This window comes from Amphiura filiformis, chromosome 1, assembly GCF_039555335.1.
Source record: "Amphiura filiformis chromosome 1, Afil_fr2py, whole genome shotgun sequence".
Classification (NCBI taxonomy): domain Eukaryota; kingdom Metazoa; phylum Echinodermata; class Ophiuroidea; order Amphilepidida; family Amphiuridae; genus Amphiura; species Amphiura filiformis.
Genome location: NC_092628.1, coordinates 18,803,297 through 18,864,244, shown reverse-complemented (window position 1 = coordinate 18,864,244; position 60,948 = coordinate 18,803,297). Strand labels below are relative to the sequence as shown.

At 38.0% G+C, this 60,948-nt stretch overlaps 2 protein-coding genes across 2 annotated transcripts; one reads left to right on the top strand and one right to left on the bottom strand.

The window, feature by feature from the left end:
• Positions 1-2,830: 2,830 nt before the first annotated feature.
• Positions 2,831-21,064, bottom strand: LOC140164363 (F-box/WD repeat-containing protein 9-like). The gene is made up of 10 exons (XM_072187673.1): positions 21,014-21,064; positions 18,935-19,439; positions 17,421-17,560; positions 16,906-17,034; positions 15,935-16,047; positions 14,696-14,787; positions 12,395-12,543; positions 5,459-5,572; positions 4,749-4,838; positions 2,831-4,053 (listed from the first exon to the last, which is right to left on the bottom strand). Exons 2-10 carry the CDS (start codon positions 19,395-19,397, stop codon positions 3,907-3,909), a joined length of 1,437 nt encoding a protein of 478 aa, XP_072043774.1. The 5' UTR covers positions 19,398-19,439; positions 21,014-21,064; the 3' UTR covers positions 2,831-3,906.
• A 47-nt stretch (positions 21,065-21,111) lies between these two features.
• On the top strand, positions 21,112-43,062 carry LOC140164462 (DNA excision repair protein ERCC-8-like). Its single transcript, XM_072187782.1, has 10 exons — positions 21,112-21,230; positions 27,690-28,234; positions 29,731-29,832; positions 30,534-30,739; positions 33,905-34,040; positions 34,674-34,777; positions 36,358-36,482; positions 38,332-38,529; positions 41,740-41,838; positions 42,595-43,062. Exons 2-10 carry the CDS (start codon positions 28,062-28,064, stop codon positions 42,661-42,663), a joined length of 1,212 nt encoding a protein of 403 aa, XP_072043883.1. The 5' UTR covers positions 21,112-21,230; positions 27,690-28,061; the 3' UTR covers positions 42,664-43,062.
• The last annotated feature ends 17,886 nt before the right edge of the window (positions 43,063-60,948 follow it).

The following is a 60,948-nucleotide window of genomic DNA, read 5'->3' as shown; positions in this document are numbered from 1 at the left end:
TTCGTGATCCACAGCCTCATCCCCCCACTTTTCTCAAAAAAAGTTGAAATTTTTATATCACTGGAAACCTCTGGCTACATAATGTTTATGTACAAAATATTTCTTGCAGATTAATTCGTTTAGCAAAGATATCGTGAAATTTGAATTTCGTTCTGGCGCACCAGAACGAAATTACAACGCATTGTCTATGGAGCAGTGTAATACACATAATCATGCATAACTCGCGAACGCAAAATCGGAATCAACTGAAATTTTGGGAATAGGTTTTTTGTGGATATCTAATGAAAAATGACATAAATAGAGGATGCTAGGATCACAAAATACTCCTTTAAGTGCAAATATACATGAAAAGGATGTTAGATCATTCCTTGCATTTGGTTTATGATAGGAAATTAATTTCTCATGATAGTCCTCCTGCAAACAGATGTGTCTAAAACTGAAATGGGTGGTGTTATTTTGGTCATTTATTGTAAATATTTACACAAAAAATTGATCCTTAACAAATGCCTGCTTATTAGGAACAATACAGTATATATGAAGACTCTGAGCTCAGATGCAAAAAGCAATAAATGCTATTCTCAAACTTTTTGTGTTGAGGCCACCAACATGTGCCCTAATAGTAGCTTTAAGTTGACACCTTACTTTCAAGGTCCCAAGGTATAAGTTTCTTTACTATGATCAAAAATAGCTCATATTTTCTTTATATTTGCATATTTCAAATTGAGAAAAATGGATATATTGGTTTTGCATCCGAACTCTTCGTATACAACTACAAGACACATTATCAACAATTGAATACCTGAGTGGAAGAAGGGCCCAACTCCATCAAAACTGTTTTCGAGATATTAAGAAAAAACTTAATATTTGGAAAAGTTTTAAAGACAGAATGTTTTCATCTTCAGTGGACCTTTAATACATGAACATACAATATTACATACATTCGAAATTATACATGATGTTTCCATGGCAATGGTACAGGTCTTAATACGAGCTGGAGTTGGGCCCTTTTTCCACTAATATACTGCAAGTGCCAATTCCGTAAGCAGATGTGTTATAAATAGCTACAGAAATAAGGTTATTATCCATTAATTGCACAAATAGAAGCATGTAATATGTTAGCAAAAAAGTTTATTGTAGTGCAAAGCAGAATTCATGGATGAACAAAATTCCTCTTTAACCCAATATTTGTTGAAGAATGGCCCAACTCCATGGAGTTGGGCCTTTCTTCCATGAAAACCATGATTAAGTGGAAGTGGAAAACTATTTAGAGAGTGCATATTGGCTCATCTTTCACACACAAGGAAAAACGGTCTGCTGGCAATAAAATGCTGGGTCTACAATTAATGTAACTCATTTTCGTAAAAAATTGGAGTTGGGCCCTTCACTCAGGTATTCAATTTTATTCCCCATCCCCAACTCTCCTAACGCAATATAATATCTTTCACAAATCTGAAACTTTCTTTCCCATGGCCCAATGTAATGTCCATGATAAGATGGTATTTGGTCTAAGAAAAATACTGTACTGTATCAGTTGGAATGAGCAAGAATCAGCCGAATTGAAATACTGTACATGCCACTTTGTCATATGAAGTAAAATGTCCAGCAGAATTATATCTGCAAGGAGTACAACTGGATACTGTTGATGATTCTTTGTGTGAGCCACCAACAAGGGCCACCAAACAGCAGCGCTGCAAAATTACACACTGGATGCTAAAAGTACACAAATCTTGTCAAAGGAATTATGCTTTTTCTGTTATCTCTGGTTATGCAATAGAAAGAAATTAGTTCAATCTTTTGATCAACCATCGATGCCTGGTTGATCCTTATTATCTATGAAATCAATTAATTTACTATTGTTAATTGTGGTAAAATAGTCATTTATGCCTGTAGTGATATTATACAAATATATACTGCCATGAGAGGTTCTGGTTAAAACTATGGGCCCGAGGTGAGAATAGTATTAATTGATCTCAACGAGGGACCATAGTTTTAACCAGAACTTCGAATAAAGGCAGTATATATTTGTTTTATATACTTCATCAATATGTTCTTTGTTCATTGATTTGTTAAAAGAAAATTATTTGACGTTTTGACTCTCCCGCGTCTATCCTGAGTGAACAGCACGGCTAATTTAAGCACAACCTACCTTTCACAAAATCGAATAGCCTAAAATTGGGCTAACCAATTACAGCAGCGAGAAATGACGCTATGGCAGTTTCGCGTGCGTGAACTGTTCCGTCGCATCGAATGCACGCACGCGGAAGGCATGGTCAAAAGTACTATTTACGGATTGGAGGTACTATTTACGGCTCATCCGGGACATTGAAAATACTATTTACGGCTTAGAGGTACTATTTACGGATAGGAGTACTGATGGTAGAACTATTTTGGTCATGTGATCCACTTTTAACCAATCAATGAACAAGAATATATTAATGAAGTATATAATGACCAATATAAACTTAAGTGTTAATTCTGATTAATTAGTTGATAGTTCATTAATAACAAGCATCAAAGCAGCATCGACGGTTGATCCAAGATCGAACCAATTTGTTTCTGGTGCCTTATCTAGTGAGGCTTTGTGTTCATGCAATTAAAAAATATTGAAGGCTTGCAGTTGGTCTCATATGTGACCATCCACCACAAATGTCAGCAGAGTTTGTTTTGAGATATGGTCTATTAAACTTCTCAAAAAACAATAGAAAACAAAAGATTTTGCAACTTCTTTACTGATTTTGTATTACCTTGCAAACAAGTAACAGTATAAAACTTGAAATATAATTTTTCATATCTAATGATTAATAGAATTAATGAACATAATTATATCAAGTTTGGGAAACACGTAATTTAACTGAAGTACACTGTCAGTATGAAACTCAATACTTAAGTTATTTTTTAAGATACATGTTTGCAAAATATTGCAGGCTTTTTGCAGCACGTTTGAAGAAATATTGCAACTATGAAATAAAATAGGGTTATACAGGGATACAAATTATTTTCAGGTCTAAATGTGACACTAAAAAAGACCCAAGTCCTGATTTACAAAGCTCTTTACAACACATAACTGGCAAGGTGAACATGAAAAGACATTCATAGTTTATAATTGATAATATATCACAATATACTGCTTTCGAAGCACATTACATGGGTCAAATATAATAAATCACACTGAAGTGAAACCATGTTGTTAGATCCAATGGTCACCATTTCTAATTTCTTTGTTTCCTGTATTTGAAGAGCTTATTTCCAAACCGTGTAAAGTCCACAACCACATGTTTCTCATTTACTTGTGTGATACATGTACAATCACAATTACTTTGACAAGTTTGACATTAGCAACAATGATTTGTACCATCAACAAGCCATTATTTACCACAACAATGCTGGTTAACAATATGCAGACTATTGTTCTCATTTGGGAACCAAAGGCCACACACAGTATTACTGTGCATCCATCCACTGTTTGCTTTGTAATGGTGCATCCAACTGAAATTACAATACCTATAGCATCACAACCCATTGCAATATCGCACAGGTAATGTGTCTGTAGACTTAACATGGTTTGGAACCAAGCTCTTCATTTACTCCAAGTAGTGCAGGGATGACTTGAGGTTGATTCTCTGTATCCGTGGTGGTCATAGAAAAAGCCTGTAACTTACTGTTGGGTGTTGGTATATATAATTTTCAACCACAGGTGTGTGTGCCTTTTTGTGTGTAGTGACTGAGTACTTCGCAGAAGTGCCAACCATAGCAACCGGTTGCTTAGTAACAACATAGCGTAGCACGATTGGTTAATTTTTTCAATTAGATTAGGAACAGTGGTGTCCAATGGTCCAGAAGGATACATACAAAGACGTTGTAGGTAAATTTACATCTCAGTATTGGAAAGAAAATCAAATTGTAGCTCTATTGTGCTACAGGCCTCCATATACCAACAGTAGCATCACTACAGGCACTAGCTAACACGTTATTCTGTAGATGTAGTGCAGCAACATCACCGTAGTATTCTGAATGCGTTGCGATAACGGCAGGGTTGTGGTTTGGTTCATGAATCTGTAGGTCAAGGAGGAAAGAAATGTTTATGAAATGAGATCAAAAGACCACTTGACATGTGACATCATTGCCGGGCAGTATGCGCCCGAATTATGGCAATTTTCACTGTTCATTGCCCTGCAGTGTGCGTACGCATCATAGTTTGCTCAGGGCATATGTATTTTAAATTGCCCACCACATTTCATATAGTACAAGAAAGCAATTGAACAGTGTAACGGTTCGTTCAAGCATATCGATAGGCTACTCCCCGCCTTTGTTGATAAACAATGTCAAGTGGTCTATACACAAAATTTTCAACAACAAAAGTATTTGGTACAACTGATCTGCTACTTATGACTGGTGTGTTAAACATGCTGTCCTCAGAAGAAAAGATGAAAGGTGGTCTATTCTTGTCAAAAAAAACAACTTAAAAAAACCTGCATTCCACATTAGGTTTACAACTTGGGAACGGCTTTGAGACAAACTATTAAATTAAGATGGACTAACCTCTCTTTAAAAATGAACTAAAAATTTTGGTGAAACCATCGACATTTTCTCATAATTAAGTTTCCGAAAATTGAAGCACAATTTTAGGCTCTGTGGTGCAAACCAGTGGTCGAATTTTCAAATTTTGTGAAGGTTACTGAATATGTGTGTCATTTGGCACCCCAAGTTAGTCTAGCCAGGCTTTACTACCTCCTCTGCATTGAACCTACCTTAATTGTTTTATCTGTAGAACAGGTTATCACAGCTCCTAGATTATGGATGACATCTGTCAGCTTCCCTTTATGTCCAGAATCATATGTCTGAAAAGGAACCCAAATAACCTACATCTGAATTTGGTCATGATAACTTGACATTGTTGATTTTTGATCCACTTCAAAAAAGATTTTGTAATTTGTACCATATTAATTAAAAAATCTGGGGTTTCTTTTGAATTATGACTGTCCAATGCACAGTGCCCCAATAAAGCATAATCTTGGCTTTTGACATTAGTTATTACCTGGTGCTGAGTGCTGACAACATTGATTAATACTAGGCTATGGCTTTTAGCTCTTTTCAAAATGCATTCATTCGTTCAGTCAGTCAGTCAGTCACTCACTCGTTCAGTCAGTCAGTCAGTCAGTCAGTCACTCGTTCAGTCAGTCAGTCAGCCAGTCACTCAGTCAGTCACTCGTTCAGTCAGTCAGTCAGTCAGTCACTCACTCACTCACTCACTCGTTCAGTCAGTCAGTCAGTCGTTCAGCAAGCCAGTCTGTGGCTTCCAAATAAGGGGCACAAAAACTACATTTTCTTGCAATGTTTGGGGCTTTGTTATTCTAAAACTGCAGTAGCTGAAGTTTTGACAACGAAAACGTTGCAATATATATGGCCTATACATTGCTGTATCTTAGCTTTAGGTTTTGAGAAAGTTGTTCAAACCTACCTCTACAATATCAAACCTTCCATGTTTAGTATCCAGCACATGTAAGCTTCCATCTCGCTGTCCGCTCCATAACTGGTTAAACCCGTATGACATACACATAGAGAAGCTATCAAGCTGTGAATGAAAACAGAAAAAAAAACAAGAGCACCAATGGCGCTGTGGCTCTACGCTTTTTTTGTGGGAAAGCAATTGTTCTTGGAGTCGAATCGCTAATAGGTTGGTCGGTCAATTTTTAAACCTTTAGTTTGAAAAATTCCCACAAAAATTCAATACGGTCCTTGAAACTCGCGCGGAGTCAATCTTCAACATTTTTAGCAATTTGACCTCAGATGACCCCTGGGTGACACCGCTTGACCCTGAAATGACCTTCCAAAATTTGACTCAAATGTTGACTGTACCCACCAAGTTTCATGCCCATATGACAGTTTGTGCTAATTTGACCTCAGATGACCCCTGGGTGACACCGCTTGACCCTGAAATGACCTTCCAAAAATTTGACTCCAAATGTTGACTGTACCCACCAAGTTACTTGCCCATCTGACAGTTTTTGCTAATTTGACCTCAGATGACCTTGGCCCACTAACCAATACAAACTTGTTCTGCCTGGGGTCAAGATGCACCCACCAAGTTTGAGGAACATGTGACCCCACAAAATTTTGCTCCAAATGTTGACTGTATCCAGTTTCATGTCCATACGACAGTTTTTTAGTAATCTGACCTCAGATGACCCCTGGGTGACCCCAAAATGACCTTCCCAAAATTTGATTCCAAATGTTGACTGTACCCACCAAGTTTAATGTCCATACGACAGTTTTTAGTAATTTGACCTCAGATGACCCCTGATGACCCCAAAATGACCTTCCCAAAATTTGACTCCAAATGTTGACTGTACCCACCAAGTTTCATGCCCATACTGAAGTTTTTAGTAATTTGACCTCAGATGACCCCGGATGACCTCAAAATGACCTTCCCAAAATTTGACTCCAAAGGTTGACTGTACCCACCTTCCATGCCCATACGACAATTTTTAGTACCTTCCCAAAATTTGACTCTAAATGTTTACTGTACCCACCAAGTTTCATGCCCATACGACAGTTTTAGTAATTTGACCTCAGATGACCCCTGGGTGACCCGGATGACCTTCCCAAAATTTGACTCAAATGTTGACTGTACCCACCAAGTTTCATGCCCTTCGACAGTTTTTGCAAATTTGACCTCAGATGACCCCTGGATGACCTTGACCCACTAACGAATACAAACTTATGCTGCCTGGGGTCAAGATGCACAGGACCCGGTACAGGGATCTATACAATGATTTTTTTTTTTTTTTTGGGTGGATCACCGTATAGGCATTTTACACATAAAATACACGTAACCCACACACAACGCAATTGAATAACAGACCGGTACTACACAGTGCCGCTGGTTACCAGTTGTCAAGGATTATTAAATCAGGATGTGACACTCCGTAATTTGCATGTGTCCAATTCATATGTTAATAGCATATTGTTATTAAAATGATGGTCTGACCTGGCCAGAGGGCGTTAATATAATAGACGTTTGATCAAGGGACAGAGTAGTTTCCGCTTGTATCGGCTACGAATCGAAACATAATTATTATGCTCATTCCGACCAGACTAGCTTTGCCAGGCAGGGTAGGCCATGACGAGTAGGCCTATGGGCCGAAGTATTTGCATAACTCTTTTGCATGAAACTGTAATTGTCATCTAAAACAAACAAACAAAAACAATATTATTTGAAGTTTTAATTTTAAAAAATTACCCTATTTTACTACGGTCAATTAAGATGGCGGTAAATTACCATGTAAATTAACCGTAATTTACCGACTCATAACACTGACATAATATTAACTAATATTATTTCCTCTATCGTTTGATGTAGAATGGTACAGGTGGGGGGGGGGGCAAAATAGTTTTTTACTTAATATGAGGGTGGGGGTTAGAACAGTTTTAGGTCCATTAACTTGTGAGACCGGGGGGTCAACAAAGTTTTGGGTTCACGAAGAGGGGACAGGGGGGTTAAAAATTTGTAACACGAAAAAATATATTGTCCCCCCCCACCAAAGTATTTATGAACACTCCCTAAACTTACTTGATTTTTCAGCAAATGTTATTTTTCAGTGAGTTTTGCTTTTATTCCGTGTTAAATTATGGCAAACGGAAACAATCAAAATATGATGTAGCTACGAAACAAATAATATAATCGCTCCTGGGTGTCACCCATGCATACTTTTTAATGTAGACCTACCGGTATAGGGCCTATTGCCAATCACAAAGTTTGAAATTGTAATTGTTTAATGTAGGCTACTCCCTAACAGAATACGTTTATACACACGCTGGCGAAGTGACGTAGTTAAATCGGATTAACTACCATAACAATAGATGAATACAATTTTGACTATATTGCCCACACTCACGTTCATGCGGTAGAACCTACCGATGCATTGAACCATAGATGTCAAAGAAATGCTAATCACTTGCACCTGTAAGATTAGTCTCTTTGAAAAGAGCGGTATGAATGGTATTGTATTCAATCTATTATATGATTGAAGACAGGTGTACAGACGGCTTGACATGAGCCTATGATTTTTTTCTGGGGTCTTTTGATCTACGCTGGTTATCATCGATGCTGAAGTGCCTATAATAGTTCAATGTAAGAAAATGAGCCAATAGACGTGATGAATAAAAGCTAATAAAGATCGGATTTTTGGATTATTAGTGGCGGTATACAATTAAATGTCAAAATTACGGTGCTATTCTACTTTTCAACAATAATTCATACCGGGGCACTTCGATTTGAAATGGATATAGGTGTAGGGCTGGCACTTTCGCACCTAGGGCATTCGGTGAGAGCAAAATGTAAAAAATATGGGGTCATTGGGTGACAGCATGATTTTTGGCATTCGGTGAGAGCAAAATGTAAAAAATATGGGGTCATTGGGTGAGAACATGACCCTTTTTTTTTTTTTTTTCTTTGGGTGTGAGCTGAAACAGCGCGACAGAAACCTCGAAAATCGAATTTCTCGTTCTAAATGGCTTCAAATTTCTTTGTTTTTTCAAAATAAGTGATAAATGAAAGTTGCTGTTAAAAGTGAACAAGTAAGGGTCTTTGGGTGACAGATCAAATGAAAAAATAGGGGGTCTTTGGGTGACAGAGCATGTGTTAGTAAAAAAAATATGGGGTCTTTGGGTGACAGCGACGCTGAAAAAGGGGGTCTTAACAGCCCTACATACGCGTCACCTCCAAAGTTGGAGTGCCCCCCCCCCGGGAATTCATACTGGCAGGCTACACCAATAAGTGTATTAGTGCAGATTGATATTTTTCGGGATACTTTTCCACAGGGAGGAAGCACATGGCAAATACTATTGCCGTGGCGCCATTTTGAAGGTCACGTGAAGTGTCAAATGATTTTTGACTTCAAATACTCACTGTATTTCATATCTTATGCTTGTCGATATTTCCTTTGTATTATCGATAGTTAGTCTTAATTTCGACATTACTATATCAATAAGACATTCCCTTATCAAATTAAAAGACTTTCTTGCAGAAACAAATCACTGTAGCCTGATGGGATCATAGTAGTTGACCCACTTCCGCCCGGTCTAACCTTGCTTGGGGGCGCTTTTTACTATCTTCAACAGGTTCGATTCGCTAAACTTACGACACCTTTATGTGGTGACCTCAATTACATGGGCTGAGTAAGAGTTGATGTGAATTATTCATAACCAATCGATACCTTGCCTCACTTTGTTGAGAGCAAGCCAACAAAATTTGCCATAGGTTTGCGTGGCTAAACAAAAGCCGTGAATTTAGTGTCATCCCCCTGCAGTTGTTCTCATTTATGTAATCAGCAATTGGAGCCTACAAAATGTGGTGCATTTATAGTGTACGGTACTAATATCGGGAATTGACACAAATTTTACGGTAACAAAATCAGTCATACCCAGAAAGGATAAAATTCGCATTAATATTGTACGTGTGACTTGTGAAAAGATGCATCCACGCACCAAGTTTGAGGAACGTGCTTCCCCTACTATACTAGTCCGAGGTGCTCTGACTATAACACTCGGATCGCCTACATACATCGAATGTATGGAGCCGTAACTCACACATACGATGGGTGTACCGATCGCCATGCAATCTACGCTTAGTAGGCCAGTGGGACAACGGAATCACTACGTGAACGAGCTACTACTAGTCTCCGAGAAAAGAGGCAGACACAGACAAACAGATTCTAGTGAATTAAATAGTATGATGATCAGTTGTAGCAACTACAAATTTCGAACGCTTGTCAGGGGTCAAACCCCACCCTTTATATTTCCCCCACACTTTTAGACAGACACCCACCCTTATGCAGTGTTTCTGACCAAAGCTTACAGCATTACTTTATCAAATTCGGAAGACTGAACATATCGGCGCTTATACCGCCGCGTTTCATACAGTCACTTCCGGGTCCATTTTATCACTATCTGCGCCATCAATCCATTTCAGAATCCAATTAATGCAGAATTTATCCTCATCTATCACATGATTTTCTTATTCATCTGAAACATTTGCGACATAATATTGGCAAACTGCATCAACACTGCAATCATCTTTCGAAAAGATACGACCTCAGATTGATTGTTTATCATAAACACTATCACATGGGCGAATGGCAGAGGGCTGAGATCCTGAATTAATTGCAATACGTCAGTCTCTATAGACTCTCGACACAGCCGCTGTGTTCCGCTCGCTCCACTTCTAGTGTGAGCGAGCGGGCCAAAGCGGCTGGTGTAGAGACTGAAAATTATATTCATTCATAAAATGAATATAATTTTACGGCGCGATCCATTCTACTATGGGTGACGTGCATTTAAATGAAAACATCAGCTAATTAATTTCTGACATTTTCTTTCCAGATTTATGAAGAAAATATGAATGTTTTTCAACAGATCATCAAATTACTTTATTATATTTTTTTTTCAATTGGTAGCGTTTACCCACACGCTTAATATATTGCTCCCACGCTTTTTAGAAACCCACCCTTTATTCCGCAAAATAACCCCCACCCTTTTCACAGATTTTCAGAATTCCCAACCCACACGTGCCGGACAATGATAATGAATAGCCAGATGACCTTCGCTGCCGAGACGTTGTTTTCAGGGTTGTCAAACCCGCGATTTGGTAACCCAATCAGGCGACTTTTTGAAGATTTTCCCGGGACAATTTCCTGCCCCATAGAATACAAAGGGTAAAGAAAAAAAATGGGCGACTTTTCGATTATTTGACCTGCGATTCGGGCTGAATTTTTTTTGGCAACCCTGGTTATTTAGCGTTAATTTAACTCAATTACTACGCCGCTGGTCTCTAAATATTTTGAAATGTTGTCCCATGGTGACGAAACTCCGAGAACTCAATAAACAATCCGGACAAAGGAATCATCCAATCACATTTCTATCCACGTGAGATCACCACAAAAATTCATGATAAAAGGTCACTTTCCCAAAGAAAAATAGTGCAATCCGTCAATTCCCGCCATGATCTCGCAACTTAAATTATTCAGACCAAAATAATCTCTACCGCATACAGGGAACCAAGCAAAACGATAGAAATGACTGTTTCTCATGACGACTTTTGACTTTTCTCACTTCAAAATAAGTACTTTCCCCACCCCAAATTCACCTCTAAAGGAGTGCAATCGATTGAAAAATAACTAAGCAAAGCTTAGAATCCAATTTGATGACTATATATAATACACAGAAAAAGCCTTAGTATAAAAAAGCAGCGCCGGAAGTTGCCGAAAAATGAGGAAAATAATATCTACCATCTAGCGGAACTGCTTAGGCTCAATAGCTTCGCTAAGAGCCAATGAAAGCCACATCTTTGTAGAATGCAATTCCACGAGATGAGATCACTGTGCTCTAGACAGTAACTGACTATGGTGGCCCTGCACTACTTAAATAATTCAGCATCCTTCACACTCAGCTCTGCACAGTAACAAATATATAGTGCATGATGCCAACCCACAGGCCTCTACACACTTTACAGATTTTCGCTGACCACTGTGGCTTAAGACATACCTTATAAACCATTTAAAAACATTCAGATATGCAGCACAATATAGGTGCAGTCTCCAAGTCTGTCTATATATAACAATCACAATCACGATTAGCTCCCTAAGTAACATAAGGGTGAACCAAAACAATTAGGCAGCTAGTTTCCTGTCCAGGGCGTAATTATTTCATGAAGATGCATCACCGGGGCTCAAACTTGTGCCCTCTCACACTGAAGTCTGATGCCCTATCAATTGCGCTAACTTGACTACAGTACCCTTATTAGCCTACAGTTACAATACCATCTCAACCAGGATCACTCCCTATCTTTTCATACAACTACACAGGTATAATCAGCAATAAATTTCTTTGTGACTCATTTTCTTTTTCAAGCAAGCAAACTAGCACATATCTGTGAAGGTTCAAACGTATATCCACCATCATATACAAATGCATCGAGCCGAGCACCTTACCAATTCATTTTTCCACGATACTTTTCAGAGCCACTGACTCCTGGCAATGTGGTAAATGGGTTATTCCAGTTGAAATCCATACACACCAATAGAAGACATGACATTAATCTCCCACACAAGGAGTGTGAATTTTAAACAGTGTCACCCATTGACGACTTTTGAAATTCACACTCCCTGTGTGGGAGATATAAGTTATGCCTTACATACGGGTTTTCAACTGGCAGAGCCTAATCTACATTTCAGATCACTGGGCAAAGAAGCAGCTTACAATGTAATATTATGGACCATTGTAAGCTCCATATAATTTTGTTCTGAAAAAGTCACAGTTAACACAAACAAATTCTTGCCTAATTCAAACTTTTTGAAATTCTCAACACAATGCTATTCAAGTCAAATTGGACTCTTACGTGTATTTGCTTCATAAGTTTGCCTGCTCGTCTGTCGTATATTGCAATAGTTTTGTCCTCACTACCACTAATAATATATTGGCTATCTGCTGCTATTGATAACACTGGTTTGTTGTGTAGATGTAGCTTGGCTACCACAGGGTCATCAGCTGTAATGAATCAAACAAATTCATATAATGAGCACAATTTCAATTTAATCATTTGATTGTCTCTAGGATTCATCCCAATCATTTTGGGTCAATTCATTCATCTTTCTTTATTTCTTCAAATTTAAATACATTATTTATACATTTATTGTGTATTATCCTGTCCATGATAACCTCCGATGCACTGTGCTCTGATGTTCGAACTACTAACCTGTTGCTTACACACTAGCAGGCCCGTACGCAGAGGAGGTGCGGGGGATGTGACGTACCCCCCCCCCCCCAAATTTGGATAAGTATACAAAAAGTCCCCAAATTTCAGAATTTCAGGTTTTGTACACTTTTTTGGACAAAAAAAGGTCCAAATTTTGTCCACTTTTCACAAAATTGCTCCCCGGAAAAAAAGTCCACTTTTTCAAAATCAGCACCCCCAAATGAAATCCTGCATACGGGCCTGCACACAGTGCATAAGTATTGAGTCAAAGTCTCATAAAAATTGAATTGGGCATTTCGGCATGGGAGCACACACTCCCACCCCCACACACACTACTGCAAACAGATTATAAACAGTGAACAACCCATGGACGAAAAAGATAACAGACCGCGTACAAGCAGCCAAAGTCACAGTATTGCCCGATAATATGGGCCGATTGTTCCATGAAATGCGACAGACAAAACTGCTACACACTGACCGCGTATTTTTACTGTCTATCACGTAATTGCCGAGGCACGCAACGGTCTATCTAATATATAGGGAGGCACGCAATGCTGGCGTGATTGTTAGACACGGCACGATCGAACTATCTGCCCTCATGAATATGGGACAAATTCACAGCATAGAATGCACAGGGACTTTAATTGTTGATACATTCAATCTATCAAGATCAATAATCAATAGACCTTTTCAAATCAAGACCGCAAAAGATCGGAAAACCGCAGTATTTATTCAGTAAGCTAGGAGGTCAATTGGCGTACAATGAATCAAGCAGAATCACATACCCTTTTGAGTGAAAATACAACGCATTTAGCCAAAATCAACATGAGTCATCACAGGGAAATATTTTCTAAAGGTATTGAACTACTTCCACTATTTGGCACTTCACATTGTGACAGCAAACAAAAGAAAAATGCAAATATTTGTCATCTGCGGCACATTTGATTTGGTCTGTGTGTGATCTTCACTTGCACAAGCCATACCCAACACTTGACCATGTCTTTCACGCAGATTTGTATTCAGACGTAATAGTTGCATTTGCGTTAGCGTCGATGACCCGGAATTATAAGCGGGGTCATCCATAACAAACTTTAGAAAACTTCGATTTGAAAAGGTCTATTGATATACCGTAAACGTTCGCCTAATGGCGCCCCTGGGCTCCTTTGCCTTGGGTAAATTTTATGTACAATTCTATTACCCCCACGACCCATTATTCAAAATCGCGCACTGTGATTTGTTGAAACGCGTCACGTGACAGACCATTAATTAGCGATAAAGTGTCAAGGGCAACAAACTTTATGTTCTTCTATCATCACAGCGCACAGCAGAGCGCACAGCACACCTGCTTATGTAGGGGAGAATGGAATGTCAGGGGTGTGTTATTGTATGTGCATACCTGCTTATAGGGAGAATGGAATGTTAGGTTGTGTTATTGGAATGTGCATACGCTTTGGCTACGCTGTATATGCGCTCCACCTTGAGGTAAACAACTTGAAATATTTGGGCAAAAAAATTGATATTTTCTCTTTAAATCACACTATTTTGTGGTAATAGAATAGAAATAAAGGGTGCAGCATTATCCTTTACACGCAAATAATGTGCCTCGGCAGTAAAACGTTTAAATAATGGGTTCGGCCGCCTCACCCATTATTTACGCGTTTTTACTGCCTCGACACATTATTTTCGTGTAAAGGATCATGCATTACCCTTTATTTCTTAAATAGAGAGCTCGCTCCTCTAAAAATCCCAACAAGAATTAAGGGCACGTGCCCTGGTGGGATTTTAATGGGAGGGCACTTTTAGTTTGTGTCTAAAATTCCAGTTATATGTCAAGAGAGCCCATAGCGCAATTAGGCGAACGTTCAAGGTAGTTCAATCAATTAACAAATTAATCACAAGTAAGAATGAATGAATGAATGAATCACATAAATTAATCAATCTTACCTCTATGGTCATGTATATAGATCAACTTATCATAGGAGCCAGAAACCAACACATCAGGAAGAAACACAGTAGAAAGAAATGCAGACTTGCCCCTGAAAAATATAAATAACAATTGACTGAAAAAAATATTCTTCATTCGTCCATCAGTACTGCACAAGTTGTCAAAAGTGGGGGCACGGATCTTGATTCCCCTTCTGCTCAAACATTTTCACCTCGCTTCACTTGCCTTAATTGATAGCCCCATAATCCCTCCCTAATTGGGTGCATCCTCCCCTCACTGACTGACAATACTGGGGGCATAGCCTCACCCCTCTTTGTGAACACTACTGCAGATAATAGGTTTCCCATGCAACCTATCATATCAAGCAGGTGGGCTCATACCTGAATCCGAGTGGTTACGATATTTACATCACACTCTGAAGTTGTTGCGACTACTTCTGGCATCGACGTGAGAACCCCCCAACTGATTCTCGCAAGATTCTTAATTTTATCGTTATGTGCATTTCGTGATCCACAGCATCATCCCCCCACTTTTCTCAAAAAAAGTTGAGATTTTTATATCACATGGAAACCTCTGGCTACATAATGTTTATGTACAAAAACTTTCTTGCAGTTTAATTCATTTAGCAAAGATATCGTGAAATTTGAATTTCGTTCTGGTATACCAGAACGAAATTACAACACATTGTCTATTGAGCAGTGTAATACACATAATCATGCATAATTCGCAAATGCAAAATTGGAATCAACTGAAATTCTGGGAATAAACTTTTTTCGTGGATATCTACTGAAAAATGTCATAAAAAGAGGATGCTAGGATCACGAAATACTCCTTTAACATGTTCAAGTAGTAGATATAAGTTGCAAATATCAATAATTCCCGCAAAAATTCCTTTTAAAATTATGAAACAAGTTGATTCTCAACATGTGTGACAAAATTCTATAATCTGGCTCACACCATTATATGTGACATGATCAAGGGGAATGAGTCACATGTCGACCATGGTCTAAAATGAGTTTTACATATATGTTTCTAAACAGGACATTTAAAGCTGTTATTAGAAACTGAAAACCCCATGTTGATACGACTTTTCTTTGCAAAGTTACGTCAAGTTATCAATCGCTGAAAACAATATAAAACAAAAGAATTCTAACACTTTCTTTGCCAATATCGAAAATCAATATTGGCAACATCCGACTCATTTCCCTTGATCGCGTCACATATATTCTTTTACTCACCTAATTGCTCTGATCTCACTAAATTGTCTCTCCAAATCCCACAGTTTAACCCAGCAATCCCAGGATGATGTCACCACTGTGTTGTCTTGAGATGTAATGTCCCAAATCCAACCCTATCACAAGTAGAGAAATACATAGATTCATGGTTTATTGACTCCAACTGCATACATTGTTGGAAATAAATTCGGCACAACTTAAATCTTGGTGCTCTGATATCTCAGGCTACTAATACATGTATGACGGCTAGGATTATTATGACCACTCATTGTCAAATACAATCAATTTTGTTTTACACATATGTGATGCGATCAAGCAAAATCAGTCGTAACTCGGAAATATTGATTTTGAGATATAGCCACACAAAGAAAATATTTCCTTTTGTTTCCTGTTGTTTTGGAAACTCTTTAATTGCTAATATCTATGGAACTGGTTGTTCAATTTCAGTGGAGTTTTCTGCAAAATCCAGCTTTGGAAATGCTTTTTGCTATCCTATAAGAAAGTGAAAATTTTTTATTGCCGAGTTCCGACTGATTTTGCTTGATCGCATCACATGTGATTTCTTTCATCATCATGCTTCAATTGTGTCTATTTGATGAATTTCAAATGTCACCTTCTTATAGGCCAAAAATAAAATTGTATTGCCCTTCGTCTGATGTTTTTGTGTTTTTTGCCACATGCAATATCAAGAAATGCAAGTTCACCACAAAATACCACATGGTGCAAACAATGATTTACAGGCTTATGGCTCGTTTTTTAATATATCAGAGTTGTGCAGTATGAATTACAAACAGGCAAAACATTTTCACAACATTTTTGTGCATTTTAAACCAAAAATGAAAATTCAAAATTATGGAAAAAAAAATGTGATCCTATTTTTCAGATTTTAGGGTCGGAAGATTTGCCACACCTCTCTGCCATACAGAAAGAGTTTATTTATACCTTTCCTGATAAGAGTTTAACAAACCACATACCTTATGTGCCATGAATGAGTGTACTCTGGAAGCTTCTATAGATTCCTTGTGTTTATTTGCATCTAGTTTCTTTAAGTCCCAGAGTTGAACATGTCTATCTCGTGATCCTGATATACATAAACTTCCTTCCTGTGGCATAAAAAGAACACACAAGATCAAACTTACTACAAAGGTCATTAAAATTGAACTCAAGTCCAGTAACTAGTACATTGCTCTATTCAGTTCCCAACACCCACATGGGACCCCCTCCCCTCCCCCAGTGAAATGGACCCCTACACTCTGTCCACATAGAAGTACAAAGTAAATAGACCTCGGAAACTGGAGGTATGAGAATAATTATTTCGGTGCAATGAGTGCGTAAATGCTTCTTTGGCGCACCAACTGCTGCTCTATGTGGACAGACTGTTGTGATACATACAGTTTTTTGCCACAGATCAAGGAAAGTTCTAAAATCATCCTCTGCTCTAAAATACTAAAATCTGACACTGGATTAAAACCTTTTTAAGAATAATTACCTTTAATAAATGCACTGAGTCAATAGCAGCAATATGGCCCATACTAAGGCAGAATGACTCCATGGTGGTTTGATGGTTAGCCCACATGGTATGCTGCTCCTCACGTTGTATACATGCTAACTTCCAGGAAAACTCATCATCTTTAAATAGAAAGAAATATATGCTGTAAAATAAAAGCAATCTTGAAAATGCAAAAAAAAACACTTTTGTCCTGAACCTTCAGATTTAAAAACAAGAAATTGATGGCATATTTGAATCATGCCTAGTATGTACATGTGTAACATCAATTATGAAAGGTGACTTCTACAAATTTAGTTATTTGAATTAAGGCGGGAGTTAAGGAGGCTGGCATTTTCTTCAGAAGGGGTGGGTCCCAAAATATATTGAGAGGTCATAAATTTTTGGAAAGAAAAAAAATTTTTGATGACCAAAATGTAGGGAGTCAGATAGTGTGTTTATTTTATTAAAAAAGACTGATTTCAATACAATTTTTTTTCTGTTTAGGGGGAAAGGTGTATCAATGGTGGGAGTGGGGGTCATAACATTTTTGTTGCCAAAATAGGGGGGCACAATTTTATTGATGCTGACTTTTTGTAAATTTGGGACCCCCTTCCGAAGAAAATGCCAGCCCCCTTAGGCTAGAGAAAGTAGACATGATCCAAATTCCCCAATCAGAACTACACTTGTGTTCACGCTGTTAACAGCACCAAAATGGCAGACTGCTGAAGGACCTTGCCTATCCTGTAAATATTTGAATTCCTAAATTTGGTAATGATTAGCCTCTCAATACACCCACCATCTATACACTGTAGTCTACAATTTCACCTGCATCATCCTAGTTTAGCTTCCAGATGCTGCAAGGTGATTACCATGGCAATTTAGTTCCTTTGGCTTCACCTGAAGCGTTGAACAGTATTGCTACAGATACAGATAGTAAAGTCAAAATTGATTACCGGTATTCCACAAAACCACTAAAATTCAAGTAAGTAGATAGGCTTTTACGACGGGATTCCATAACAATTGATTTTTATTCAGGTGCGCAGTCGGATATCACATTACCATTGCGTGTATTGATCACATTACCAGTGCAGCCAGTCACTGTGTGAACTGGCACAGTGACTGGCTGCACCAGTACTGTAAACTGGCTGCGCATCAGTACTGCACCGGTAATGTGATATCCAACGGCTGCACCAGTACTATAGACTGGCTGCACCAGTACTGTAGACTGGCTGCACCAGTACTGCACCGTAATGTGATATCCGACGGCTGCACCAGTACTGTAGACTGGCTGCACCACTACTATAGACTGGCTGCACCAGACCAGTACTGTAGACTGACTGCACCAGTACTGCACCGGTAATGTGATATCCGACGGCTGCACCAGTACTGTAGACTGGCTGCACCACTACTGTAGACTGGCTGCACCACTACTGCACCGGTAATGTGATATCCGACGGCGTACCCGAATAAAAATCAATTGTCACTAAAATTCAATATTCACTTCATCCACTCACCTGGGATTATAGGGTATTTCTTAGGAAACCGTTTGGATATGCGTACCTTCCAAGTCACATCATCGTTCACAAGTTTGCAAAATTCTTTGCACACTAAACTGACCTGCTGAATGACAAACCTGGCATCTATAAATGCCAAAATGTACCAAATAATCTCTGGTGGTAATGTTAGTAACGTGAGAGGAATTGAATCCCCATCTACATCATCATCTTCTATTCTTTCTCCATACAGATTGTCCTCATCTTCATCCTGAGATGGGGATACAGTACATCTTTCATCATCTCTAAGATTCAAACCACCATCACTGTTATTACTAGTTACGGCCATTCCCATCTCACTGTCATTGTGAGAAACATCAATGTCTTGAACAGTTTCTCTGGGACTCTCTTCTCCAAGGAAGGGTTCTCCAATGACTTCTTGGTCTCCAGACTGTGTAGTGGATCCTGGTTGTTCAGTTGCCATGGTGCAGTGATCTTGGAATCAGTGGCAAGATTGTAGTGCTGCCTGTTATGAAAACAAAAACAGTTCATAGCTTTACATTATAAATAAAATGTATCAATTAAAATCTTTAATACATGTTCAGCAGGCCTTGGAATTCACATATCAAGGGCATTCACTTTCAAGGCTAGTGGGGACAAAAATGAAAGGGCACAAAGGCAACAATGAAAACTTTGAACTTGAGGTGCACCAAGGCCAAGTCTAAGGGCCTTTGTGGCCTCCCTGAATTTTGAGGCCATCAGGAGTATTCATTCATCACCGTAGAAGTGATGATGTAACAGGATTAACTACCATAGCAATTAGGTGAATAGAATTTTTTTAATATATTGCACTGCACTAGTACGGTACGCAGGGTTGTTTGATTTAAATCACAGTGATTTAAATCGCGCACTGATTTAAATCAACTTTTTTCATTTTTTACCATTTTTGATAAATATAAGTTAATTTTTTTTATTTTACTTCATTTCTAATGTTTCTACAACTTTTGGATACAATTTAAATACCTCATTTTCAAGGTGCTGAATTCAACAGGTTTTTTCCCATGATTTTACAAAAAAATTTTCTCCTGCCATCTTATTGCAAGCTGTACAGTACGTACACCATAACCGTAACAAAAATATTTCGAACAAGGCTAGACCTGTGATCGGCTATGGTATTTACTTGTTAAAAATTGCTAGACATAAATTTGTGTACTAATACTATACCGGTATAGGTTGTCCAAAATGGTTAATTTACTATTTTTGTAGTAAATTTTTGACAACTGCTCTCGCGCGAGATCGCAGGTGCAATAACAATACATGGACACAATCACTAGTGTCATTTACACAATGGAATAATGAATTATTTATGACATGCATCGGCTGGATTTTACGATCGAGGTAAGGTTTTTGGCCTGTCCCTGCGTGAATATCTTTAGTCTTCAGCATCAAAGATACTTGCGATGACCAGTTTTTTGCGGACACTTTGATAACAGGTAACTTTTATAGGTCATAGGGTAGAAACTAGGCCCCTATAGTTGTACAATTTGTACGAAATATACATTTTGTTATAGGCCTAAAATGTTTACAAAAATATATTGGTCCATACGTTGTGCTTGTATTCAGATGTTCGACGTATACCACCACTGCACCAGTCCAGATATAGGCCAAGTAAAACAGCGTATTACTATCAAGGCTTTACATTTGAAAACTGTCCTCAGATCGATGCGCCAAGTTAAAGTTTCCAGTCCATCACACTACGACGTGCTGTTTATAGTCCATGCTAAAAGTTAAACTACAGCTAGCTGATGAATCTATTCAGTCAGTGACACTAGACAATCTGAGAAATCAGCTGTTAAATCAAAGTCTAAACACCTTCCAACGTGTAAGCATCACTCATCATGGCCAAAAATAGAATGTGAGTCACCCAACTTTATCATTTTGACTCGAACGAATAGAATGACAATCAATGATATTAAAGCTTACTGATCTTTTAATATTATAAAGAAGCAACCATTTATCATAAGCAAATAACCAAATAATCCTTCCAACTATGAAAACATAAATGAACATTCTAGCCTGAAATTGAACCATTGAACATACCGTATTTTGTAATTTGCAGCAAAGTTCATGAGTTTGTTCTGCAAATTTTGTTTTCTTTTTGAAGATTCCTACACGCGTGGGAGAACCAGGCATTCAGAGGTCGCCATTTCCGGGAACTTCCAGGAAGGTCAAAACAAGGTCAAAACAGCTGATTGAAAATTTTGTGTGCAGGTTCTTGACACAATGCAATGATTGAGAGTCAATTAACCAGTTATTCGTAAGTTGAAGTAAAGAAATAGTATTATTTAGGTCATGTTCTACATGATTTAGGTCCTATCTCGAGTCATATTTGAAGCAGTGATAGTCTATAATACTGTTTTAATACATGTAAAGTAACACTGAGTAAGGCTAAGTTTAAGCTTCCTTCACCATCATCATGACCATGCACAAGCAAACTTCTGTACAAATTAGACTCGCTTGCCAGTCCTATATACGCCATACCTATGTATATTAAGGACTGGCTTACGCCATTTTGGATGTCAAAGGGAAATACACACTTAACGATTTGCGCCGGTGAGAAACTTGAAAAAAAATCTTTAAAATTTCATCAATGTATATAAAAGTGGTACCAACCGTATTGTAGGTATCACAGGGAAACCTAGTCACGATTATCGCACTTTCAGTTTCCCACGCGTTTGAACGGGAATTGGATTGCGTACTTTTTCGATGTCTAGTGAGCAAATTTTTTCAATATTTTGAGAAAATGATGTCAAATTTTCTATTCTATATTGTTTGGTAATAATGTCTTTTGGTCATGTTTTTTGAGGTGGGACCCAATTGTGTCACATCTTGCAATTTGTCAAAAATCAACTCCTATTTTGTATTTCTGATTATATTTCAAAAAGTTTTCACCCAAACTTGTAAAAGTATACATTTTTAGAAAGCATATATTGTCATGATTGCAAATCTGTAAAGTTTGAGTGGATATACAGGGTGTACCAAAAATATACAGGGTGATTCCATTGAAAAATACCGAAAAAATTTACTTTCTTTACCACTCCAATATTTCTACATAGTATATTAAATTGGAAAATGAACTTGATATTTGGAATGTGCACAGTTATTCCTTTCATTAAATATTTAGTTTGCACTATATTTGTTAAACCCATTGTGTTATACAGGGTGTGAAAAAAGTTGTAAATTAAATTTTTTAATTTATGTAAAATTTCCCTAAGTGCCATTAAATTTGGAAAATATATTCAAAATAGTTTACAGAATTGCTATAATATCAAATTTAAATATCCAATTCCTATATAGGGTGTTCCAAAAATCAATATACAGTGAATAATTAGTAACAAAGGTACATGTACATGTAGGCATATACATGCACAATTAGCATATCAATAAACTATTTAACAATAAACCAGAGATCAATATATCATCAGATTAAATCCTTTGACTGTAATAATCTCCTGTGAGAAGATTTATTTTATATTTAAAAGATAAAACAATATTGAAATTTATTTCATATGCATGCATGCAAAATTAAAGGCCATTGTATTGTATGACCCACATTCCACTGCATTAATTAAAAGCTTGTTAAATCCTTAATTACTAAGTTTATTAAGATTAACTAGGCAATTATTGTTATAGAAAGTTAAAAAATAAGATTAACATTATGCAAATGCATTTTTACTTCTACTAGGCAACAAAGTGCATAAATTTTATTAATGAACATCAACTTCCCATTGGAATTACACAGAGCTCCTCCGCTCCGGCTCCTCCACTTCCGCACCACCCCTGACTAATTAACCTAATTAAGCTGTTGTAATTAATTAATACATTTGTTTAATTGTATTTGTTATTAATTCATTAGATTAATAATTTATCTTCAAAATAAGACCAAAACCATTTGTTCATGATGAATTTTGGCAAAAATATAGGAATAAGTAGACAAAATGATTTAGCAAAATGTGACAGCACCGCCTTTTTTAGGGTCCCAGTATAAAAAACATGACCTTTTGTCAATAGTATGTTTAAAGTTGTAATTTTGTGTTTTTGATCGCAAAGATCGGATATTTTCGTTCCCCATTCGAATTCTGAACCCTTCGCAAGGGTGCCGATTTCGCAGAACTTTGACGATAATTTTGCCTTTTGGACACTAAAATGCATTCGATCCTTAATTTTGTTTCAACCGAGTCTTAAATTAGCAAGCACAATAAGGTTGGTACCACTTTTATATACATTGATAAAATTTTAAAGATTTTTTTTCAAGTTTCTAACCGGCATAAATCGTTAAGTGTGTATTTCCCATTGACATCCAAAATGGGAAATACGAGTCTGATGGACATAGGAACGGCGTCCATGAGACTCAGCGAGTCTAGGGAAACCTCAGTTAACACATTTGTTAGTCAGTCAAAATGGCCTAAACCTGCAATACAAATTTACATTGAAGTTAAAAAGAAGCTTTTTAAGAAGGAAACCTTCATAAATATGTTGTATACTTCACTTGACCCAAATATATGATTTTTTTTGGTGATGAGAGACTCGCACATGGAATTTCAGAGAGATTTTGATAGCAGTTCCATTAAAAAAAGGTGCTATCGTCATGAGACTAAGATCTAGAAACACCCCGTAATGCTGTTTTGGGGAATTTTGCTAGCAGAATCTTTTTGATGAAAGTCAATCTTTGACAAGATGTAACTTTGCTACGGAAAGTGCTATGAAAAAAAGGTTTTCAGTGTTGGCTTTCTTTACTCAAGGGCTTTAATTTGATATATAAAATGATGCAGTTTGATGGCAAATTTGAATTCACCTGGCATACCTACGTATTGTGCTTGCTAATTTAAGACTCGGTTGAAACAAAATTAAGGATCGAAAGCATTTTAGTGTCCAAAAGGCAAAATTATCGTCAAAGTTCTGCGAAATCGGCACCCTTTGAAGGGTTCAGAATTCCAATCGGAACGAAAATATCCGATCTTTGCGATCAAAAACCCAAAATTACAACTTTAAACGTACTAGTGGCAAAGGACATTATTACCAAACAATATAGAATACAAAATTTGACATCATTTTCTCAAAATATTGAAAAAATTTGCTCACTAGACATCGAAAAAGTACGCAATCCAATTCCCGTTCAAACGTGTGGGAAACTAAAAGTGCATAATCGTGACTAGTACAAATTCAACTTATGCAAATGAATCAGCCACAGCTCATTATTATAACCCATCACCAGCTCAAATTACATCCCATTGAAATACATGTAACTGATGTAAGTGGAACCAACACTACTCAAATTTCAAGGGCTTTTTGTAAAAAAATTATAAGTTTTTCTGAGGTTTTCAAAGTTTTTCTACGGAAGTTTAAGGTTTATTCGAGCTACTTGTGTAGGAAGTACAAGTGGAGACAGTCAAATGTTGATGGACAAAAGTAATATGCATGTGCATTTTTCATAGTCCAGAACAAATTTTCTTGAAAATCCATGCGCCTGATTGGTCAGTTCAGTGCATGGGGTTGTAATGTGAGCAGCTCTGTGTGTACTGTTGGTTGGTGGTTTCCCAAATGTGCAATTGATCATCATGGTGGTGGTAACTGGTGTGTTCTCTTAATTATTTGTACAGTGCCAATGGTGTAAGTTTGATTGTGCCATGTACATGAAATGATGAATCATGATGCATGTATGTAGTCCGAATAATCAGACCCAGAACAAAATATTAATTTCTGATAAATCCTGTACTGGGTCTGAACTGTTTTCATATGAAATCTTGATGGCAAATTGGACAATAGAAGCACATGGTTCTATGTGACAGCTTTTTAATCTAGTCGGGATTATGCACTTTCAGTTTCTCACGCGTTTGAACGGGAATTGGATTGCGTACTTTTTCGATGTCTAGTGAGCAAATTTCTTCAATATTTTGAGAAAATGATGTCAAATTTTCTATTTTATTTATATTGTTTGGTAATAATGTCTTTTGCCAATAGTATGTTTAAAGTTGTAATTTTGTGTTTTTGATCGCAAAGATCGGATATTTTCGTCCCTGATTCAATTCTGAACCCTTCGCAAGGGTGCCGATTTCGCAGAACTTTGACGATAATTTTGCCTTTATGGACACTAAAATGCATTCGATCCTTAATTTTGTTTCAACCTAATCTTAAATTAGCAAGCACAATAAGGTTGGTACCACTTTTATATACATTGATAAAATTTTAAAGATTTTTTTTCAAGTTTCTAACTGGCGCAAATCGTTAAGTGTGTATTTCCCATTGACATCCAAAATGGCGTAAGCCAGTCCTTAATATACATAGGTACGGCGTATATAGGACTGGCAAGCAAGTCTATTTTAATCCCTATTCATGATGTTACGTGAATCACGCTATTTGTGGACCATCCTTCCTTCCTTCCTTCCTTCCATATACGTGCTTACTTCAAATGGTTGAGTACGTGCACAGTTTTACCTCTGCACGATCCTGGAACCTAGGATTGATTGCAGATATCAGAACCGGGGATGGTCCCCCTTCTCTTTTCGAATAGCTCTGACACTTAACGTGCACAGGGTTTGACTCTTCCTGTACACGGGACCAACGGCTTTACGTGAATTCCGAATCACAGACGAAGCACATACACTACCTATATCTGCACGTGATAAGCAGTGTATGGGGGCGAGAAGAAATTCTTCAATTAAATTCTGAAATTAAATTTCTGAACTGAATTGAAGGATTTCTGACCATAAAGGAACTTTTTGGGAGGGAAGAGAATTTTCACCTAAGGCAAGCCCAAGGCTCGAACCCTCGTCGATCGTATCTCCCGGCCGGCAGCGCAACGCCTTAACCACTCGGCCATCTCGCCCACAAGATCTATCTCTCTGTTTGTAAACAAACCAGGAGGTTGAAATCGTCCTCCTCGCCGAATAAGAAAGTCAGCGTAATAGTACGGCACTAATGCATATATGCATGCATGTTCACATTCAAGGATCAAGCCAAGTAGCCGGTAGCCCGGCCTTGCTATGGCTAGAGTTGGGCGGATATCACTTTTTTCCTAGTCGGCAGCAAAAAGTCACGACTACGACTATAGTCGCGAGTCACTGGTCGCGACTTTCTGTGGTCAAAATTTGACCGAAAAATCGGGTGAAAGATTGGTGGTAATTTTAAATTTAGTATCGGTCGGGGCCATGTCAGGTGTTTCTTTACTTTACGGGTTTTTATTCTTACATGTTATAGCTGCCTTGTGGAACTACAGTGTTATAACCGTAAGCCTAGCCGGTGTTATGCACTTTCAGTTTCGCATGCGTTTGAATGGGAATTATTTTGCCTATTTGTTATTAATTCATTAGATTAATAATTTATCTTCAAAATAAGACCAAACCCATTTGTTCATGATGAATTTTGGCAAAAATATAGGAATAAAGTAGACAAAATGATTGAGCAAAATGTGACAGCACCGCCTTTTTTAGGGTCCCAGTATAAAAAACATGACCAACTACACACTAGCAACAAAAGCCGTGCACACTACTGGGGCAAGGAACCCAATTATCCTACCGAAACCTCAGCGACTCAAGACAAGCAGCCCATTTCACATATCAAGAAATGAGGTACATTCTAGCGGTACCTCCCTTCCTATCACAAACAATGCACCGCCCATCCCGAGCCATCAAAAATTCCAGCGCAGCAACCGGACTCCCCGCCCCCACAACACACACAACTCCTGCCACCAGCACGCCACCATCCCCTGAGAAAAATGCAAAAAATAGTCACAAATTCATCAAGGGTTGTAGTTACACCCATCGTATGTGTGAGTTACGGCTTTTGACAATTGGACAAGATGGTTTATATACTGGCTCCATAGTCCATACATTCGATGTACATGTATGTAGGTTGTAGTACTAACTAAATTTAAACTGTTCAGCAAGCTTTAAAAAACATACAATATTACAAATATTGTTACCATTACCTACAAATTTTGAAAACAAGAATAAAATAATAAAAACACATTTATTAATGTTGAAAAAACATACATCAAATTGCATGTACATTTTTTGAGATTTCCTTAAAAAAGTGATGCTTGACCTCTTTCTTGAAAATGTCTTGGCATAGCTGGGAGTGGGATTGCACAGAATCTAGGAGCAAGTTCACACATTTATTGCATTATAAACAAAGGTTTTTTGCCCATGGGTGCCCATACGAGGCTTGAATAAAGCATATGTTCCAGACCTGGTTGAATGTTTGTGTACGTTTATTCTGATTCTAATTCTGATTTGCCGAAGGGTCATTTATCTATTGTGCATACCCCACTGAACCAAATAGCTCCTGACTCACATTTATGATTATATTGTCTTGATCATATATTGAGACCTGTAGAAACAATGAATATCTAGAGGTATTCCTGTCATGAATATGAAGAGCTTGTTTCCAAACCATGTTTATGATGTTTAGTCCACAACCACATGTTTCTCATTTACTTGTGTGATACAATCACAATTACTTTGACAAGTTTGACATTAGCAACAATAAGTTGTACCATCAACAAGCCATTATTTACCACAACAATATGCAGACTATTGTTCTCATTTATGAACCAAAGGCCTCACACAGTATTGTTACGTATATTATGCATCCATGTCAATTTGTCAAAATATGTTTCAGTCAAGTTCGCAGTGAACAAATTTTCCAATTAGTTCAATCTCTTACATAATGTAAGTAATCATGATAATGACATACTATTTTCTTGTCTTCAATGCAGGATATTAAAAGAACTTCTACCTACAACACTATCAAGGACTAATGGGAAACCTCACTCAAATGACAGCTTACCAAGTGAAATGCCTGAATCCTGTATGTGATGTTAGACATTGTTAATTCAAAAAGAAACCGACTTATTGTAGGTAGACCAACTGACATACATCACCCCTGATAATGGTCTAATGATTTTTTACCTGATGATGATCTTTGAGCTGTGTTTGTGTGGTGATTTTGTATCTTGAGCTCTCAAATGTCTCAGTGTACAAAAGACAAAACTAGAATATACAAAATCAGTGCATCGCATCAAATAAATTGGCTTATTTGGTAAATCATACAACTTTGCTCTGTATACAGACGCACAAACACATAAACAATGCTAAAGTTTCTCAATGCAAGAGAAAGAGGAACTCACAAGCCAGATGCATTGCCCCGAGCAGAAGTGACTCGTAGAACGTTTAGTTTAGAACTGAGTAAGACCAAAGATGTACAGCGAATTCACATGAATGGCGTCAATACACTGGATATAGATCCTACTGAAGGAAGATAGTAAGTTTGTTTTAGAGTCATTGCAGCCCAATTCAATCACTTTGGCATCATATCTCTTGTGCTCATATTTGGGGGTTCTGGTTGTGGTTGTATACTTCTCAACGCTTCCTACGAAACCAGGCAAGAAGGGTAATGTGCGCAGAACATCCAGATGTTTAGCTGTTTAGAGCTGTGCTTTGGTAGTGTCTTAATACTTCTCTCTTGAATGCTTTGGTTTCTGTTACATGTATGTCTACAAAACATTGTGGAAGCTGGTTCCAGTCTATGGTTGTGTTAGGGAACACCCAGCAATCTTTCTACCCTGCTGGTCTTTGGAAGGCTATTGTGTGAAGGTTTCTGAGGGTGTCTTGAGGGGTTAATAAAATTTTCTACTTCTGGCTCGTCAAAGATCATCTGTCAAGGCCGAAAATGGGATTCATGTACATGTAGGTTTAAAAAGAAAATGCAAAGCCAGTTTGAGTTTAAACTTATATAAACCTATGACCTTGTAATTGAATGACTATTAAAATCTAAAAGGTTTGGTGCCAAAAAAAAACCTGCCAAAGTGATTGAACTGGGCTGGAATGACTCTTTAGTGTTACCATGGATAGTGTGAATTATGTTTTCTTCATATAATATGTAGAGATATCGTCACCAGGGGCGTAGCCAGCTTTTTTGGTCAGGGGGTCAAAATTAAATTTCTGGGGCACAAAAATTACAGTTGCATCATACAATACATAGAGACTGTTTGTCTTCGAGCTTCCAAATAAAGGCTTTAAAATTGGTATGATGATGTGCTGTAGTGCAGAAAAATTTGGTCTTTTACACTATTCTCGCCCATTATCAGGATGGAAAGGGCTTTATTTTTACAATGTGTGCACGTAGCGTGCACAAATTTAGCATTTTACACTACATGTATTTTGCCCCATGATCGAGCTTAATTTTGGTAGAATTTCCTTTGCCCTCCTGATTTTATCTTTCATTTTTTTTGTCAAAGGGCACTTTCTTTCTTTTTTTGTCAGGGGGCACTCTGCTCTCCCTTTCTCCATATCATTTTACATAATAATGTTGACCATTGTGAAAGTAGTAACTTACATAGATCTACATCATGTAAATCTAAAATTAGGCCAAGTAGATTTAAACCCCGCATTGAAAATCATCGTTTCTCAGGAATACAGCAGACAGCAGGCCAAACCATGGCCAGATAGTAACATGGGTAGATTGATTTCACCTTGAAGGTATATATGGATAGTCTTGCAAATATGAGCTAACTTTCCCCTAGGCCATCCAGTATGCTACAATGTAATGAATGTATGCAGTAATAGTAGGACCACTATTGGTATATACTGGTCAGTTTATATACTCCCATAATTTCCACGTATGTTTTTTTTTTCAAAGTGTGGGTAAAGATGTGGAAATTAAATGGGAGTACTGTATATAAATTGACCAGTAGATACCAGTTGTGGCCATAATCTTTGAAATAATATGAAAATATGATATATATTGTTTTGTTTCAGTTTGCTATCTGGTGGTGCTGATGGTGTGATGTGTGTTTATGATACAGAGTGTAAACCATATACAAAGGAATTCACCTGTCAAACCATTTGTACTGTAGGAAGGTATGTATATGTACAATGTACATCATCCTTATACAAAAATGTACATGTGTTATGGGAGCTTTCATTAGGGGAAAAAGGGTTTGTCTCAGAAGAAAATGGGAAAAACTGTATAAGAGGTACCGGTATGCAAAATTAAAACCTTAAAAAAATGCTCTAAACGGCACATTTTAAAAGCTATTAGTGCGCTGTCTTCTGAGACAAACTTTTTATTGGCCTAATACAGGGTAGCCCTTTTAGTGCAAAGCAAAAAAGGTGCAAAATCAAGTTCCTAAAATTGACAAATTTGGCAGACCCACTGGCAGAACACACTCATACATGTAAAGTCCATGACTGGATGCGTTTACTAAGTTAATGGGTTACCTCATTGATTTCACTAACCACAAGTTCCAAAGGGGTACTCAAAAAGTCATAACAATGATAAGAGACTGTTTTTAACTACCATATTTTAGTCTGAGATATGCCAATTTATCAGTTTTTGACAGCAAACCTCTCTAGTGTGCAGTAGTGTGATTTGATTTTTAACAAATGGTCAACTCCCAAAAACCTTCACAGTTAGAGCAAATGAGGTTTACTTGCAGGCACTCAAATACACATGGACACCCACCCCACTTCCACAAGCATACCTATCCCCACATACTTCAATGCAAATTCTTCATGCAGTTTGCCAATTTTCATCTTGTTGATCTATTAATTTCTTTCAGATCAAATCGTAATGTCCACAAAAAAAGTGTTGAAACTGTGCAATGGTATCCACATGACACGGGAATGTTTACATCAAGTTCAATGGATATGAAACTCAAAATCTGGGATACCAATGCCTTAGTTCCTGCCGATGTATTTGACTTTGAAAAACCAATATATAACCATGATATGTCACCCATAGCAACAAGGCATACCCTTATAGCAGGTAAAGTAACAGCGTATCCAACATAAGACATACAATAAGCCCAATCAGCATTGGAAGTTTGCAATGCATTGTACATGTAGGACAGTTTTTGCAGTTTTGGGACACTTTGTCCTTTGACCTTTCAGAAAATTCAGAAATATTGGGTTTTTGTACGTACAAAATATAATCTAAAATGTTTTGCAATATTTAAAACAAATATAAAAAATATTAGTTTTTTATAAATTAATTATTTGGTATTTTTAATGATCAAAATTGTGACAATAAAATAAGAAAATTAATCATAATTACGTCAATTTTCCCGATATGTCAGAGGTCAAAGTGTCCCAAAACTGCTCTCAAAAACCGTAAGTTAGAATGGCGACTGGGCTTATTGAAATTGACACAAGGGTATACCTAGAATATAACAAACAAGAGAAATGTGAGCCAAGTATACCAGTTACATATCGATAGCCTGAAGGGTCTTTAGTTCTAAAACCCAATAATAAAAGTATTAACCTTAATCCTTACCCTAACCCTGAACCTAACCATAACCCTAAACTAGAGTCCGAAGTTTACCGCTTTCTAAAATCCATTTTCCGTGTTGTAATCTGTGTTGTAAAATTTGTAAATCCGTGTCATGAATAAAGCTTAAAATGTATAAACAATGATATTAATGTCACAATAAAGTGTTCAATATCGAGATCAATATGCTCAGATTTGAATATTCTCACGATAATAGGGCGACTATTACGATGTGTGGTGGGATATAAGGGGTTCATGCCTAGGTAATATACCTTTATTTAGGTATTATTAAACAGTATTTTTATCATAAAAGCTGACAAACACAATGGTTTGACCCAATATAATTCCTCGGGGACAAACAAGAAAATACTACAACAAATATTTGAAACTATAATATAGGTAACATACTACAGACTCCAGAGCCAAAGAAAGCAGCATCTTAACTTAACTTAACTTACTTAATTTATAATGCGCCTTTTCCCGTGGCTACAAAGCGCAACAATAGCATATTAAAAAGAACAGCAAACGTGATCAAATACAGAAAACAAAGGCAACAATATTATGGAAAAAGATATGTCTTGAGCATAGATTTGAGTGATTCAAGAGCGCAGCATTTCTGATATGTACCAGTAAGGTGGTGCACAAACGTGGAGCTGCCACTGAAAAGGCTCTATCACCAGCACCCTTCTTGGAACGAGGCACAAACTAGGAAATACTATCTGCCGAACGGGTCTTCATTGCCCTCTGGGATGATCTTTTCACAGTGAGGCAGTGTCTTGTATACAATCCTCTCACTGACAGGGAGCCAATGAAGTTGGCTCATGAGAGGGGTAACATGCTGAAATTTTGGTTTGAGACATATTAAACGTGCACACTTATTTTGTAACTTCTGCAAACGATTTAGAACTTTCTTAGATATACCATTAAGTAACACCTTACAATAATCAAGACATGATATAATAACAGCTCTAACAGTATTATGGCAAGTATCATAATCAATGTATGGGCGAATTCTGTAGATGTTTCTTATCAGCCAGTTGATAGATACTTACATAATTGAGTTACATGATCAGACATACACATATGATGATCGAAAACAACCCCAAGGTTCCGAAGAGATATAGACGGAAATATCTCAACACCATCCAGAAGAAGACTGATGTTTTCCAATCTCTTCTGATGATGCAGAGAAGAAGTGATGAAAAACTCTATCTTGTCTTGGTTCATCCTGAGTTTGTTCTGAATTATCCAATGCTGAATGTCAACAACACACAGAGATCTATATATTAAAGGGGGGTAACCCTATTGGTTTTGGATATGGATTGTCTTTAAAATTACATAATAATATCAAATATCGCCTCCTTTATGCTGCTTTGTGAAAAAACGAGAGCATTTTCAGCGTAAATGTGAATAAATAGCCAAATTTGCAATCCAATACCTTGGTATACGTGAATTGCATTCTGGGCAGGCAATGACGAATGCTGACATGCTGTACAATGCCCGGCCCGTATTGAACGGAAAATGTTTTTTTTTCGTACCGTTTCAGAAAAAAAGGAAACAAAATATATTTCCCCTTCCAATATGTACATTTCAAATGAATATAAAAAAGTTTGGGTAAAATGGAGAAAAAAACCCTTCCGAGACCGGGTTTTGAACCGGTACCTCTCGGTAAAAAACAAACGCGCTAGTCAATTGAGCTATTTAGCACACCACGCTTACCGTTGCCGTTTTCATAACTATATACGGCGCACCGTCTTGCGGTGACTGATATTTCGTTCATAATTCCCTCCCAGAATTCCAAAGTATTTACCATTGTTTACAAACTGGTATACCTGTAAAAACCGCTGTGATTCATGATTTCTCGAAATACATCGACTTGGAGCGTCAAATTTCAGGATAGTAATGAGAAAAATAGTATCTATTATGTGATACCAAAACCTCATCAACAATGAAAAAAATCGGGGATGATGCTGTCGATCGGGTTACGGACCTTTAACTTTGAAAGGGTGTGCAGCCAGTGACCCCGAAATAAATAACTTTAACATGCATGTTACCTGTTGCAAAATGTAGGACACATTGTGTATCGGAAATGCCACACAACTCAAAATCTGCAAATGTTTTGTTGATGGGTACACATAGTGACATACATACAGATAAATTCTTCTTCTTCCTATATACGTGCATACCTCAAATTGAGTATTGTCGCACGGGCTTAACGTGCACAGTTTTTTTACCTATGCACGATCCTGAAACCTAGGATTGATTGCAGATATCAGAACCGGGATGTTCCCCCTTCTCTTTTCGAATAGCTCTGACACTTAACGTGCACTGGGTTTGACTCTTCCTGTATACGGGACCAACGGCTTTACGTGACTTCCAAATCACGGACAAAGCACATACACTACCTATATCTGCACGTGCTAAGCAGTGTATGGGGGCGAGAAGAAATTCTTCAATTAAAGTCTGAAATTAATTAACTGAACTTAATTGAAGGATTCCCAACCATATAGGAACTTTTTGGGAGGGAAGATAATTTTCACCTAAGGCAAGCCCAAGGCTCGAACCCTCGTCGAATATTATTGGAATAGATAGAATCTATAAGAAATTTGCCACTGTCTTTCACCCTTGATTGAACTTCATTATTGTCTTTTCTCCATCTAACAGTTGGTGACCTGAGTCACCACATCACACTCTGTGACCTCAAATCAGGATCATCTACGCATATCTTAAAGGGTCACAAAGCAGCTGTCATGTCTGTCAAATGGTCCACAAAAGATGAATTCTTATTGGCCAGCGGCAGGTGAGATTTTTATGTTAAGGTGTAACTTACTATTGGTTTTACCAGGGAAGACGAGCATCTTTGATGGTGTAAGTTATTGTGAAACATCACAAAACAACTGTTGTGATCATCGAACAGTGGCGGCAAAAGTGGAAATTTACGTAATTTTGGTTTTTTTTTCTGAAAAGAAGGGGGGGGGGAGGAGAAAAAAATCACCCTTGCCCCACCCCCATAGCACCACCACTGTCATCAAATAGTGCACATTATTAAATAATTTCTCATTGGGAGGTAAGATTTCTTTATGAAAACACTCCTATTATTAGAGAGTATCCAAGCTTGTCAAGGACAACCAATTTTTCTATTGCCCAATCAGGGGATCCAAATGTGACATCCTACTCTGTTCCCGTGCGGTAATTGAGCTAACTTGAAAATCCCCTTGCCTCGTAGATGCGTCATCTACAAGTAACTAGTCTGCTATATGCCTTATTGTGCTCTAACATTTATAATATTTATTACAAGTACTATTCAACTGTCATACGGTCCACAAAATGTATTTTATGTGTGCTTTTTTGTTGTATTGAAGTACATGTACATTGTGTATATATTATATATCTTGAATAATAAAATTGAACAATTTTATTGTTTGCCATTTAGTCGTGACAGCCGTGTTTTACTGTGGGATATCAGGCAAGCCAAAGGCAGTCTTATGACACTGGACCAACACAATGGGGAGACTGTAGGGAGCACATCAGCAGCAGGTATGAGCTATAGGCAAAATATATAATTCTTGATCATGAGAGCCAACTTGGGTATGCACAGATATTTGCATCGAGTGTGCAAAGACCACACGCTTACGGAGCAAGCACATCTTTCGAGAGTTGACTAATTACAGTCTTAGATTGTGTTATTGTGCTGTTCCACGAAAATTATGATGATGCAACAGTACGCAGTAAGTACAGCCTCTCCTGGTGGAGAATTAGATATTTTGCATAGACATCGTTGGGCAGGAAAAACCTCCTATGTGTCATTGGCCCTTGAACATGATTAAAGCAAAATCTCCTATGTAACCTCTTGGCAGTTTTGTTTTAAACATGTTCAAGGCCCACAAGCAGGTTTTTCCTGTCCAGTGACACTATAGTACATCACCTTTAGTGCTTCTGTAAACAGCCGGGGTTACTCAAGTTTGGTTTTGGTAGTGGACCCATAAATATACCAATTTTTCAAGAAATTTGGACCCATTGATATACCAAAAGTCAAAATTTTCGGCCGAATTTAACCAAATTTGTCTTAGTTTTTACAAAATTTTGAAAATTTTAGCTAGATTAAGGAAAAATTGGGCTGTTTTTGAAAAAATTGAGAAAATTTTGAAAAAGGACCCATTCATATACCAAAATAGGCTTTGAAAAAGGGGTCATTGATATACCAGAAGGCTGAAAATGCTACCCATATTTGCGGCATGTCCCCGTATGGTCATTTGTACTGAGTAATAATCAAAGACAGAGATAAAAAGAATTTATCGCGTCTGATGTCACTGTCAATTACGCTCCTTGATTGGTTTACACAGGTTAATAGCGCGTAAAAGGAAGCCGATTTATCTGGTGCCGATTGGAGAAAAGGAATAGCAGAAAATGGTGAAAAATTATGTACTTTTACAAGGCAAAAACTTTTCTAGGCATTGTTGTTATGGTGCCTTTGCGAAAGAAAGTTTCTAAATTCCTACTTAGTAGGTATAAAGACCTAACTTTTGAGATGGTTTATATGTTTGAAGGTGCAAAATTAACAATAAGGCGCCCGGTTATACCGCTGCGTTCAGCAAGTCATTGATCATCACGATACTTGTAAACAAACCATCCTCAAGTTTGATTGACAGCTGACGGCAGACGCGATAAATTCTTTTTATCTCTGTCTTTCTTTATATTAGCCTATATGTGTGACACAATCTGATCCGCTCAGGCTAAAGTCAAAAATTTCACAAATTGAGTTACTACCACTACTAACTTGCTCAGTACCTACAATTACTGATGTTGAATCCCCAGGTCTCTTGAATACTTGGTTGCAAAGTTATGAACCTTTTATGTGTTCATTTTCTTATGTTTTTTATTGGTTTTTTTCCTTCTCCTTTTTGCCTATTGCCGACTTTAGCCTGATTGGATCAGATCTAGTGACATATGAAGAGTACATGGAAACATGTTTTTAAATGTAATGGCAAAACTAGTAATTTACAATGTTAACAATGGAAGGCATAACTTGTAATATCATCATCGCTTATTACTGATTAATTAAGCCAACTTGTGTATTCATCAATTTATCAAGTTCAAATTGGCATTTCTCTTGGCAGTGCATACAGCTCACAATGGCCATGTGAATGGGCTGAGTTTCACAGAGGATGGACTTCATCTTGTGAGTTTTGGTACAGATGACAGGCTCAGATTATGGGAGACCACTTCTGGAAAAAATACTTTGGTAAGAATGGGCAGATAGAATGGCCTATTCCATTTGAAATCTGCACACCTTGGTCTGGGGCGGACATTTTAAAAATGAATTTAGAAGAGCAGCAATGACATCACTTGCATTACATTCCAGATGTTAAATCTACATCATATGCAAAATTTGAGGAAATTCGCACGAGTCCGTTTTATTTTAGGGCCATTTGTCTATAACTGGTCTTTACATGTAGTCCTATGGAGAGAGTACCTGTTGAGGGCGCTATAACCCCCATTTTAGGAACAAAATGTGATTTTTTAAAAATGGACTCGTGCAAATTTTCCAAAATTTTCAGAGTAGTTGCTCAAGTAGTTGCTCTACCTGCTCTTCTCCGAAAAAATAAAAAGTCCTATACTTCAATGATAATGAAACCTAGGTGTGCAGCGCAGCAAAGTCTTGCACAGCGGGAGTGTTTTTAAAATGGAATTGGCTAATGTTGATAGTTTTGAAAGCTATACTCCCCAATACAGTAAGTCAAAGAATTAAGGTACCAGTTATGTTCACCCCTGTATATCTTAAACTAAGACAGATATGTTATAATTGGAACCAGCAGCCCTTGTTGAAATCATTCAAGAAATAAAGACACGACGATTCAAAAACCCAAGGAATATTCAAATTTAAAAGTTGCAGTTTGCTGCAGTGCATGCCCTATTAATTTGTTAACGAATCGTTCTCGAACAAGCAAACTAGCGTTGTGCTCAGCCCTCGAATTAACCCACGGCATAATGCTGTGGGTGCCCATCCCCACTGCCGTAATGCCCTCAAAATATGTCCTTTACCGACGGCAACCACTTGCCGTGCCCTCTAATGAAGTTGCCGTCGGTGCCCCAGCCCTGCCCCTTCATTATAAAATCATCTATCTATGTTTGTGTGTGTTTTCTTCACTTTTGAGAAATTGTCTTGGTGCCCTTCTCAAATTTTCAACAGTTGCCTTGATGCCCTCTAGAAATACTAGTATTACAAACTGCCGTGCTGCCTTGCCTTTTCAGTGAAAATCCAAGGCAATTAGCAACTTGCCCTAAAAAAAGTTGCTGTGTCCCTTCAGATCCTTAATTCGAGGGCTGGTTGTGCTTCCATTGATTAGAGCACGTTAAAACTATAGCATCATGCTTTCATTGATCAGAACACAAAAGTGCAACTTTTGATTTTTTTTCCTTTAGATTTTAGCTCACCCTTTAATTCTCAAACAAATACAGTCTTAAATCAGAGCTGAAGAGTACAGGTATTGACTGCTTGTTTTAATTTTGACATATTTGTCTTTATTTAGGATATACAGGGGTTAACATAACTGGTACCTTAATTCATTGGTTTACTGTATATGCCTTCTATCTATATCTTCTATGCCACTTTACAGTGGCGTACCATGGCCTCTCCTACCCCGCTCAACAGCCCGAAAAGGTTGACCGAAACTTTTTCCGCCCTTTTTCTTTTCTTATTCTTTTTGCCGCCCCTTCTTCTTCCGCCACCCCTTCATTTTGGCCCCCTACTTTTACCGGGGCTCGAGCCCCCAAGCCCCCCAAAAAAATATACACATATGCTTTAAATACTTCCAAGATATCAAAGTCAACATGACATGTGTCCTTATAATGCTGGCTTTAAAGTAACACCGGACTTTTAAAATTTCTCATTAATTTGTGAAAATATGATCAAAAGTAGCGCCTATTTTCTTTATATTTGGCTAGATACATGTACATGATGGCAACCTGTGAGAAATTATATTTATTATCTTTATTATATTATATTTATGACCTGCTTTTATTGACAGGCAGTTGATTCTAATAATGTTTGTTTAGATATAAAGTGTAATTTTGTCTGATTCCATCTACAGATCAATTTTGGCAAGTGTACCAATGAGGGCAGGAAGACTCTCAAACTGGCCGTTTCCATTGGCTCACAACCAGATGCTGTATTTGTGCCAAGCGTAGGCGATATAGCTGTGTATGATCTACAGAATGGAGAGCTAGTGTATGACTTGAATGGCCATTATAATGCTGTTAACTGCTGTATCTATCATCCTCTGTATCAGGTAAGATGCCATTCTACAGGGGTGTGAGAGGCCACAAACCAAAAAGCGAGGAAAATTACTAAAAGCGCTGAAAAACAGCGTAAAATCAGGGTAAATATGCCAAATATGGGCTGATAATGAAAGAAAAAGAGTAAATTTTGGCAACAAAAAACGAGGAAATCAGCTGAAAAGAGGAACTCTCACACCCCTGCATTCTAACAAAAAACACCATATAGTTTCTGATTTATGTTTAGAGAGTAAAGGTATTGTTTTTAGCTGCTGCCGTACATCTATCGCAGTAGCTTAGCCAGCAGGGGGGACAGAGTACCCCCTGACAAAAAATGAAAGAAAAAAGTGCCCCTCTGACAAAAAATGAAAGAGAAAATCTAGAGGGCAAAGGAAAAGAAAAGGGGCAAGGAGCCCCTTTTCCACCAAAATTCAACCCGATCATGGGCCAAAATATTGTAAAATACAAAAATTTTTGCACGCTAGACGCACCCATTGTCCCAGTAAGGCCTTTTGTTGAAGCTCAAAGACATGTACAGTCTCTCTAAAAAACAAAACCGATGTATGTATGATGCAACTGCAATTTTTTTACGTCTGTGCCCCAAAAATTTTATTTTGCCCCTCCCCCGATCTATCGTCTCATATTATATACACTGTCAACACCATTATTAAGTAGAACTCTTTTGTGTGAAAAAAATAATGGTGTTACATGTTATATGAGATGATAGATGCATAACAGTGGCTAAAACAATACCTTTTTCTAATTCTTTGAAAAACAGTTTGATTCAAATGAAAATGTTAATCATTAGTATACAGAATTTTAGTCAAATTAAATCCTACATTTTACAAAGAATTAACTATGGCTTAGAATCAATCAGTCCTGTTGTTGCTATGCACTTCCGATTAGTTCAAATAGTGCGTACGCATATTGCGTTGACTAGCACGCACTGAACAGTGTTATATCATCTCATATAACGCAGTAGCTTTGCTTTAAAGCCGACCTTGAATTTTCCATCCGATAGAAAGGAAAAAGAGGGGAAAAAAAAGAAAGAAAAGAATACTGAGATGAAACAACCATGCCATATCCCCTCTGACACTAGTCTGAAGACCATTCACTTAATATGTATGTACTTTCGCGTGGGGTAGGGTAGGCAGTGTCTGTACAAGCAGTTAGTGGTTGATTGTTGGTGACTTGTTGGTGATCACTTTTGTAGCTGGGCTCGCGAGTCTTTCTTTAAGGTGGTATTGGATGCATTTTCTAGAAATTAGGAAATGCTTTGAGCATGTTTTAAACAGATTAATTGAGTAGGATAAAGTACACTGATCAATATGCCTTTTGTTTGGAGCAAATCGGACATACGGTTTCCATAATACATCAATTTGTATGTTCTTTGTATCCTATTGTTTTTGTCAATAATCAATATAGTTAATGAACTAAAAGGACTGCAAAGGCTCATTAATATGTAATTTTGCCAATATTTTGCTAAAATCAATGCATAAATGTTCAGGGTACTTTTATTTTGCATACTTTTGTCCTGAAACTTGGTCAAAGTGTTTCTAATATGTTCTAATGTATTATATAGTGAAGCCGCCCTCTAATTTGCATATTTGCATAATTAATGAGCTAATTTGCATAAATGCTAATTAATTATGCAAATATGCAAATTAGGGGCAGCTTCATTATAAAATACATTAGAACACATTAGGAACACTTTGACCAAGTTTCAAGGCAAAAGTATGCAAAATAAAAGTACCTGAACATTTATGCATGGATTTTAGCAAAATATTGGCAAAATTATATGTTAATGAGCTTCTCCAGTCATTTTAGCTCATTACCTATATTGATTATTGATAAAAACAATAAGATATAAAGAAAATATAAATTGATATATTTTGAAAACTGTATGTCCGATCTGCTTCAAACAAAAGGCATATTGATAAGTGTGCTTTGCTCTACTCAATTAATATGTTTAAAACATGTTTAGAGCACTTTCATAATGGGTCCAATACCACCTTAAGTTGATAGTGGTCCTACTGTTCAGCAAGCGATACTTGGGAGTGGTCTTACTTCAAGGCTTGCACTATACATGAACTGTTGTTGGTGGCTTTTAGTATTTTTGTAGAATGGTCTAACATTGGCCTTCCTACCACGCCACTAGACATTTATTTACCAGTAACTTTCTCGGGTCACTGGACCCTCTATGGTGTAGCAAGAGCTAAAACAACCAATAAGATTGCTGGAACTTTCTTGAGTGTTTAAGAATTTCCTTAAGAATTTCCTTAGTCCAGGGAAATATTGTAATGAAGGGGATCAAAATTGCTTGAGGGTCCTGTGATCTAGCTCCATGACTTAAACTGTATAAGTGAGCATACATGCAGCATGCAAAAATGTGCAGGGTTTACCATTAATTTGTCCTTTTTGTGCAGGCCTTTTCACAGAACTGTAGTGCCACTTTCCAGTTGAGCTAGAAGGGGAGGGAGCCATTAAGATGATATGAGTTGCCTGTTTTCTAGTATAGGCCTACCTGAGCAAGTTTTCTTACCTTTTTCCCGTGAAAAAAATGGGAGTAGAACACAGAGGGTGTATGGCTTTTTTTAACCAGGGGGACGTATGCCTATAAAAACAACAACCCTGTGTCTGCTACTGAATTAAAATGTTTGAAGATAAAAGTGTCATAATAGACTTGATTTAGTGGAGAGGCAGAAGGTACCCCTGTGTGGGATGGGGAGTACTCAAGTTTGGTTTGGGAATGGGTAGGGGGCAGGGGGGACAGAGTGCCCCCCTGACAAAAAATGAAAGAAAAAAGTGCCCCTCTGACAAAAAAATGAAAGAGAAAATCTAGACAGCAAAGGAAAAGAAAAGTTAGGTTTGGGAATGGGTAGGGATGTGCCAGTGAGAAAGTTAACCCATCCATATACCAATTTTACAAGAAATTTGGACCCATCACTATCCAAATTGTCAGCAAAATATAATGTAAATTGCCCAAATTGTTGAAAATGTTGGCTACATTTGGAAACATTTTGAAAATATTACTCCCTATACCAAAATTCGGGGTACATTATTGATATACCAAATGGCAGAAAATGAATTTGTGTTTGCAGGCCTGACATCCCCATTATGGTCATTTGTACTTAGTACCCCGTCCCACTGGGTGCTTTTGCAGGGCCTTTCACCTTGCAATGCATGCTCATCCTCACTCATTTTGACATTGTATTTTCCTACAGGAACTGTACAGTGGAGGTAATGATAGTAATATTCTTATATGGGAGCCTGAGCAGATGAGAATCATAGAGGAGGATGAAGAAGAAAAGAGACAAAAGAAGGTGCGTATGCGGAGAGCAAAAGTGCATTTGATTGAATGCTATCATTCCCCTCAGCTCCCCCCTCCCCTGTTTACACCCTATGTCCCTTTGTTCATCCTCTTCATCAACCAATTTGTCACACAAGCATCAAAGGGCATATATATTGCTCGGACAACATCATATCGTCGGCAAGCTAATATTATAAGGACAATGAAAATGACTCCTTTATTGAGAAAATAAGTCGTTTAAGATTGATATTTCACAAAAACCAACTGTAAACGGTGAGTTCTTTCCAACTAGATAGATTTGACCTAGAAACTACTGTGATGTCATGATATGAATATGGCCAGCATTGAGAGAATGGACTAACAACACTGTCAGTGCACAGAACTTATACTGTTGTTTTTATCAGAAAAAAAATATGAATCAAGTATTACAAATTAAATGGTTTTTACACACATTGATAAAATCAGGCCGGTTCTTTATTACATATTAGTAAAATGTGATATTAAAATTCATATATGTAATATGTATATGAATTTCACTCTACTACCAATATTGTATTTATGCAAATAACCAATTTCCATGGTCTGTGAACTAACCATTTGTTGTGCTGAATAATCTTCCTAATTTTTTGTGTTGAAGGTCGTGCTTTACATACATCAATGAACATCAAAAGAGTTCTCCAAAACCCATGTGTATGGTATATAATGTACAAATATATATATAATTTGTCTCTATTTGCTTTTTGCCTCTATTTGCTTTTTGCCTCAACAGACAAAGAAATTCTATGGTCAAAATATCACAGCAACAGCAGATACATGGAGCAGTGATGAAGATGATTGAAGAGAACCAAACGGGTCGTCCATTATACCAGAGATATCACATGAATTGATTACCTGGTATAATGTATATTGGTGATGAAGATGACTACCAAGATGGATGACAGAACCCAAACGAGGAAGACACAGCTCCTGGCACAAAACAGATCTCAGCAGACACTAAGACTGCAGTAAAAACAGCTTTGGAGTTAAGACTGTGAAGATGTTAAAATGTGATAGGTTAATATCTTTTCCAGTTACCCAGGTGTTGTGGCTTGTGAATAGAGTTCTATAAGATGTACCCATGGTGAATGGTTGTTGGAGAGATAGAGCCAACGGCAGCATTTGTTGACATTAGTGAATGCAACGAGGGCTGTTAATACAGCCGCTAGATACAGATTAGAAAGCCATATTATAACATTTCTATAAGTAGGGATGACCAATGAACCATCAACTTGATTAGAACACTCCCATAGACATGCAGGGAGCTCAAATGTGCACTGCTTGCACATACATTTCTAAATTGATCTCATTCTTTTATTTTTCAATATTTTTCTGTAAAATTTGGGGAAGTTACTGCCAATTATATTTTGTAACTATCTTGCAAATTACAGCAACATAACTTATTTTGTTTTTCTGTAAGTGCGAGTCAAAATTGGTCCATCGCCACAGTGCGCTTAATTGCCAGTGGCTGAGTTTAGCACTGCTCAAGAATGGCACAAAATATTCAAATCAGTAAGATCAGGTGAAAAACGTGGCCTACTGAGCTGTAATTTGGCAGAGTTGCCAGTAATACCTCTATCATACCCTCTGTAAAAAGGTTAAAAAATTGAACAAGTAGATCTCGAGTTACAAATTAAATCACCAGCTTCCCTTTGGAATTTTTATATTCCTTTCAAATCATGTTAAGAAGACACCTTTCTGAACATAAATGTGAAGTTTCGTGCTCATTCGATGTATTGTTCACCTGATCTTAACCCTAAACGTTTTCTTATATTTAGGCCTATAATATCTACAACTTGCTGCTGGCTATACCTTGTTTAGGACTTTCAAAAGAAGTACCTGAATGTGCAACCATAACTGTTTCAAAATAGCCCGCGATAGTCATGCAGGTAACTCCGAGGTCAAGCATTGAATTGGTTTGAACAAAGATACTCATAATATATTGAGTGCTACTTTGGTTTGAATGAGGAATACTACAGGAATACACATGAGCATGATGAGGATAATCTCTATTGTTGTGAATGAGTCAATGACCTTCAAAACTTAAGATTTTGTTTACATACACCTACTAATTGGTCATATTAAACCCAATAACATTGAAATTCTTGGTTGTGAAAAAAAAGTTCACCTACTAATAGTGCAATTTTGATTTTGTGCCATATCGGCTATCTTGGATGATTTTTGGCAAATGTCCTCTAAATGCATGATTTCAATGCCTTGGTTTGAAAAAATAAGTTATGCCAGTGACTAGTTAAGTGCCATTTCATAAGAAACCCCTTTGATACTTTCACAATATGCTTGTTTCATGTTTGCAAATATGTTAAAATAAAGAAATATATCAAGGTAAATATATGCTTATGCCAATTTTGCTCCCAACTGCTATTTTTGGACCTTGTCATTTTATTTCGTTCCAATGACCGGTCAGAATGGGAAACTTTGATAATTCATAATTCGAAAAAGTTTTTGACCGATTTTGACCATTTAACCACCAAAATACTTCTGTTGATTAGTTCTACTCAGAAAACAATCTTTTGTAGCAATATGGTCAACATGAAATTTTGATGGTTATCCCTACTATAAGAAATAGAATTGTATTTTTTTGGTATAAAATGTTTGGTATGTCCTCTTTTAATTTGGGCCCAAACAGACAAGGCAATACAAAGCCACTCATTTGAACGCGGGTCGTGTCGGGATGTGTCACGACTGCCTGCACGCCATGTACATACTGTGTTATGTACATCGTGTACGCGTTCGACTAATATTTTCATCGTAAAATAAATAAAACAACGGTTCCTGTAGTTTATTCAAAATCTTGAATTTTAACAAAACTACAGCACATAAAGTCTTGACTTTTTGCAGGGTATATTAGATTACTGAAGTACATAACAATCATGTAAAAAAAACCCAGAATTTTGAAAAATATTGAGGGCATCCTCTTCAGCAAATGTTCTAATATGGCTTTAAGTTATTCATTCAGCATCACATATTGAGGTGTATGCATTATGAACAAAGGCAGTAGAGAACCAAATTAATTTGATCTTTCGATTGACCATTGATGCTTGGTCAATCCTTAAACATCTATAAAATCAATTACCAGTAATTGACTATTGTTAAAACACAATGAATCTTTGAATGTGTCATTAATTTTGATTATGGTGTGGATGCATTGGGCTATTCCATTTAAAATCCACACGCCCCCTGTGGAAGATTTAGGAAGTATCTTTCACAGGGGACACTTAAGGCTGCTCCATTTGAAACTCACCCTCCCTCTTGAAGATTCAGGTTGAATCTTTCTCAGAGGGTGTATAAAAAATGAAATGGAGCTGCCTGGACGGGCTCATTCCATTTGAAATTCATACTCCCCTGTGGAAGATATTTCCCAAATCTTCCCCAGGGGAGTATGGATTTTAAATGGAATAGTCCATTGTGAACAAGAAGTGAATTAGCTCATTTAGGGGAGTTCAATTTCATGACTCTGGGCCCCCTTGGAGATCAGTACTGGAGAGGCTAATTAAAGGAGGTCATATTCATATTCCATTAAAGCCATATTATAACATTTGCTGAAGAGAACGCCCTCAAAAAATTTTTAAATTCTGGTTTTTACAGGATTGTAATGTACTTTAGTCAATAAAGATACTCTGCAAAAATCAAGACTTTAGGTGCTGTAGTTTTGACAAAATCAAAATTTTGAATAAAGCGATGGAACGGCGTTTTATTATTATTACGATGGAATTATTAGTCGAACGCGTATGCACAGTACGTACACGGCGTGATACACACACACACACACACCCCGAGGATCGCACCGTATTACAACCGCGGGAGTAACATGCATGGGCGCTGTAGTAAATTCCAATTTTCTATGCTTTACCTCACTTGTTCGGCTCAAAATTAAAAGGGACATATCTGACAGTAAAAGCTAACATTTTATGGAAAATAAATACTAATCTATTTTTACAGAAATGTTATAATATGGCTTTAAGTGCCTCAGGTGCTTTTCAAGAAAACCATTTTGGGCAGATGCAAAACAATTGTACTGTTGTTCATTACCAGCTAATGCTTGCTATAGTCAAAACAACAAATTCTCGATCATGAGAGGATGTACCTTCTGCCTCAGCGTACTTTTCATAGAATAACACAATCGCGCGACATGCATGACCGAACCTTGACCTTGCCTAGCAACAACCGTGTGATTGGTCAATTCTCAGAAGCTGAGTTTGCGCTTTGAGTAAGCGCCCGGTATTTGCGTAATACGCTCGGCGCAAATAACTCTGCGTACCAAGTTGGCTCTCATGAGAATTAATCATTTTGGCTATAGTGAGCCACCAAGTGCAGTAACAACTTTGCATCAGGTTGCATTATGACCTGGTTCAAAACAGGTTTGACAAACCTGCGATTTCGTAGCACAGGGCTACTTTTGAATATTTCCCCTGCGACCATATCCTGTCCAGTAGTAGCCAATGGTTAAGAAAAAAATTGGGTGACTTTTCGATATTGGTTCCTGCGACTTTTGGATGGTTGCTCTCCCATAGACACCATAGAGATGAAACGTCGGTGAGTGGAGGGTGGGAGAGGGCGGGATTGGGTTAGATTACAGGTGCAGTGGGGCATTGTAACGTAAGGGTAGCGTGTGGTGGGACTAGGAGAAGGTGAGTAGGTAAGGGAGGGATAGGGTGAGGTACATGTGATAGGGTTGGGGAAGGGCTGAAGTTAGGGGTATGGGTGAGATTATGGATTACAGGTTGAGTTAGAGAGGGTTTGAGGTAGGGGTAGGGTGTTGTATGGTACTGGCTGAGTGGCTGGGCATGCTGGGGTAGGGTATGATGTTATGGGTGGGGTAAGGTACAATATGGCAAGGGTATTGAAAGGTTAAAGCCATATAACATTTGCTAAGGAGAATGGGGCCCTCAAAATATTTTAAATTCTGGTTTTTACACATTGTAATGTACTTTAGTAAACAAAGATACTCTGCAAAAATCAAGACTTTAGGTGCTGTAGTTTTGTCAAAATCGGAGATTTTGAATAAAATGCAGGAACCGTCCTTTTATTATTACGATGGAAATATTAGTCGAACACGTATGCGATATTCACAACACATGACACAGTACGTACATGGCGTGCGGGACACACTTGCACACCCATCAAAGGGTCGTACCGTATTATACAACCGCTAGAGTAACATGCATTGGCGCTAGTAGTAAATTCCAATTTTCTATGCTTTACCTCACTTGTTCGGCTCAAAATTAAAAGGGGACATATCTGACAGTAAAATCTAACATTTTATGGAAAATAAATACTAATCTATTTTTACAGAAATGTTATAATATGGCTTTAATATATCAAGTATAAACAGTCTCAACCAAGAAGGCCCTCAAAAAGCATGCTGGCATTACTTACAGTAAAGAAGGAAAAAGGAAGAAACAAAAAGAAGCAATGAAGCCATTGCCATCAAGCAATTAAACAATTTTACTGTTACCTTTGGTGAAGAGATATGAAATGCGAGTTCTTGTCCCTTAATTGCCCCAATGGGTGGTAGGGGTGAGTGTAGGGTTGGAGGGGTGTTGTAGGGTTAGATTATGGGTGAGGTGAGGTTAGGATTGGTGTAGGGTGAGGATACAGAGTAGGGGTGGGTAGTAGGGATGGGTGGAGTAGGGTGTGGGGGTAGGGGTAAGTCAAAGTCTATTTTTCTCACTGACTGAGAAAGTTAGTTATGCTCCCTGATTAATTCTACTGTAGATCAAGGAAGATAAGGCGACAAAAAAAAAAAGAAAACCCTCTTCTACGGGCCGAACTGACCCAGATTTCCGAAAATTTGGGAAACAAATTTTTCCTGTGCAAATAAATGCTGACAATTTTTTTGTATTTCCCCAAATTGCCAAATATTAGATTTTGTTAATTTTTGGTGTCATTTTGCAAAAAAAGGGGAAAAAAGACCAACCGACTGACCCTACTTGAAAAGGTCCGTTCGCCTGTAGGTTTTTTTTCATAGCCTATAGTACAGGGTGTTATCATGGGTTTGGCGTTTTCTTTTGCTATATTAGTGGAACCAACCAATGCTTTTTGAAATTGAAAATTTTGATTGGTTCCATTTTTATCTATGCCCCTATGTTCCCACAAGGGTCGAAGGTCACAGTGGGGCCAAAACTTAAAAATAGTCTGATCATGTTATAATGTGTCTCATTGTTCCACTTATCACAGGGAATAAAAAAGTCAATTGTCATATTTTTCTACAGTGCTTAGTTCAGGATTTATAAGGTCAAATGTCAAACTTTCATACACAAAGGTCAAAATTAAAAAATGGTCCGATTTCATCCAAATTGGTGTCAAATTACTCCCCTTAACAAAAGAAAACTCAAACTTATTCTTAATTCACAATTTTATTGCAGGTTGTATTGTCATGCAGCCAAAGTCAAATAGAAATATGAACAAATGCATAAAACCTTTGACCTATGATTTCATCTGATTCCAAGGTTATACATTTCTCAAATAAATTATTTTCCTATTTCGTTTGTCAAGAGGAGTAATTTGAGACAAGACGCGATTGAATCAGTGCATTTTGAAAATTTGGCCTCCATACATGAGATATTTGACATTTGAACTAAGAACCCTAGCGCAATTTTACATTTTGGTCCCCATTTATGACCTCCGACCCCGTGTGGGAAGCATAGCGGGCATAGAAAAAAATGGAACCAATTCTAGTTTTATCATTTGAGGTATGTGCCAAAAATGATTGGTTCCACTAATGTAGCAAGAAATAAAAATTCCTTTAAAAAGGAAATGGACGTACCAAAGGAAACTGTCGATGATGTAGGGTATTACCAATGTGATATAAGTATTGGGAGCACGTGGAAAGAATGACAATGTTCGAATAATGTATGATTACATTGAAACGACTTTATTGAAACATACAGAAGACGGAGTAGGCCCTACACGAAATAGTAAATTTGTGACATAAGGCAAGAATGCAGCCTATAGACTCTAAATATAAAATCTAAACTCAAATATCACCACATAGCGCCCTGTACTACTAATGGTAATCAAATCTAGAAGTATCCACAAGTTTCAAAGTCGCGATGTATCATTAGCCGTGGGCGCCACAACCCCTAGCTAGCCCATGTTTGCGTCCATGATCAGTGAACCTGTCCCAGGTTTTTGACGACTGCATATATATAGTACCAGACGGTATAATTTATAATGATAAAAGTTGTGCAATTAAAACACAAGTTACTATAAATGTGCAATTTCCTGTGCGATATAGGACTACCAAGCCCCGCCCCGGTCGATTCTCTCCTCTAACCCCTCCCATACACCCTAGAGTGAAAATGAAGTTTAGGCATCATTGGGGTTTTGGGCGAGAAGCGTACCCGCTTCCGCCCCTGTTTTAGTTTCACTTTTGACATTTTTATGACCTCTAGTGTAATCACATTTGATCATTAATTAAACGAAATTATAATTCACCTTTTCGGTAAATCCCATAACCCTTTGCGAGTACACCTGAGAACTCGTCATACTGCGTCGCGCCGATGCGCACATCGTTTATCGAACATCGTTACTGCGCATTACAAGTCGGCGTGACGTCAAATGACGAGTTCTCAGGTGTACTCGCAAAGGGTTATGGGATTTACCGAAAAGGTGAATTGATAGAAGCAGCTATAATATTTGCACAGTACCAGTTGCCAGTTTGTCGTCCACATTTACTCCCACATTATTTGCCTGCTTGCTGCAATTCGTAAGCTAGATTACGGACATAATTTTTTTGTTATAATGATTGATAATGTTGATCATGCGATTATGGTGAAATGGATGAAAAGTAAATATCAGGGTCTTTCCATATGCATTGGTGCAAAGAATCCGGCGGCGGCTTTGACTTGAAATGTTAGTGTTAATAATTGATTTATCACTGTTCATCGAAAGTTGCTAGTGGGGAAAAGAAATTATTATTTGCAGGGGGTGTCTGAGGTGCCTCAGTCGTTAGAAAATTTTACAAAATGAGCGCCAAATGAAAGCATTTGATGTACACTTTTTAGTGGGAGCATGTGTGGCCGAGTGGATAAGGCGCCCGACTCATAATCCGTAGGTTGTGAGTTCGAGCCCCGCTCGTGCCAACGTGTTGTGTCCTTGGGCAAGGCACTTTATCCTCATTGCCTACTGGGGCATGGGGTTGGGTTGGATTGGATGTTTGTATATAGTTGTTTGTGTCAATGTTGCAATATTGGCGCTGATTAAGCTGCTGCCTGCAAATTGCATTGTGTCTGTTTAGGTGTGTTTAATACGGTACAATTCTAGCAATTTGACCTGCGGGTCACCATTAGAGTTTGAAATAAAACCTTCCTTCCTTACACTATTATTGTGTACAATATTCAATATAAGGCCCAATTGAAGCAGTTTCCAGTTCATTATTTCTAGTGTGAGGATGAAGTTCGCGCGGAGCGTAAATTTTTTTAAATTTTCATACTATTTTAGCCAAAAAATCAAGGTTTAATACCGAATATTGCCTGTATTTTTACAGTAAGCCTACTTAGACCAGGGAAGTATTTGCCGAAACGTGGAGGAGGGGGACATTTGATGTGCCCTCCCCATCCCAAATCTCCGGGATTGACGCTCTTATGCTTGTCATTAATAATACCACAAATAAATCGGATAAACTTCACGATCAAGACTTCCAACACCAACCTTCGTAGTTCAATTATTAAAATTAAAATTTCACTCACCTCCTAATGATGACAAAATCAAAGTAACACTGTATTTATATCAATATCATAACTACACCTTTGTCCTGGCAGTTCCTCATTTGCTCGCCATATTCCTTTTTAAAGGAATTTTTGTTTTTGTTTGGGCGAGGAATCCAGCAAACAAAAATGTTTTACACATGAAGGGAAAAATATGTCAATGCCTTTAAAAATAATTAGGCCCTATCAAAAATAATTTCATGCCCTTTATAACCCACCATTTTTATGTTATTAAAACGTTTTCACCAAAACCCAATTATAACCCATTTGAGCCAGAAAGGGGGGAGGGCAAGCCGTTTTTGCCTGGTCGAAAGGGGAGTTCTTTCGAGGAATTGAGCTTTTTTTGATAGGCCTATGTATGCACTTTGTAATGTTTTTTATTAATAATACAATCGTGTTCACAATTTAAAAGGAAAGAAAATCTTTGTTGAATAGCTCCGTTTTAGTTGATAAATGTGGTGACGGTTTTTTTTTGTCAAGTTATTTCGTCCGATTTGAATATCAGTTATGAATGTATTTCGGTCAAACTTTTCAAGGGGCTGTGGATATACCCGATGTTTACGTAATGTAAGGGGTGTGAGGGAGAACAACGCGAGTTGTCACCTAAACTCCTCAACAAAAGTTTGGAAAGTTTTTTCAAGCATCTGTATCTCAAATTATTTGTGACATATTCATATCATGTTGCATATCAATGGATCATATAGGCCTACTCCCCTTTATAATGACACCCCATTTGAAACAACAGCATTTTTCAAGGCTGAGTAGAATACACGCCTTGTAAATGAAGTGAGGGAGTCAAAAAGAATTTGCCAAATTGATCATTATTCTGTGCAGCAAGCTGCAATCCCATAACTTCACAATCTGGGACCTAATGCAATCCTCATAGCCACGGTAGTCAATGACTAGGCCTACCTACAGAATATGGGAGTAGAGTCAAAATGGCCTGCCATCAGGCCAGACCCGGGGGCCAGACCTCAACCCGATTGAACACTTGTGGGACCAGCTTGATCGTGTTGTGCGTGCCAGAGAAGCCCATATGCAACCACATTGAATCACCTGCGACGAATCCTTGTTGAAAATGGAATTCCATCACACAGTAACGTCAAGCGGGTGACACTAAATTCACGGTTGTTCTATTAGCAACGCAAAATCTATGAAAAATTCAGCTGGTTTACTAGCTAGAAAGTGAGGCCAGTTATCGATCCGTTATAGCTCGTTATGAATAATTCATGTTCGACCCCTTGGATCATGTTAATTGAGTTTGGCACATAACAACGTTGTTAGTTTTGCGAACTTTGCCTGTTCAATGAGAGTATAGCGCGCCCCCAATACATCTGGGCACAAACCAGGCGAAAACGATCCAGTTTAATGAAATGGCGGACGGGTATTCCCATCAGGCACCAGTGATATGTTTTTCAAAGAAAGTCTACTAATTTGATATGAAATGACATTTTGCTATAGCAAAGTCAAAATTAGGACTTGCTGTCAATAATATGAAGGAAATATGTGACAGAGGCAAGGTGGGAAATACAAGTAGTAGGCCTATTTAAGTTATAATAACCTTTGATACCCGACCTGACCTTCCATCATGGCGCCATGATTCGTCTTATGTATTTCTATTATGCTCTCAAGTAAAATAAAATACCAATCTGCACTGAGCAGACAATGTTACTTGGCTCCCAGCATGAATTATTGATTTTATACGGAGGTAAAGAAATGCACAGTGTATGTGCATGATGTGCAAGCATACTCCAAATATTTACGGTAAATCTGAATAGTGGTCACATGTTGATATCATGTGTTCGGGAAATCACGTGGCAACATTTTAAGATTTCAGGCTTGTTTACTAGTTAATTGCCATTTGTACTCTTTATTATTTATCTTTGTTAATTAACATATATTTTAAATGCTGATAAATCGTGGTTGGCTGCCCATGATATCTGTTAAATTCAATGTTTTATGAATATAATTCTACCACGCAGAGGGGTCACGCAGCAGAATTTCACATCACCTGACTTGGCTAGATTTCGAAGCTCTGCTCTTCAAATTCATGTAACTTTCAAAGTTTATACATTTAATATATTTAATATGATACTAATTTTTTGTTATAACCAACTGGTAGGCCCTACACTAAATATACTAGCTTATTACCTATATAGAAAGGTGATTATCAGCCGTCACTCAGCAAATTGACATGCCCGGCATATGCAGCCATTCTCCGTCTGGATTACATGACTGTCGCCCTCAATACGTCTGGGCACAAATTTAAATAACAATACGCTATTTACATATCAATGCGGCCTCATGCTAATTAAAGCTGCCCCATCCAGGAGTTCATCTATGGTAACGTGTAACCAGGTCGGTGAGCAGCATGAGGAGAAGGTGCCTGACTATTGTGGCCAACGCTCTGCAGGGTCTATTGTTCTATTGTTTCCGATTAGAGCGCTGACATATTGGAAAATGTTGCCAATCAATATTCATGAGAGTGTACATTCAACGTCCAGTTTGCGAAATTGGGTGAGTTGTGTTTGGTTTTAATTACGTAACGAATAAAGGCATTGACATCATCGAATGGCTGCCCAGTGCTGTTATGTGTTTAGTTATTATATAGGCCTAATAATTATTATTAAATGTATTCATCATTCCTTTCTTTTCCCTTCTCTGTACTTATTCTTTCCTAGGCCTACACTTTATCACTCCTTCGCTCTCATTGTCCCCTCTCACCCTCCCTCTCTCATTCCCATCATTTTCCTTATATTTCTATTTATCTACTTGTCTTTATTATATCTTTTTATTTCTCCCTTCCTCCAGCCCTCTCTCATTCTCCATATCCCTCCCCCCTCTTCCTCCCCTCCTCCCTCCCAAGATTTCTCACAGAGGTGAATCTGCCCTCCCCAACCCCTCCCCTCTTTGGGTACGCCACTATTTCTATACCAATCTCCTTAAAATAAAATTAAATGGTATTTTACCTTTATAGGCCTATACTTATACTTACCTGTATACGCATAGCGGTTACCATTATAGTGTAATATCAGTTCGGGGGCACTGCTAATTCAAAGACGTCTCTGATATCAAAGACGGGTCAGTGATTTCATAAACGGGGGTCTGTGATATCACATAAGTCGTGCTTTTTTTACAGCTCGGCACTAGATGCAGCACATCGGAACGAAGGTGACTGTATCGGAATATGCTTTCCTATGTTTAGCAATTATCTGCCTGTGCAAACATCATATCTATCTGTGCAAATTCTGACAAATGGTCCCAGAAAACATTTAGATTGGCAAAATCGAGCCATTTATGGCCCAAATCCAACGTTTTGAAGTAACAAAAATCCCAAGTCATGGGGGGAGTGAATATTTTGGCAAGGCAAAAAAAAGGAGGGAACAATGAATTTTTGGCCAGTCAACGAGGGGGAGGGAGCGATTTTGGCACGCATTGTGGCGGCAACTTTTCAAAAATATATTCAAAATGACTTGAAAATGGTAGGCCCCTACGGAAACGTTCAGGCCTAACCTCGTGGCCTGACTCTTCCACACGTGCATGGGACGAATTCGGAGAAATATGGACACTTGTATTTTATTGATAGGGGTAGGGTTATGTTATGATTATGTGGCTCAAAATAGATCAACAAATTACGGTAAACCAGGCGCGTGTCCACTGCCCAGGGAGTGGGGCTTTGGGGCCTGCAGCCCCGGGTCTTTAAAAAAAATGAGGGAGACAGAGAGAAAGAGAGGAAGGGGAGTGACAGAGCAGTGGCATAGCCATGCCCGTTTTTTTTGGGGGGGGTGCTGATTTTGAAAAAGTGGTTCTTTTTTTTTTCCAGGGGGCGATTTTGTAAAAAGTGGACCTTCTTCACAAACTTTGGACCATTTTTTGACTAAAAAGCATAAAAACATATTTTTTGCTCGCTACGGTCGCAAATTAGGATTTTTTTGAGGACTTTTGCCCCACCGCACGGCCCCACTCTGCGTACGGGCCTGGGCATAGCCAGTGGGGCAGTATAGTGCCCCCTAAAAATTGAAGGGCGAAAAAGGGAGGGAAAAGGAAAAGGTCTACTTTTTCGGTCTGATTTCCCAAAAATTGAAAGAAATATCCCGACAACTGAAAACATATATAAAATTTGTTTTGCCACAGCCACCCAGGCTCATTTCAATATCCAGGGATTTTTAGGCAAACGAAAGGGGGAAAAGTGGAAAGAAAACAAGGAAGAAAACAAGAAGAAACAAGGAAGAGTACGTTTTGAGTCATTGCGCATCATAATTATGTTCATGCTTGAAATTTGTGACACGGAAGTCGCATCCACTGGAAATCCATTCTAAAATAACATATTATGCATTATCATGACATGGTTATATGGCCTATAGGCTATGCTTAATCATGATGGTCGGAAAAATAAGTTAATATTAATAGGGGCCTAATGCAAAATGATGCACCAATTGGCTTTTAGTTTGAGGATAACATCCCCCTCACAAGTCGGGTCCGTTGAAGTCTGTTATGCCGAATAATGGTCTCTCATCTTGAAGCTATCATCATTATCTATCAACGTTAATACGAATAATAAGTGTAAACTTTTACACCAAATGCTCCGAAAATAACCAATAAACAGTTTTGATGTGTCCGGAGAATTGAAAGCCTGCAAAATGTCGTCGAGGGAGCAACGTTATTCTGCAGCATTTAAGCTCAAAGTTATGAAAAAGAGCAACAATTTTTTTTGCATTCTCCGATTTCTCACGTTCACCAGAAAGAGTGTATCCCGAGCCCGCGATTTAATTCATAAATTGGATAGTAAAATTAGCAGGAGCTAGCAGGCACTTGGGCTAGCTACAACCCTGATCATGCTGATTAGGCCTACTCGCAAAATGATTCCCGTTGCGCCAGTTCACGTTCACAATATCGTTTGCGGCTGGGTTTTGAGACTAGGGAGTATGTGATTTATGAGACGTCTTTGAGGGTACATGCCACAAAATAGCTTTCCATAGACTTTACGTGCAAAATAGGGGTCACGTTTTAGGCTATAAGTCGAGTTACGTCTTACTTTGAAATATATATTTGATATCATCTTAATCAGAACAAAATTCTGCATAACATATCTGAAAATGACACCATATTTTAGGTCTACTTTTTGAGAAAAATAGCGCTATATAAAAAGACCCGATTTTCCCGTGTTTACGTCCGACTGCTAACCGCGTTTTGACCTCGTGTGTTCATGCGCTCATCATCGTAAACATCACTCAAATTTTCGCGTTTTCTGTTCAAATTAGTAGAGATCACATTCACAAGTTCTAGCAAAACACGATTTGCAACACTAAAATTGTTAATATTGTACCGATTTTGCACATTTTTTATGCAAAGTTGGGACTATAGTCGTGATAAACTTTTACCGGAAACCGCTTCACACGCGGATTTAGTGGCATGCACCCTTGAATTATGATACTGTCAGGTGACTCGGCACTGAAGAGTCTTTGATATCAGAGACGTCTTTGAATTAGCAGTGCCCCCGAACTGATATAGATATATGGACTGGACATGGCAGCCTTCATACATTCTAATGTGTAATTGATCAACAAGAGCATTCAATTTATTTAAATGAAACGCCTAACGTCAGGTGGGTGGTAAAGATGATTGCATCGACAGCTAAAGCCTCCTTACTTCAGACCCACACAAGCACACATTTGGGATACGTAGGGCTACAATGGTACCACTTTACACATGACTGCCCTTACACGTGACTGTAGTGTGGTCACTTATTGATACTCGCCTGTTGTGTAGAGCGTTAATATGATGCCGGATCAGTGACCAATTTGATGGCGGTACCCCTTTATTCGAAACAATGGTACCGCTTTTATGAATATAGCCTGTCGCAACTTCTAATCGGCATCAAACGAACAAAAGATTATATAATCTATTGCGACTCTATTTCTATTTAAAAGCTCTTTGATTGTGGCTGCCTGTGGTTTTTCCACCCGCTATTGAGGTTAATGACTAGTGTTGTTTGAGCACAGAATAATGGTCAATTTGGCAAATTCTGTTTGAGACCCCACTACATACACAAGGCCCGTACTCAGCCATGAACAATTTTATTGTTTCAAATGGGGTGTCATTGTAAAGGGGAGTATAGTTATCCAGTGACATGCAACACGATATGAATATGTCACAAATAACTGAAGATACAGATGCTTGAAAAAACTTTCCAAACTTTTGTTGAGGAGTTTATATTCTAAATAAAATAATTCTGCTCCAACAACCCCCCACAATATGATTTCCTAACGAAATGGTAACCTGATCTTTATTTCTTTTTTTTTTAAACCAACCGCTTTCATCCCAATGCAGTACGATTTTACAACTCTCTCACTGCATTATGCTTTACAATTCCTAATCTTTATTTGCTCATTAGAGAATGAATTTGTAGAAAACCTGATAATTACAAACACTCGCTGAGCAGCAAGACCTTCCCTCTAAGCTTTTAATCCGATAAGCTGATTATCTATATATTTGTTTTCATGAATTGGAAGACATTCTTTGATGTATTACTGAGCTCAATCATCTGAAATTACTGGAGCGTGAGTCACCCAGGCTGGTGGCTCAGCATAGTATTTTATTAACAGAAGGTTTTCTCCAAATTCATTTCCTAATGACTATGCTAATTTTACATTAATGTTTTAAAGGTCTAGGTCTTTGGTGACAGATCTATAAAAGAAAAATATGGGGTCTTTGGGTGACACAACATGTGCTGGTAATGGGGTATTTGGGTGACAGCGATAGTGAAGAAGGGGTCTTAACAGCCCTACATACGCGTCACCTCCAAAATGGGAGTGCCCCCCCCCCTCGTGGATTTCAGTACATCACATCAAAGCCCGCATTTGGGCGCCCCATTCATTTTTTAAAGGAATTTTTATTTAATTTAAAATAATGAAATATAACTGAAACTGTATGACCCTCTCCTCAAGACCACGCCCCACGGGATGGAGCTGTGTTACCACCAGCACAGAGGATGATGGGATACCAATCACTCTGAAGAAGTATGTCGTCCAAGACATACGAAACTGTCAGGTCAGTGTCAAAAAATTTTGGTTTTGTATATGAAAACTTCAAATTATAAAAAATAATAATAATGAAAAGGTTGCCTCGACGTTGCCGAAAACATCGACTTTTATTAGCCGAATGCAAACATTGTCTAAGGCTTATTCATTTTAAGCAACAGTGTTTTAATGTCAATGGAACTAAAACGTGAAAATGGTGACCGGAAAGGTAAAAATGGTGCAAAGGAAATTAAATACAACTTTTACGCGTGAACTACCGCGCCGCGAGCAATCGAGAGAAACGCGTCACGCAGCTTGGCGTGTGCGTTTTCTTGAACGCACGTATACGCATTTCACCAGCCATTTGCGCTTAACATTCTAGCGCTAACTAAATAGTATTTTAACCAGAATTTCGTCTTAAATTTCATTCAGAATACAAAAGCCCGGGACAAAGGCGGACGAAAAAATAATCACGCGGGCTGGAATCGAAACCATCAGCGATCTCAGGTAGGGACATTGAATCTTTGAAGACATTGAATCTGTGTAGACATTGTCAGAGGAAAAGAACACTTAAACATGTAAAAGTTCTTGAATTTGACACTTTTGCATTTTTTCTGCCTAGGCCTACATAGCCGATTTCGACAAACGTTTGCCAAATGTTTAACACACGTTCATACATACACGCTATATAACAGCGCGCGTGATTGGTCGAGAGCCGGGCATAAACAGCGTTTATGCCCGGTGTCCCGGATGTGAGATCGTCTGGTAGGGAAAATGAAGGAAAATCATTGTTTTTAATAATGTTACTTTTAATTTTTTGTTATTATTTTGATGAAATAAGAATCACAAAATGTTCTGGTATGTATGAACGGGGTTCATTCATATATTTTCATGACTAAATTAGGGGTTCATTCATATATTTTCATGACTAAACGATTGTTTATGCCCGAGGGCCCGAGGGCATAAACAACGTTTAGTCATGAAAATATATGAATGAACCCCGTTCATACATACGCAACATTCTGCTTGCTGTTATTTCCCTCCAAAACTAAAAATACCATCATTTTAAACTAAAAACTACCAGTTCCTTATCATTTTTTAACAGTTTCTCCATCGCTAATTGTAAGAAAACGTTTTCTTGCTCAGTCCATCGTGCTTGGACGCGCGCGAACATCGCGTACATCACTCGCGCTTTGCGTAAATAGCTCGCGAACATAGACGCGTAATATCCTACTCGCGAGCGTCAATCAGTTCTCGCGCGGCTTGTTTATGACCGGAACGCCGGGCATAAACGTTGTTTATGCCCGCCTATCGACCAATCACGCATGCTGTTATATAGCGAGTAGGGGAGAGCGGGGAGTGTTCGCCCTATATTTTTCTGACCAGCCTAGCGATGTCAATTTTAAGGTTAGGGATGACCTGATTAGCCCATGTGAAAGCCCTGTGTCCTAGCTATATACGGCCACAATCCTAGAACTATAGGCTTTACAATAGCAACAGGATAGAGCAAACAAAAAGTTTTGCAAAGTGGCGAACTTGCCCCATATTGGGGCAGGTTCGCCCATATGGTGGGGTAAGTTCACCCTAATCACAAAAAAGGTTTAAACATTGCATAACAATAACATATTAAACGCTAACATTTAGCAAGAGTATACAGGGCATTCATTCTCTTCTGGGGAGTCACTAAATTTGTTGCAGGGGTCGGGTCGGGGTAAAATGTAGGGGTCCAAAGTGAGCTTAAATGTATCATGTTTACAACTTCGGGGAGATTATGTGATTATGGATTAGGACATAAACGGTGGTATGAGTAATATTGATACCGCATAACTTTAAAAAACATGCTTTTCAGGAGTTTTACCTTGTTTGATGGTATAATTATAAATATTTTGCATAATACGCTGATGGGGCAGGTCCGCCCTCCAGTTTGGGGTAAGTCCGCCCGGGGAAGATATAGGGCGAACATGCCCCATCATCAAAAGGGCGAACGTGCCCCTTGTGCACATTTTTGTATTTTCTTCAGGGTATGCAAAATACAAATCGAATAAGGAGTTAATAACTGCATTAAATCTGTGACAAATCCCATAAATTCCCAATACAGATTTCCATTAAAACCATCTGTATTTATGTAGCAATGATAATACAACATTATTAATGCAAGAAAAAATTACGTTTTGGTGTAATTTTTTTGTTTTGGCTGCAGTTCGATGAACTCGTCCCTATATGTCGCGTAGCTAATATGAGAAGTTTATAATGACCTATGTCACCTAATTTTGCCATCACCAAATTCCCCGATAGCCGTAGTGCTGAGAAACAAGGGGTGGGCGAACCTGCCCCTAGGGCGAACACTCCCCGCTCTCCCCTATGTATGAACGGTTGTTTATGCCCTCGGGCAGCAAGCGGCCACTCGGGCATAAACAACCGTTTAGTCATGAAAATATATGAATGAACCCCTAATTTGGCTCATCCGTTTATAAACAGTTTGACTATAAATGTTTGACAAACATTGTGATCGGCAATTGCTTGACAAACATTTTATTAACAATGTATATTAAACGACTTACAATATGGTTGGCAAACAATAATAACTAAATACGTTTTATCAATGATTTAAACTAGCGGGATACCCGCGCTTCGCGCGGGTCTCCGCTAGATGAGTAAATGGGAGCGTTCACTATAACAGGAATAATTACTGAACAGGTAGAATCATTGAAAAGGTACATTTTAGTTAGGCCTATCCAGTCAGTCGTGAGCACGCTCAAACGCTGCTCTGTGTGAAAGTAAATATGCATAACAACCAGTGCGCGTAATGCTCCGTGGCCAATTATGCATACTAATTAGCTCATGACATTCCCCTGTTTGAAGAGCTCTCATTTCTTTGTTTTAACACGAAAAATTACGAAACTTTCAAATTATCATGCCAACCCAATGAACTTGCACGTTGCGAAAAAAGAAGTAGATCCAAGTTTATTTGGATGAATAAATAGCGTGTGTTTTGAACTAGCACATTTCAGTACAAATGTCGGAAAAAACACAGTATTAAATTCCATTTTTCTGCGGTAATTGAAATAACACATTCGTATAATTCAAAAATCTGACCGATACAAAGGTTTTTGAATACAAATACCTCGAAAAATCCGTACGAATTGGCGTAAATCGACCAGGAGGTAGACACTTTTTTGGGAAGGTAAAATGAGGTTCGAGAACAATCAGCTCATGACATTTCCCTGTTTGAAGAGCTCTAATTTCTTTATTTTAACACGAAAAATTATCACTCTCTCAAATTAGCATTCCAAACTAGTGAACTTGCGTGTCACAATGAAAGAAGGAAATCAAAGATTA

Coding starts and splice junctions, on each gene's coding strand:
- LOC140164363 (XM_072187673.1), bottom strand. CDS start 19,397: ATGGCAACTGAACAACCAGGATCCACTACACAGTCTGGAGACCAAGAA. Junction 17,035..17,420: donor ACTCAGTGCATTTATTAAAG/GTAATTATTCTT, acceptor TTTATGCCACAG/GAAGGAAGTTTATGTATATC. Junction 16,048..16,905: donor ACTCATTCATGGCACATAAG/GTATGTGGTTTG, acceptor TACTTGTGATAG/GGTTGGATTTGGGACATTAC.
- LOC140164462 (XM_072187782.1), top strand. CDS start 28,062: ATGCTAAAGTTTCTCAATGCAAGAGAAAGAGGAACTCACAAGCCAGAT. Junction 28,235..29,730: donor GATCCTACTGAAGGAAGATA/GTAAGTTTGTTT, acceptor GTTTTGTTTCAG/TTTGCTATCTGGTGGTGCTG. Junction 34,041..34,673: donor TTCTTATTGGCCAGCGGCAG/GTGAGATTTTTA, acceptor TTTGCCATTTAG/TCGTGACAGCCGTGTTTTAC.